This window comes from Centropristis striata, chromosome 21 (genome assembly GCF_030273125.1).
Source record: "Centropristis striata isolate RG_2023a ecotype Rhode Island chromosome 21, C.striata_1.0, whole genome shotgun sequence".
In the NCBI taxonomy this organism is placed as follows: Eukaryota; Metazoa; Chordata; class Actinopteri; order Perciformes; family Serranidae; genus Centropristis; species Centropristis striata.
The window spans coordinates 11690638-11762365 of record NC_081537.1 but is presented as its reverse complement, the minus strand read 5'-3'; the positions used below and the strand labels follow the sequence as shown (position 1 = coordinate 11762365).

Sequence of the window (71728 nt, the reverse complement as noted above, 5' to 3'; positions counted from 1 at the left end):
GTACTGACATTGTGATTGGATAAATAAAGGATGTATTTCTGCTTATAGTTTATAATATTACTATAATAATCATTATTATTATTATGATGATGATTATTATTATTATTGTTATTATTATTATTAACAGTGAAAATATTTGGTTTTACTGCATTGATTGTGATTAAGTTTTTAAATTGCAATGCTATATTGGTAGAATGCGGTTTCAAGTTTTATATCAGTAGTAATGGCTAGATCTTTGAAAATTGAAAATAATCATCAAAAATGACATTCAGCGTTACTTTTAGTCCTAATCTGAATAGTTTTCTCAACAGTTCTTTGTTTTGTGTTACAGATTACCTTTATCTGAAAATTCACCTTTAGACCAGATTGTACACTTCATTTAAATTAGTCAGTCAAACCATTATTAAACTTCATTCCAAATATAAAGTAAGCATATTTACCCGGATTTGCAAATTTCATTGGACCCACACAATTTGACTTTACTGCTGATTTGAGCAGCTCCATTGCAGGTGTATCGGTAGCATATGGTTGAAAACACTGAACCAGGAAGCATACGATAACCAGCTGCAAGGTGAGAGGAAGTTTCAGAAATTCTTTATATATTAATCATCATTAACTATTTTTTAAAAGTTGAGAAAAGGAAGTAAAGGAAGAACAGTTATTTAAAACATTCACAAATTCACAATGAGAACTACCAGTTTTGATGGGTCTGCAACCGCTTATGTCAAGGAAAATTCCGTCCAAAGTTTCGCTTTCATTGAAGGAGTAAAAGAGGTTGTCCACGCCTACAAAATTCGAAGTCACATTCTAAAAGGAATAGACAAAAATCAATGTTAATACTGTAATACTGAGTGAAAAGTGTTCATTCATCATTGATCAGATTGTGGTCATCAAAGGTCAAGGTAATTCACAAGGTATGTTTTGGCCATACCTCTAGGATTCATATGCTTATCATGACAAATTCACACAAATGTCTGACAGGTCAAAATTATAAAGTGATGAGTGACCATTTTCCAGTGCTGTAACTTCAGCACAGAAGGGGATTTTGCATGCCCATCTTCAAACTGTGGTGATTGTACTGATCCTCTGTGCTGCATGGTTGTAGATGTGTGTGAAAAATGCACGTTTTTTTTTTTTTTTTTTTGTTTTTTTTTAAATTCTTTTTTGTAGAAACATCCATATTTAAGGCATTTTCTACTGTTAGGACAGACATGAATCTAAGTTGAAACTTGGCAGCGATAATTGTAGTTGTATTTCTGCATATCATTTCCTCCAATTTGAGGACAATTCAGGAGGACAGTAACAGCGTGACCTGAGCATCAAACGACTCTATGACTAAAGGAGCGTTTCCACTATAGTCGAATACCTAATTTGAATGTGATCCGCCCCAAGCGGCCGTTTGACCGGCCGTTTTTTGGCCCTGTCAAGAGCAGGGCCATTTTTCTCCCCTGAAAAAAGCCTGGTTGCTGATTTGAGAGAATGTGGCCTGCAGCTCTCCCAGCGGCCACTTTTTACCCTTCTGGAAACACGCCTTATATGACCAAAAGGCAGCCAGTTCAGTTCCCAAACTAGCAGGATCATTATGAATGGGTAGACAAACTGAAGGAACTGCACTTTCCCATGTAAGTTATTCATTATCCTTAACTAATTGCACTCATCCAACTACTTTTTAACCCATTTAACAATTTGCCATTTGACATGTGTCCTTTTTGTAAAACACAGCTAAAATAATACATTGTTTTGTATGAGAGATATATATCAATATATATCAGTAAAACCAATCATCACATTACTAAGTCTGATGTATTTCTTTAAAATTCAAGCTTGCTAGAAAAGTCTTTGGGGATTCTTGTGAAGAGACGTGGGCTCAGACAGCCTTAGAACCAAATTAACTTGCTTATCTCTGAGACTTAAGTTAACTTTTACTCACAATGGGTTGCTCAGGAACCAGGGACTGTATATGCATGGCTGCTTGCTGGCCACCAAAAGCATATAGCTTAATCCTGTGAGTCTGAAAACCATAAACAGAAGAGAGACAAAATATATTAGGAAAAAGCTTCTGATATATGTTAGGAATACACTTTGATTTTAAGTTCCCTTTGCCACGGGATGTCTTTAAAATGTTCAAAATGCTGGATAGCCAATTAATAAAAACATGGAATGGATGATTACATTGCTGCCGGTATCATTTCCCAAAAGAAAGGTCATTGTGCAGGTTGTATTGGACTGGAAGTTTGGCAGAGCAGCACGAAGTTCTCCAAGATCGACACTATCATTTGTTACTCCACTTAGACTCAGACTATAATAAGTTGAGTTAGGCAAGCCAAATGTAAAACACTCTGTGGACTCCCCAGCGGTGTTGCTGAAACAAAGCTTGGCTTCCTCAGGTGGCGACTGCAAAATAGAGAAACACATTCATGAAGTAACAACAACATTAAGTCTTTTCATGACAGGGCTGTAAAAACTGTATCTTTTCATCTTAAAAATACAATTATTGCACTGTACCAAGTGTGCTTTTAAAAATCACTCCAAAATTTAAATTAGCTAATGTCAAGAATGATGTGGAACAAAATCTCCACAGGAAAGGTGTCTTGTTTTAAACCGGCATATTTTTGTGATGTTGTTGTTGTTGTTGTTGTTGGGGTTTTTTTAAGCTTCACCTCCACATTAACTGAATGTTCTAAGTTCAGATTAATCGTCCTTTTATTTTCCAATGTAGATGTGCTTTTAACCTGCATTCTTTCAAACGGTGAGCATGGGCCGACTCCAAATGAGATCTTCTTTAAAGTCTATATAGAAACTACCCTACATCTCAGGAAAGATATTTTCCTTATGAGCTTTCAAGTCTTTTTTTTTAATTCAAACATATTCATTTTGTAAATTATGGTCCCATTTAGAGTAAAAGAGATGATATAGCAGGGTATGCTTTTGGGTGTGGCTACACAGCTAGCCCTAGCGGGAGCATTAACACAGCGTCCTTCTAGCCCGTTTGATGTTTAATAACATAGTTTTGTGTAAATTATGCTCAGTAAGGGGAAATCTTTGTAGACTTATACCCAAAATTTATATCGGGCAACAGCAGAAGGCAGCAAGTCTGGCTTTGTTCAAAGTTAAACTGCCTAATTGCACCTTGATTGTAATACTATAGTATAATATACATTAGAGATGGGGGAAAAAATCGATACAGCATAGTATCGTGATATTTTGTGTGGCAATATATCAATTCATGGCCGCCAAGTATCGATATTTTGCGTTCCGACAGCCTCCAGAGATGCTGGTATCACATGAAACTAGAAGATCTAAGGAATCTATAGACAATTTAAGCGTCAGGATATTGTGTCGGGAAGTTGAAAAAATGCTGCAGTTGTTGTCCTCCATACATGTTTGATATCAGTCAATTTAAATGAATACTTTGTTGGTCAGTCTGTGGGTTTGACTCTCATTGTGGAGAAATAAAAAGACTGAAGTGAGATGAATACACTGAGAATTATTTCTTATTTGTCAAGACAATTATTGATAAGATTTAATTTTGTGGACAACAAAAATGCAGGTAAACAGTTAAATCGCAATATATTCATCGCAATACTCACCACATTGCAACATGCTTAAAATAGCAATAATATCGTATTGTGACTCAAGTATTGAGATAAAATCGTATCGTGCTACTGCTCTAATATACATTGTAGAAAAGTATTATTCTATAATATATAATACATAATTATATCACATAATGATATCCATACTTTATTTGGAAATGGAACACCTTTCAAAATATGTGTTTTGATACTTCAAGTATATTTGAATTGAGTTTCTCTACTAAGTAAAAGATCCAAGAACTTCCTCTACCACCAGTTGAAAAGCTTAAACGTGGTTTCATTATACTCACATATATATATCTGTACACTCCAGCATATACAGCGATGCTACACGGGTCCAAATCAAGTGTTAGATTAGAACTGTGCTGTCCGGCAAACACTACAGTGCAGACTGGAAGAAAACATATCACACATGAATTTATCAAGAACAACTTCATTCCCAGTTCAGACCTCCGTCATAAAATGCCATGAATTATGGGTGTGAAAAATGAAATCATTCAGTAAAATAGATATTTAAACTGGCATTTCTTTACTGTAGATTAAAACATCAACTGGCTTCAATCTAAGGATATTATATTATTCATAATTGTCAGTAGTTATCTTAATTGAAATGTATTCTTTATTTCTTTATATTGATTTCATGGGTAAACATGGAAACTTTTCAATGGCTTCTTACCTGCCAGCAGGAGGATCAGTTCACCCAGCCTCGTCATGATAGAGGCCTGGTAGTAAACTGTGAGAGAGCTGAGTTAGATCCAGTTCACTTCTATAAAACCTCAATTCCGTACTGCACAAATACATTCAGTGTACAGGAAGTATTCTTGATATGCTTGAAGTATTTGATTGTGAACGTTCTTGCATGCTGTACAGGGTTATTACAATAAGAGTTTACTCACTGTATCTTGAATACAGACACAGTACAGTACTAGCAGTATTTAGTTTTATTTTATTTGGTAATATAATGCATAATTATTCTGTTATTTAACATTCTTTTTTATTACTGCACAGAAGAGGGGATTTCACCTTGCAGAAAAAATGGGAGTTGCTGGTTCTGTTGCATCGATTGTTTTTCTGTGTTATTGTTTGACTTTGATGAATTGGAAGAAACCTTGACAAACACCAAAGTCGCACAATAACACAAGATTTAATCAACCAACACCAGCAGCTCCTGTGTTCTGCCAGGTATAATTCCTGTTGTTGTAAATGGAGTCTGGTGGCTTTGCTCTAGTTAGCCCGGTGTAAACTTTTACAGAGTAAAAGTTGTAAGGTAAAGTAGTAAAAACATTTCTAAATGTAGCGCACACTTAAACTGATATTGGGTCTTTTTAGGTGGGCCTTTTTAAGGTGGCTAAAAGTTTTTCTGTAGCCCCTAGAGGGAAACTGAAAAGCTTGTAGTGAAATATAACAAGTATAAATAATCAAAGGAATAGAACTGACACAAAATAAACAATTAACCACTTTTGTAATAGGCCTCTTCAGGTAGGATTTTATTTAAAGTGCAGCAGATTCAGCTGATTTGATACTAAGGGGCAGTTTATTCCCCAGTGTGAGAGCTAAAAGTCTAAAAGCGTTTTCTTTGCCAAACAACATTGGTTGCGGAATAAGGAAATATCTGGAGGGTTTTGAAAGTAATTAAAGGAAATTCTAAAATGAATATTCCGAAAAATTCATCTTAATTAGCAATGCTTGTTTTTTTTTTTGTTTTTTTTCTTTAAATCACTGCATACTCAAAATTGGTTTTGAATTTTCTTGTCCATATACTAGGTTAGCATTGTGCATCCCAATGAACCAGAATGATTCCGCAGTCATCTTCTAAGTGCATAAGCATCGTCTACATAAAGGCAGCTTACCTTGCTGTGTGGAGGTTGGGTGAAGAAGCAGGAAGATGAACAGATGTTGAACCACTATCGGATGTTTCTGCTCTTAGACAGGTGTCTCCGTCCCTTTTTATGCAGGTCCTTCTTGTTACCGCCCAAAGTTTTACATTCTTCAACTGGTTTTCTCAGCAAACTGGTCAAATGAGTAATTACATTTTTCTTCGCAATTATTCACAAAGTAATGCAGTAAGTGATGGCAGTCTTTGAACCCCAGGGGAAAATATCTTTCTGTGTGATCGTTCCATGTTACCAGGTGAAAGGTCTTTTCACTAAAAAGCATTTGAAGGTTTCATTGGTGAATGTGTTTCAGCAATATATTATTTCTGGACCACTCATATCAACCTTTATCCTAAAAGTAGATACATCTTCTGGTAAGAAAAAAAATTCTGAGAGTAAGTTATAAATTCTATATATTATATATTGGAAGTGAGTGTTGATTATTTGCATTGAGGTCCACTTCCTGCTCCTGTGAGCGCTTATAGGGCTGGGCAATATATCGATATAAAAAATATATCAATATATTTTTAAATGTGATATGGAATTAGACCATATCGCATAAATCGATATAGTTCAATTTTTTTTTCTTTCTTTATATACAGTCATGGAAAAAAAATATTAGACTACCCTTGTTTCTTCAATTTCTTGTTCATTTAATGCCTGGTACAACTAAAGGTATATTTGTTTGGACAAATAAAATGATAACAACAAATATAGCTCATAAGAGCAGATAGTATCTAGCCATTTTCCAAGGTTTATTGATAATGATTTTGGTTATTATAAAAAAAAAACATGGAAAATGGCTAGAGATCAGCTCTTACATTAAACTCTTATCAGCTATTTTTGTTGTTATCATTAGGGCCTCGGGGCAATCGCACCGAGCACTGGTCCCATACAGCAATAGTAGTGCAAATCCCCCAGGAAAACTACTGTTATACTGTGGATTTTTTCTTCTTCCTCTTCCGGACGCAATTTCGTCCCGCTACTAGTCCTACAACTTGAAGAGTTGCAGGACAAATTATATATCAAAACGTGCGGTTTGATCGGGATCGGTCTGCTATTACTTTTCTCTACAGAATACGAAACTGCCCAAAATTTTGCATTGAAATGAATGGGACGGCCGACAAAAAATGAACAATAATTGGAGATTTTTAAACGTCTACTTCTCCGGCATAATTTCACCTAGCGACTCCATTTAAACTTTAAACAGTCGACACAATTCTTGTGTATCGGTGTATTAATCCACGTTTCGATAGGTCATATAGTTTTTTATCAATCCCTGTTCAATGACCATGATCATTTTAGGAGAAATTCTGAGATTATAATGGGTGTGTATTGCACGGAATGTTCGTGTCACAGTGTGTGACATCATCGCCAGAGTGTAGAGGGAGAGAATAGATTGTCAAAAAATACATTTGAAAACTGCGCTCCAGGCCGCAAATTCCACTCTACAGAAATAATTTCTACATAGAAACGTAGGAAAATTTGTCTTCTCACTCACAGTCCTGTGGTAAAGCTGTCAGAGTTATAGTTTGGGCGTAGGATGCAAAGATGCGCCACCAACACGCCCCAACAGCCTCATTGGCTCCCATATTAAAAACGCAGGAAGATTTCGGAATAAGGGAGATGTAACAGTTTTTTTAGATCGCTCTAACAAAGCTTTCTCTCAGAATTTTTTTTTCTTACCAGAAAATGTATCTACTTTTAGGATAAAGCTTGATATGAGTGGTCCAGAAATAATATATTGCTGAAACACATTCACCAATGAAACCTTCAGATGCTTTTTAGTGGAAAGACCTTTCACCTGGTAACATGGAACGATCACACAGAAAGATATTTTCCCCTGGGGTTCAAAGACTGCCATCACTTACTGCATTACTTTGTGAATAATTGCGAAGAAATCCACTCAGAAAGGTTTTTTCTGAGTGGCCATGTCATATGTCAAGCATGACATGGTGCTTTCAAAAGCCACCAAGATGACCTGATAAAGTGACAGATGTTCTTTAAGGTGAACAATCAGTGCAATTGTCTTACGTAAGATAACGTACATAAAAGCAAATCTTGTGACTACCCTAAGGCATGGACTCATTGTGAGACATTGGTCCCAAGGGCACTGACCTGCAACAACACTCCTTCTACAGAGGAGCAAGACACACACAGTTAATGCAAAAAATTTGTTTATTTGTTTCCTGATGTCCATTATATTTGATGCTTCCTTCATTTCTGTTCTTGTATTTTCAATAGTGACATATTGGGGAGCTTCTTCCTTTATTTTTTCACGACAAATCACGGGGGGGTCTCTAGTATTGTTTTTTTCTCTGGTTGTTTTGCTGAGATAACTTGCATGAATGCAAAGCACACGTTCTGGGAACATTCTTTGAATTGTGACAACACTAAAGCATGGGAGTGTTATGAGGCATTGGGCTCAGGGGCACTGCAACAGGTCCCACCACTTTTTCTACAGAGGAGGACACACATGTTGTTCTGAGAACATTCTTTGAATTGTGACTACACTAAAGCATGGGAGTGTTATGAGGCATTGGGCTCAGGGGCACTGCAACAGGTCCCACTACTTTTTCTACAGAGGACACACATGGGCAAATTCACAAAGAATTGATTTTGGCCCCATCTCAAGAGTTAGATTCACAAATGATTATTGATTTTGTGGTGGAAAAGACCCCTGAAGGTTTACAGCTGAGTGTAATTTTTTAAAAAGACTAGCAGTAAATATATATACACTTGCAAAGGAAACAAACTTTTTAGGTTATAAACACCTGATTTCCCCCCACCTTCCTCTCAGGGCTTCTCTATTGATAGGGTCTCTTTATTTATAATTCAATATATCACATGCAACTCATTTTGTGTGCCCTGCGGTCCACCTCTAAACAAAGGAGCAATTATGATTGAGTTTTATGACAGTAAATAACATTGTGGGTTGGGTAAATATCTTAAGTAGGATTTTTTACATTTTTATTTCATAACAGACTTTTCCCAAAGCCAAATCTTGATTCATCAAATACAGCTTTAACTAATTGAATTAATAACGGTTGCATTCCATTTTAAATGTTTTAATGCCTGCTGTCTCACCTGCTTACCAGGATAAATGAATGGAACAGAGCATGATTAATGTTATTAGTAACCATGATAAGTCTCTGCATTGACAGCAGGGTTATTTATGGCATTTTATCACTTAGACCACTTAGATCACTTACATGGCTTAATCCTATCTTGAGGACTTTTAGTATTACAATATACAGTCTCTAGTATTGTTTTTTTCTCTGCTAGTTTTGCTGAGATAATTTGCATGAATGCAAAGCACACGTTGTTCTGAGAACATTCTTTGAATTGTGACTACACTAAAGCATGGGAGTGTTATGAGGCATTGGGCTCAGGGGCACTGCAACAGGTCCCACTACTTTTTCTACAGAGGACACACATGGGCAAATTCACAAAGAATTGATTTTGGCCCCATCTCAAGAGTTAGATTCACAAATGATTATTGATTTTGTGGTGGAAAAGACCCCTGAAGGTTTACAGCTGAGTGTAATTTTTTATTTTGAATGCCCTTGGAATTGCTTTTTGTCTCTTTAAAACTGTTTTGTATTTTGTGTAATAAGTCTCTTTGTGTGTCTTTGGGTCTATTTTGGTCTCTTAGAAGTCTTTTGTGTCTCTCACGTGTTTTATGTTACTTTGTGGTCATTTGAGTCTCTTCCTGGTTGTTGATTTATTTCTCTGTCACTTTGTTGAGTGACATTTGGGGGCTGACACAAAGCAGCATTCCTTATATCCAAAGCAGACAATTGCTTTGCAAACATTATTTTATTTGTGACATTTTTTCTTGGCAGTGCAGCCATGAGATACAATATATATGTTTATATATGTATATATGTAACAACAAAGACTCAAATGCAGACGGCTGGAGCAGCAGGGAGAGTTCAGTGATTTACTGTGAAATAGATTACAAGCAGGTTCAGGTACAACTACTCCAAATTCTTCATCTAACAGACCTTTTTTAAAAAAATGTTATTTACTATCAGTGTGTGTGAACCTCCACCCACATCCACTTCCAGCTCATTGGAATTACAACTAATTCAAGGAGAGGCTTTGTAGCCTTGGGTGGCATCGTTTTTGCCACACAATTTAAAACTGGACATATTAATGATCAATAGATGTAATAATTAATGCTCTATAGACGAGTTAAAAACAACATTTGGGTTGCCAAACTGTAGATTGTTGTATAAACGTAATGTCTTATTAACATGTATTATTGCAGATGACACTTTTGTGTTTTTCTGTGGCAAACTAAGCATTTATTTATAGCTTTAGATACAATATTCATAAATGGTAATCTGAAATTGTTATAAGTATTTAACAATCAGAAGTTTAAAGTGGATTTGTAAATCAAAATAAAGTATGAAAGGGTGAAGTATGGAAGCTCAGAAAGGGATAATTTTTGTTTGTTTGTTTGTAGTAATACTAATTTCAGCCACAAGAGGCTGTTGTGCATCACTACCCCGGGCTCTAAACAGGACTTAAAGCAGCCACGTTTCTTCCAGGCGAGTTTTAATTTCTCCATGGACTCTAAATACAAGGTACTGACTGTAAAGTACAATACAATATACAGTATGTACCTTGTTTTTAGAAAAATGATCCACCCTAACCCAAATAAAAAGAAAAGAAATTATCCTAAAAAGACTAGCAGTAAATATATATACACTTGCAAAGGAAACAAACTTTTTAGGTTATAAACACCTGATTTCCCCCCACCTTCCTCTCAGGGCTTCTCTATTGATAGGGTCTCTTTATTTATAATTCAATATATCACATGCAACTCATTTTGTGTGCCCTGCGGTCCACCTCTAAACAAAGGAGCAATTATGATTGAGTTTTATGACAGTAAATAACATTGTGGGTTGGGTAAATATCTTAAGTAGGATTTTTTACATTTTTATTTCATAACAGACTTTTCCCAAAGCCAAATCTTGATTCATCAAATACAGCTTTAACTAATTGAATTAATAACGGTTGCATTCCATTTTAAATGTTTTAATGCCTGCTGTCTCACCTGCTTACCAGGATAAATGAATGGAACAGAGCATGATTAATGTTATTAGTAACCATGATAAGTCTCTGCATTGACAGCAGGGTTATTTATGGCATTTTATCACTTAGACCACTTAGATCACTTACATGGCTTAATCCTATCTTGAGGACTTTTAGTATTACAATATACAGTCTCTAGTATTGTTTTTTTCTCTGCTAGTTTTGCTGAGATAATTTGCATGAATGCAAAGCACACGTTGTTCTGAGAACATTCTTTGAATTGTGACTACACTAAAGCATGGGAGTGTTATGAGGCATTGGGCTCAGGGGCACTGCAACAGGTCCCACCACTTTTTCTACAGAGGACACACATGGGCAAATTCACAAAGAATTGATTTTGGCCCCATCTCAAGAGTTAGATTCACAAATGATTATTGATTTTGTGGTGGAAAAGACCCCTGAAGGTTTACAGCTGAGTGTAATTTTTTATTTTGAATGCCCTTGGAATTGCTTTTTGTCTCTTTAAAACTGTTTTGTATTTTGTGTAATAAGTCTCTTTGTGTGTCTTTGGGTCTATTTTGGTCTCTTAGAAGTCTTTTGTGTCTCTCACGTGTTTTATGTTACTTTGTGGTCATTTGAGTCTCTTCCTGGTTGTTGATTTATTTCTCTGTCACTTTGTTGAGTGACATTTGGGGGCTGACACTTTGGGGCCCTGACCATGTGATTAACATTGTTGTCAAAGCAGCATTCCTTATATCCAAAGCAGACAATTGCTTTGCAAACATTATTTTATTTGTGACTTTTTTTCTTGGCAGTGCAGCCATGAGATACAATATATATGTTTATATATGTATATATGTAACAACAAAGACTCAAATGCAGACGGCTGGAGCAGCAGGGAGAGTTCAGTGATTTACTGTGAAATAGATTACAAGCAGGTTCAGGTACAACTACTCCAAATTCTTCATCTAACAGACCTTTTTAAAAAAAAAATTATTTACTATCAGTGTGTGTGAACCTCCACCCACATCCACTTCCAGCTCATTGGAATTACAACTAATTCAAGGAGAGGCTTTGTAGCCTTGGGTGGCATCGTTTTGGCCACACAATTTATTAGCTAATCGACAAGACAGTGCCAGATCCTGCCTCTCATGAATATTGCAGCGGAATGAAAACCAGAACGTGATCGTTCATTAGAGTGTTTCAGCTCTCTTGCTCTTTCTACGTCTTCAGAACACACATAGAGTTCAAATGGGAACTCCCAAGCGCATCCAGCTGGCAACACTTTGAGATAATGATGCTGGATTCCACACAAATGAAGGGTGTAAATACCACCAGAGAGGTACCTGGCTGAACTCCGCTTGTCAGTGCGCAGACATGCATACATGTATGTAAAAACACACATTACGTTTTTTTTGTTTTTTTTCCCTTGCTTCCCTGTGGGTTCAGCACACATGCACTGCACACCAAGTGGGGAAAGCCAATTTCCCATCATCATCCTGGATGGTCAATGCAGCTAACCTAAAAATAATCCCACAGCAAGTCAACATGTACACACGGAGGCCGGCACACATCCTCCGAGCCTTCAGGACTACAGATTAGGTTACTGCAGATTCCAAGCTGCGGCCTCAAGGTATCCTCATTTAAAAACTCCCTGTGGTTGAGTCATCAGTGCGAGCTGGGAAGAGACCACCTTCAGTGGTGTGATGTCAAAATGATGGATGGGACAATAATACTGGCAGAAGAGCTATTGATAGCTCTCTCTCCTTAATGTTGACATATTGCTACCACACACCCTGTGTGTGTGTGTGTGTGTGTGTGTGTGTGTGTGTGTGTGTGTGTGTGTGTGTGTGTGATACAGAAGAGACTCTAACCCTGCAAACACACACACATATTGCACAAGGACATGCTGGTATTATACCCATTAATATCTCTTCCTCTCCCACTCAGGCCCCAGGTCTTTGAAGTGGAGTGGCAGCTGAGCCCTGAGCGAGTGAGTGTGTGAGGGGATGTATACAATAACGCCAACACGCCGTCCTGACTCGAGATGAGTCGGCAGAGGGAAAGTAAACAGGCAGCGTTCCTCGAGCGGCTGTCGTTATAAACAGGGGGTGTGCTGAGAGGGGCTCAAGCTGTTTATTTTTACATGGGACCGCAATGTTGTTTGAAGTGCCCTCACTTCTCTCTCTCTCTCGCTTTCTTTCTTTTGACCCACCCCCCAAATCCCTGACATAACCTTCCCCCACTAACCTACAACCACCCACCCATCATCTCTGGGGTTCTTGCCAGCAGCGACTAATTATCAGTCGGTTGGGTTCCACCACCGTGCCCCTGTGTTTGGCCTACTTCTCTCTCACTGACTGTAAGGGCATATGAAGTATGTAGCTACATATACAGCACTAGAGGTGGGGGGAAATTGATACAGCATAGTATTGTGATATTTTGTGTTGCAATATCATATCAATTCATGACCGCCAGGTATCGATATTTAGCGCTCCGGGAGCCCGTCAGTATTTTTTTGTTCCTGAGGCCGTAGCGGGTTCCCTTTAAGGAATATACTGGAGATGATTGGTATCACATGAAGATCTAGACGAACTAAGGAATCGGTAACGCTTTATATTAAGGTCCTCGTAATAACCATTAATTAACAAGTAATAAGGCCCTTGTAAGTCCTTACAAGATGCTTATTAACATTATTGTGTGTTTATAAGCTTATATAAGTGTTAATAATGGCATTACAAACACCCATAACCAACCCATTATGTCAGCTTTAACTAATTGAATTAATAACGGTTGCATTCCATTTTAAATGTTTTAATGCCTGCTGTCTCACCTGCTTACCAGGATAAATGAATGGAACAGAGCATGATTAATGTTATTAGTAACCATGATAAGTCTCTGCATTGACAGCAGGGTTATTTATGGCATTTTATCACTTAGACCACTTAGATCACTTACATGGCTTAATCCTATCTTGAGGACTTTTAGTATTACAATATACAGTCTCTAGTATTGTTTTTTTCTCTGGTAGTTTTGCTGAGATAATTTGCATGAATGCAAAGCACACGTTGTTCTGAGAACATTCTTTGAATTGTGACTACACTAAAGCATGGGAGTGTTATGAGGCATTGGGCTCAGGGGCACTGCAACAGGTCCCACCACTTTTTCTACAGAGGAGGACACACATGGGCAAATTCACAAAGAAAGAAGTATGTAGCTACATATACAGCACTAGAGGTGGGGGGAAATTGATACAGCATAGTATTGTGATATTTTGTGTTGCAATATCATATCAATTCATGACCGCCAGGTATCGATATTTAGCGCTCCGGGAGCCCGTCAGTATTTTTTTGTTCCTGAGGCCGTAGCGGGTTCCCTTTAAGGAATATACTGGAGATGATTGGTATCACATGAAGATCTAGACGAACTAAGGAATCGGTAACGCTTTATATTAAGGTCCTCGTAATAACCATTAATTAACAAGTAATAAGGCCCTTGTAAGTCCTTACAAGATGCTTATTAACATTATTGTGTGTTTATAAGCTTATATAAGTGTTAATAATGGCATTACAAACACCCATAACCAACCCATTATGTCTTTGCCATGCCTTTATTAATCTTATTTTGTTTGCTTATTAATATTAAAATATACCTTATTGCTCATCTATTATAAGTTAACTATAAGTTAACTATGCTTTTTGCAACTACCGGATCTAAAGCGAGAACAATGCCTTATTACTTGTTAATTAATGGTTATTAAGGACCTTATTATAAAGCGTTACCAAGGAATCTATAGGCACCATGTGTCGAGAAGTTGACGAAATAACACTGCTAAGTTAGGCTTTTTTTATGTAATAAAAAACTTAAAGTTGAGGAAAGTTTGAGAAAATGCTGCAGTTGTTGTCGTCCATACATGTTTAATAACAGTTCAGTTCAGTTTGACTGAATACTTTGTTGGTCAGTCTGTGGGTTTGACTCTTATTGTGGAGAAATAAAAAGACTGAAGTGAGATGATTACACTGAGAATTTTCTCTCATTTGACAAAACAATTCTTGATTGAAGTTAAATTTGTGGACACAAAATGCAGTTAAACAGTTAAATCGCAATATATTGTGTCACAATACTCACCATATCGACAAATGCTTAAAATCGCAATAATATTGTATCGTGACTCAAGTATCGGGACAAAATCGTATTGTGGGGCCTCTAGTGATTCACACATTTATACAGTACCAGTCAAAGTTTGGACACACCTTCTCATTCAGTGTATTTTTTTTTTAATTATTATTATTATTTTCAACATTATAGATTAATACTGAAGACATCAAAACTATGAAAGAACATATAAGAAATTATGTAGAATTAGGTGTACAGTTTCGTACACTTCTCTCAGTCAGCTTCATGAACTGCTCACCTGGAATGGTTAAATCTAAAATATAATATATTAATAATATATATTATTAATCTATATAATAATATATTTTTGTTTAATGCATAATTCCATATGTGTTCCATCTTAGCTATGGTGACTTTAATATGAATCTACTGTAGAAAATACACACTACCAGTCAAAAGTTTGGACACAACTTCTCATTCAATGTTTTTTCTCTATTTTTATGATGTTTTCTACATTGTAGATTCATATTTAAAAAAAACAGAAATATGATGGAACACATGGAATTATGTAGTAAACAAAAAAGTGTCAAACAAACCAAAATATGTTTTATATTTTAGATTCTTCAAAGTAGCCACCTTTTACTTTGATGGTCTCAGACACATTAAGAAGGCAGGAAATTCCACAAATAAACTCTTGATGAGTCACACCTGTTAAGTGAAAACCATCAAGGTGATCACCTCATGAATCTGACTGAGAGAATAACAGAAGTGTGCAAAGCTGTAATAAAAGCAAAAGGCTGTTACTTAGAAGAATCTACAATATAAAACATATTCTGGTTTGTCAGTTTTGACGTCTTCCGTATCAATGTACAATATTGAAAGTAATGAGAAATAAATAAAACCATTGATTGAGAAGGTATGTCCAAACATTTGACTGGTACTTTACATACAAAATACATGGTTGGCCATAATGTTTAATCATACAACTTTACTGTCCAATGTGATTTGCAGTGTAGCGCCATCTCCTGGAATATTAACTACAATATTTATTTGGTTTAATATCACAAGAGTTGAGTGAGTATTCATGTTGTCTCCCTTTTTCTGCACTTATAGCTAAAAAATGTTTATTCATTTATTTGTTTAAGTTTATACTGTTACAGTTTATTTAGTTTCAGGTTGCTAGTAATATTTTTAACAGATTACTTTTCAGTTTACTATAATAATCATGGTGTGATCTTCACTTTTGTTCTAAGTATTTTTGAATTCTGAGATTCTAGTACTTCATATGAATATTTCAGTATTCTGCTACTTTTAGTCCACCACACCTCAGAGGCAAATATTACACTTTTCCACTACATTTATTCAACAGCTTAATTTAGTAGTCATCATTTTATCCAGTTATATAATATATATAATATTCTCAAATGTGCCATAACGAGTACTTTACTTTTGGTACTTGGTATATTTTGATTCTAAAATAATGAATTTGACTTTACACTGTGTTTTCCTCAAAAACATCTGTATTACATCCATGATTGACAACTGGACATATTAATGATCAATAGATGTAATAATTAATGCTCTATAGCATTTGGGTTGCCAAACTATAGATTGTTGTATAAACGTAATGTCTTATTAACATGTATTATTGCAGATGACACTTTTGTGTTTTTCTGTGGCAAACTAGGCATTTATTTATAGCTTTAGATACAATATTTATAAATGGTAATCTGAAATTGTTATAAGGATTTAACAATCAGAAGTTTAAAGTGGATATGTAAATCAAAATAAAGTATGATAGGGTGAAGTATGGAAGCTCAGAAAGGGATATTTTTTGTTTGTTTGTTTGTTGTAATACTAATTTCAGCCACAAGAGGCTGTTGTGCATCACTACCCCGGGCTCTAAACAGGACTTAAAGCAGCCACGTTTCTTCCAGGCGAGTTTTAGTTTCTCCATGGACTCTAAATACAAGGTACTGACTGTAAAGTACAACACAATATACAGTATGTACCTTGTTTTTAGAAAAATGATCCGCCCTAACCCTAAAAAAAAGAAAATAAATTATCCTAAAAAGACTAGCAGTAAATAAATATACACTTGCAAAGGAAACAAACTCTTTAGGTTATAAACACCTGATTTCCCCCCACCTTCCTCTCAGGGCTTCTCTATTGATAGGGTCTCTTTATTTATAATTCAATATAGCACATGCAACTCATTTTGTGTGCCCTGCGGTCCACCTCTCAACAAAGGAACAATTATAATTGAGTTTTATGACAGTAAATAACATTGTGGGTTGGGTAAATATCTTAAGTAGGATTTTTTACATTTTTATTTCATAACAGACTTATCCCAAAGCCAAATCTTGATTCATCAAATACAGCTTTAACTAATTGAATTAATAACGGTTGCATTCCATTTTAAATGTTTTAGTGCCTGCTGTCTCACCTGCTTACCAGGATAAATGAATGGAACAGAGCATGATTAATGTTATTAATAACCATGATAAGTCTCTGCATTGACAGCGTTTTTTTTTTTATGGCATTCTATCACTAAGACCACTTAGATCACTTAGATGGCTTAATCTTATCTTGAAGACTTTTAGTATTACAATATACAACAATACATTTGGGCGAGTAAAATGTGATGTGTACTAAATTGAGGAGGTGGTTCTCCGGTCAGAAGCTTTACAGGTGCTCAGCCACAAGAGGGCGCCCTCCCTCCACTTCAAACCAGGTAGTGGGGGATTCCCCCTCTGGATAAGGTAAGCATCTCTTCTTGCTCCCAACAGCAGGGGCGCCAAACAGCAGGGGTGCCAAAATGAAGCGAGGAAAAAAAAAAGCCGGAGGCTGACATTTTCTCCAGGGTGTCCGCCGCAGGGAACCCAGCGCTGAGAGCCCCGGGCTTTGAACAGACACACCAATGAGACAAAAATCAGCAGACTGATCCAAGTGCAACAACTCCAAAAGGACCGAGGAGAGCTCCCTGCTTGAATCCCATCTGACAGCAAGTGAGTGTGTTGCCTGTTGTTAGTCTTGCTTTCTTTCACTCTGTCTTTAACATAGTCGAATCACTCCCAGTTGTAATTGGAGAGATGATCTAACTAGATTAGTGCCTGGCTGGCGGGGCTCATTTATTCCACAGCTCTGTATGGAGAAATGTGAACATATTGTCACAGCAGTGTGCTTGTGATAAAAACACGAGCTGAGTGGATGTCAAAAAACAAAAAGTATTTATTCTGGTGTATTTGGTTCGATTTCTCAATTTACTGGCCTACTTTCTCAAATGTCGAGCATTATAATAGAAAACATATTAAAGCAAGCAGCATAGAAAAAAATGTATATCTATGGTGTACAGCATCACTCCCACATTAAGAGGAATGTCAGAGAATTGGAGAGTAAAAATAAAAACCAGGGGACACTGAAAAAGTAATTAGAGGAGAATAATGAGGATTCATTATAAAAACTAATTTAGACTCCTGTGAAGCCGGTGGAAGAGTTATTTTAGGGTCTGATTAACGTGAGAAAATCGTCAAGAATGGAAATTTCAAATGAAGAATTGGGCTTAGACAAATAAGAGAATGAAGTAATTGGACAGGAGGCCAGAAGAGCAAAAGGAGTAATAATAAATAAAGGCTGATGGCAGATAAATCCGCGAACATGGGAAGTTTCCTGGGAGAAAATGTGTGAAGATTTCACGAGCAAAAAATGCTGTAATTCTTTAACATGTAGGTTATAGCCTCGCGCTCTTTTATGTGTCCTTTATCCCTACTCAAAATTTAATTAATTTTGGCCTATTGGCACCATTTCTTTCCCTTTTGTGTTTAAGTCCAATAATTGACACTGTCTTTTTTTTTTAGTTCATTTTCTGTCCTATTACTTCCCTGACACCGTTAATTAGTACTGGCTGCAGGTGGGTTCTGGTTTCTGAATCGCGCACGCACGCACGCGCACACAAATAGGATTAAAGTTAATGCTTATTATCTTAAATCATCCGCGTGTTTGAATACACATTTAAACGCTCTTTGTTTTGAGATGAATTACTGGAATAAAGGGTGCCAACGCGCCGCTTTGGTCCCGGCCTGGGCAGAGCCGGGCCGGGCCGGGCTGGGCCGGGCTGTTCCCCCCATAGGATGGTACAGTAAATACAGCAGGAATGTTGATCAGCTTACAGCTGGAGCCGGGAGGTGCTCGGGATTTGATCGGCCGTGATGCCGGTAGGAAGGCTGCACCTGCAGTCATACAAAGAGCAGCACGCGGACTGTCGCCTGAAAATTAACGGGGATTATGAAGCGAACTGTGGCTGTCCTCGCGCCTCCACTGGGCGTCATTCTATACGCATACAGTGAGTGGAGCTCAGATATGATGGCCCCGAACAGGCTAAAAAATAACACATTAATGGCTCAAACAACAATCACCACTCATGTCGTTTCACTGCTTTGTGTAGATGTGTTATTAGCCCATTAATATAATCCATTACTAGTTACTGCCATTTAAAAAAGCTGTTTTAAATCACTGTAAACCAGTGACCTCCAGTGCGCTTTTACGCACACTCGCTTCCATTGATAGGCTGTATAAAATTGCAACCATTATGACAAAGCACATTTAGCTGTTGCTCTTTAACACTGAGAGAGATATATAAAGCCCTATGAATGCACTTAATGAGTTAATGTGCTGCTGTCATGGCCGAGGGCGCATGGACACATTTTCTGTGCCAAAACGAACTTCTCTCTCTATCTCTCCGCACAAACACGCATCCTCATGATGCAACCAATAGCCAATGCTGTAATACATTTAATGTGATACTACTTTTATTATTAATAAAATCATCATAAACGTCAACATGTTTGCCGCCCTGACGCACAGGCGTGCCCTAATAAATCCAACATGTGTTGGACTATTATTAGGATTAATAAGTTATAACATTCTGCATCTGCCTCTTGTTTCTGCGAGCCCCCGGAGCCCTGCCAGGCCTACTCTTTTTCCAACAGGTTCAACGTTGTGTTCTCATTACGACCTCCATATGGCTGCCTGTGAACACAGCGAGCCACGGGGCATTTAGAGCAAGCAGCGCAGTGAGAATAAGTCCGTAAAGCGGCGGAGGTATTTGTTGTAAAAGTGAGAGCAGTTGTGTTGTTTGAGGGAGAAGGAATCTGGAACAAGTGGTGTTTTGGTTAAGTGTACGTTTGCGCGTTACTTTGGCGACACAAGGAAATTACGCGCATCATCGAATAGCAGGTAAAATAAAACAGAAACACAGGGGGCTTCTGGGATATTTAGATATCTCTCTCTCTCTCTCTCTCTCTCTCTCTCTCTCTCTCTCTCTCTCTCTCTCTCTCTCTCTCTTTCTCTCTCTCTATCTATCTCTCCCTCTCCCTCCTTCCCGCATACATGGTTGGGAAATCTGGGTTTGATTTTAATGGGGAGTAGCCTACCCCGGGCTCGCTTTACAACCTATGGATGTACTGGACGCTTTTCAGTTGGTTTGAGCTTCGGGCGCGGATGCAGTGGTCCACCTCTTCTACATGTCCTCTCACTTTTGACCATGTTGCACGCGCTTCCTATGTCCTTTTAATATTTTTAACGAGGCGCATGTGAGCAACGCGAGACACTTTTGCGTTTGGAGAGGACGATTTCTGACGGAAGAGAACCTAAATTGGTGTGGATCTCAGAGGGGGACGTCCTTTAAATTTAAAGACAGCGACATTCACGACTTGACACCGGGGTAAGTTTATTATATGCGGGTCAATGTGTCTGTTTATTTCACATCCAGATTTCAATTTTGCGCACCACTTATTCTTGTAGGAAAGAAGTTAATGGCTCACTGCGTCTGCTGTGACGGGTTGTGTATTACCTGTCATTTGTTTGAAATAAGGCAACGACTTTCATTACTTTATTATGGGCTGAGGTCGTGTGACTTTATGTAGGTGTTTGGGTCGCTGGATCAGCGGGGCGCGCTGGATCAGAGCGGCGGACACCACAGACAGGTGTCAGCCTCCTCCTCGGTTTACAACTAACCCGTGGGTCGCAGGAAAAAAAGCGAGAAAAAAAAACAGCCAGAGCTGAGGATTTAATGTGAGGTACAAGAGGTGGACTATACGGAGCCAGTGAGCTTTAATAGCGACTTGGAATCGGAGCCAAGTGCGGATGCCAAAGCAAGCAGCGCGCTTTTCGGTTCCCGTCTTCCTCGACACATGCCCTAGCCAAGTCTCCCAATGCGTTTGTCACTTCTAATATTTTCCCTTTTCGCCTCGTATATTGAAAGCATTTGTGTGAAAGAAAAAAACGATTTTGTGAGCAAATTTAAAGAGAAAAGTCATTGTAAAGTCTTCTCTGTGGTGCATTGAGGATTTAAATGTGACAGTAAAGTCCACTGTGGTCAAAGTGTGAATAGCCTCCACAATAATGATGCGCCCTCTAAGCTCATCTACTCTCCGCTCACAAGCAGCAACAAGCCTGGAAGTGAAAGCGAGAATCCCATACAGATTGCTTATCTTAACTGCTTCAATAGACTTAAAGTATGCCCCTATTGCGCACTGAAACAGTGTCAGCCACTTGACCTACTTCTCACTCTCACCGCAAATGACTGGAAGCAGTCCACGAGGAAGGCCTCGCTGTTCACTGAGGTCAGAGAGAACAGTTCAAACCAAAGAAAATGTTCAACAGTGTGAGTGATGTGAGGTGCTGTCCATCTTGCTTCCCTTGTTTTCGCAAATTAATCATCATTATTTAATTGCATCACACCCCTGCTTCCATCAACAACAGAGGAGGGAGGCAGAGCCAGGAGCAGCTGAGGGCACATGATGTGGAGGCTAATCCAAAGCAACATAGTGCAGATTTGATGTGGTATTTGTGAACCCCAGAGAAAAGCGGATGGATTGAGAAGGAGATGGAGATGGAGATGGAGAAAGCTGTAGTAACATAAGCAGATCGTTTTCTTCTGCTTTTGAAAAGTGGGATTCTTTGGAACTCTTGGCTCCGTCCACCTGAGCAAATAAAGTCAACACATCCAATATATTTTTCTCCTCTGGCTTCAGCAGTTTCACGGGGCAAAGTACGACTAGATTTCTTTGTGTCTGTTCCGGCTTGTTCTATTTTTGCGGGGTGTAAACATCCATCATTCTCCTTGAGTTCTGTCTTTTTATCAGATCACCTTCTGTCTGTTCTGTCTTTTCATCAGAACGATCACCTTTCATATTACAGCTGTTTCTCAGGAGCAACCATATCACACTCTGACACCAGATTCCACTGCAAAAAATAACTGCATCCTTGCTAAATATTGTGATTTGACTCCATGTGGAATTTCACATGTAGAAATTGTTTGTTCTTTCCTTCCTGGATAATTTCTTTTGCTGGCATTTATGTACATTTAGACCTGGAGATGGATGTGCTGATAGAGTACCCACATTACCCATATTCACACATTCATTGTCTCCACTCAAGAGCTGAGACTGTGTGTTTTCTTGTTGAGTGACAAATTAGGTGTGTGTGTGTGTGTGTGTGTGTGTGTGTGTGTGTGTGTGTGTGTGTGTGAGCTTCCTGTTAAAATACCTGTCTTTCGTCAGTGTGACACCCAAGATTTCTCACACTGTGTGAAGAGACATCCAGGGGCAAAGATTCACATGCTTCATCCTGCCACTCCCTGCACCCCGCTAGGTCTGCATGTGTCAGCCACACATTTCCTCCAGATGCAGAAGGATATGTGTGTGTGTGAGGTCTGCAAGTGGGTCTGTGCCCACTTAGAACCTATCAGTAGACTTGTCTGACTTGCATACATTCAGTTTTTCTGTATTGATACCATAGAGGTGATTAGCAGACAGCTGATTTTATCAAAGGAACTACATGTATTTATTTTCTGTATGTGGTCAAGTGTTTGACTGGATGCATGTTTGGCTCTCCCTGTGCTATGACAAACATAACATGATAATAATGACAGTTATTCAGCACAGCAACACATCGTTTAAATAGCAGACTGATGCTAAAATGTTGGATTCGCCCTTTGTGAGAATGCTTGCCTGTTAACCGAGACTGTCCTCCCAAGAAGAATGGCAGCGTTTCAGCAAGTGCCCCAAAGTGCCAAATTTTCACAAACAAGTGACAAAGACTCTAGCAGCCGTAGAAATAACAGGAGAGGACTGAGGTTACAATATTATAGAGTGACAAAGTCCGCGTAGAGAGGTCGGGTAGATGGACAGGAATGAGATTGGTTAAGCCAATCAGAGGTAGAGTTGGACGCCTTCAGCATCCAAGAGAAAACCGCACACGGCGGTTGGGATCTAGCATCGACCCTGATTTTGACAGACTGCAGCTGTGACTACGACTACAGCCATTGGATGATAAAGCTTCGGCTGTTTTTGTCGATGATAATTGTGGCTGCAGCCATGGCTGTGAATTGTACTTGATTATGACTGTCGCACATACGTTTATAGTAGGTGTAAATGGCTGATCGTTGTTTGAAGCTACTGTATTTCTGTATCTGATAGAAGCACTGTGGGTTCAAATCTTGTGTGGGTTAACAATGCTCTCTTGGTTCTGTTGTTAATGGGCACAGGGCAGTAAAGATTAGTCCCAGCACAGCTACCATAACCATATCTATAGCACTGTAGATTCACAACCACAAATTTATTCTATAGCATCGAAAAAACTCAACCACATATGTAGCAGGAGTCTGTGCAAAACCGATACCCACAGCCACAGCTTCAACCGCTGGCTTACAGTCAGTCAGAGCAGCTGCAGCCAGTAGCTGTATACTGCTGAGGCTCTGCCTTTTGAAATGAGTGAAGAGCAATAGATTCATGATATGAAGTGTCACATCATCTCTCTTTCTATCGTATCTGCAGAGGTCAGAACATGTGAAATTCTTGAGGGTATGGACAAATGACTTATTTGACACTCACAGACATTTAGGCACTTTCCCCTTCTCACTGGAAGACCTTTGACCCTTAGGCAAAGTTCACCTGGTCCATGCTGAAATTGCTGTTGAGGAAGAATGAAAGAGGTGTAGATGGGGAGGAGATGAACGAGGGAAAAGGGGGAAAGGGAGTTTTCTGATGAGTCACAAGCTTTGGCACCATTCACAGTCTTCCTGTGTGAGTGAGGGGCACATACTGGGAATGAGAACCAGTGCGAAGCATGTGTTTGTCCGTCAACAACGTGTGTTTAAGTGTAATGTACGCAACCGTGCGAGTATTCCAAGCACTTAATAAAATGATTTGTGGTTTTTCTTCCCCCTGTGAGTTCAAAGCAGGTCCTTGCTTTCGGCTGTGGGGTAGAGGTTGCTCTTGTGCAATGGAAAAAAAAAGAAACTGTTTTTCCTGTTAGGGGGGCTTTTTGGGAAAACCGCGGCTCTGCCTACCGCAGCCAGCCTTCAAAGGGCTTTGAAGGAGTGCTCACCTCTTCTCTCCTTAAACCCTTCCATCCCTCTAAACGAGCTACTTCCTCTCATATTCAGGGACATCTCACCTGCCTCTCCCCAGCCGCCGCCGCCATCCAACCACACTGCTGCAAAGCTGCGGTCAGATTTATGCTCGGGTCCATGGGAAATGTTCAATCAAGGAGCCCTTAGTCCACCCACACACTCTCCAAACAGCACACTTTAACCTCTCAGCATTTTTTGCATGTCTTTATCATTTCTGTAAATCCGCTGCATGGCCTTAAATACTGAGTGATTCTGTGTCTCTGTCCTCCATCGCAGGGCAGTGGGTGTCATCCCTTTCTTAGTTGCATCTTGACAGCATATGCAGAGGAAATGTGCCTTGTATATAAAAGCAGATCCCAGTTTGACATAAGAGGCTGTTCATTTTTAAACTGTTTTCCCTTCACTCCAAAGTCCATCGCATTGTCAGTTAAAAATCCAAGACAGACAACTTTTTCTTCCCTCACTTTAAATCTCACAGCTGTTGTATTTTTTAATTTAAGAATTTACTCGGGACTTATATCTTGTACGACCTACTCCCCCTTTTTTGATGTCTAGCAAAGGTGCCAACATAGCATCCTGTTATTTAAAGTGGCACCCCAATTTAATTTGTCAAGTCTACGATGGGATTGAAATCTAAGGAATAAAACCTGCAGTCTTGTAATGGCCAGAAGGGGGCATCTGGTTGCAAAAAAAAACCCTGATTGCATAGAAGTCTATGAGAAAATTTACCCTATTCTCACTTGATTTATTACTTGAGTAAACATTTTCCTAATGAGTTTGTGCTCTCATACACTAGTTTCAAGTTAATTTAGTAAATTATGGCCCCATTTAAAATCTATAATAAAGCAGAGTATGCTTTTGGGGTATCGCTACCTTATGACTGACAGGTTGCTACCATGACTTTTCACAGTGTATTTCAGTTCATGAAAATTAATTGTAACACATTGGTCTCTAGAAAAAGATCCTGTTCAGCATTCAATCTGACTACAAGACACACTTAAAAATTGGCTGTTCATTTTGAATTCCGGTGCACCTTGCTAAGCTAGCTTAGCTCCCAAGCAGGACGTTAAAACACTAAAATGGCAATGGACAAAATGTCAAACTGGAGGCTACCATAGCCCATACGTCCACTACTTTCATACATGCTATAGTCAAAGTACTGTGACTTTCTCTTGTATCCCTGCACTTCTTACAAGATACCAGCTGCCTGTATCACTCTCTGGGCAATTTATAATGCCCCTGTGTGAAAAATGAAACAAAGAGCCCCTCTTATTCTCGATATCTGTATTTTTGCTTGTCTTATTTTGTACGAATTAACCCTGCTTAACCCTGAATCTGAGTCACTGTTGCCCAGAACTTTCTGCCTGCTCATGTCCTTTCCCCTCCCTACGCCTCCCATTTTCTCACCAAAAACACTGACCTCACAGAACACTTCATTAACAGAAAAATACACTACTTGTCCTATCAGCATTTTCTCCCGCTTTTGTGCTACTAAAGTGTATACGTGCAAAAACACAGAGAGCGGTAGCTTAGCACAACTTCCTGTCTGTGAATCTGTGAGAATTAGCCTGACCTCATATTCCACCTCGCGCTGTCTGTCTTCTCTCCTCCTGTTCGGTTCTGGATCAGGTTCTGTTGATTTAAAGAACCGCTGTCGGACTCGGGGCCAGCCGTGTGGGCTGGGCCACAGAAGCTGCTGCATTCCTCTGCTGGGCGTTCTGCCTTTCTCCCTGCAGTGTCTCTTTCTGCCAGATGCAGAGATGGAAAGATTATTTCACTTATATGTTCTATGATGCTTTTTGGATCCTCTTGATTTGTGATTAGGTCTCACAAGCTCTTGTTAGGCCTGTGATGTATTATCAGAATATGCGTAACAGATACCAGCTTATTTAAGTATGGCCAGTAGTTTCAGGTGCAGCAGCTTGCTCTTAATTTAATAGGGAGGTGAGAGTGAACAGTTATGGAGGTTGGAATAAGGGAAAAGGAACTTTTTTTTTTCGATGAAACCTTCCAGAGACACTCACACGGAGCCTCTGACCAGACATAAGCAGACTTTTAAAATTTGTCAGTGATCCCCCTGCTAATGACGCTCTCAGCTGTGAGAGCTGACCCCCTCCTGCCCTCGGCCCTCCCTGCTCCTCCTCCCCTCCTCCTCAGTCCCTAATGAATGCCAGTGAGGAACCCCAAGCCCCCGGCACCCCCACACACAAACGCTTACACAAACAGCGGGATCATCGTCACCGCTGTGGGGACGGTCATCATCAACTGGAATTCAGGCCACTAATATTTGACCCCTGTTACCTGAGGCCTGTCAGTCATGTTGATTCATCTGGGCAGGTTTATTTACCTATTAAATGAGTGTGTGCATGTAAGGATACAGATGGAAGATTACAGATTAATCCCTTGACAGACACTAATCCCTCAAACTTTTCTTTCATTATTGAAGTAATTAATTCAAAAAAAATTCAACTAAACAAAGGTATACTATGCTAGATTTTCCCAATAAAAAAGACTAATACAAAAAGAGTTTATCTCAATTAAAACACTTATGATCCTTATCTCTTTTCTTTTAATTTTGATGTCTGTGCTGCATCTGGGCATCAGCTGTTGGCACAAAACTCAGGAAATAGCGGACACAACACTGGAAAAAAATACACATTTTATGAGATTTATGAGATTTTATGATCCAAAATGATGACATTTATTGAGCTTTAGAGAATGGGCCAAGTTTGAAAGTTTGAAACAAACACTAAGCAGCTATACCTACATAGTATGCCTTCAATCGATAAAGAAAATAAGACACAAACGAGCTGATATGTTAATCAGGTGATTAGTGTCGACAGCAGTCTGTGTACAGTGGGATTTTTTTGACTTCTCTCACTGTTCTTTTATATCCATACAAAGCATCTTTCTATGATGATAATGAGTATGGTGGTGGTCCTGTTGTTAGCCTATTAAAAAGTCCTCCATAGTTCTGGGCAGCCACTAATAACCCCACCAGGGATTACTGTACAGCAGGTTGGAAGGACAGCGGGGCACCAGTTTGGGCCTCAGTTTGCTGTCATCCGACAGAGGCGACCCAGTAGACCTCCATTCACTCCCAGTCTTAGTGGGGCCGCCACGCCAACTCTCTGGAGCAGCGTGAAAGGCTCCCACTTGGGATACAAAGTGGCTCAGCTGTCCCTCTGCTATCCTCACCTCCCACAGTCCCCACAGACCCCCCCTCCACCCCCACCCCCAACCTCTTCACCCAAGCCAAATAAAGCCGCTCAGCGACTTCTGTTTTCCTAATCTGTGAACTCTGACAGAGGCGCCCACGCTTGAAAGAGAGACAACTCAACATGGGATGATCTCCCGGTGACAGGGAGAAGCTGAAAAAACGTTGCTGAAACCACCGGACCACCCTGTCATCTTACTGTTCCTCTCTCTCGCTCTCTCTCTCTCTCTCTCTCTCTCTCTCTCTCTCTCTCTCTCTCGCTCTCTCTCTGCCTGTCTTCCAACCGCCTCCCTCTAAATGAAGGGACATTTAATCTGATTTCCCTTCCTTTTGCCCTCCATCATCTACCTTCTCTAATTGGGCTGTCACTGTTTGATTAAAACCATTGAATGCGTTCCAATAGCCAAATGGCCTGAATAGTCTTCTGATGCACTCTAAAAGCCCCATATTTTTTCATCCATTCACATACTAATGGGCAAATTATTTAACACTGCAGTAGCTTAGCCATTGGGGACTATAGGCAACGGAACAAGTACATTTTCCTTGCCATTAATCCACAGAGGAATGTTGCAGTGATGAATTGGCTAAGCTGTTTGTATTTGTCACTGCACTACCGGCAGCTATTCACTTGGAAGTGGCTGAGCTGCTACAGGAACAGTTTGTCTTTTAACATACCATATGATGGTATGTGTGTGTGCTTCTTTAACGGCATAATCTGTGGTCTAAATGTAGACGCAAGGGTAGCAGACGTCAGAATCAAAACTCAGAAGTGCATATCGCTCCTAGATTGACTGACTTGTTGTTGTTTTTTGCACGATATGAATTTTCGGCCACTAGGGGTATCTCAATCTAAACAATAGGCGATTTTCCACTGAGTACTTTTTGAGTACTTTTTGGAAAGCGTTTTGGCTACGCCCACTAGTTAGTTCTTCTCGGCCTCTGTTCCCATACTGGTACTTTTAGAGGCTAACCAACGTAGTTTGAATGTGACGTAAATAGTTCTTCGACACTTACTTATTCAGCGACAATTTTGACCGTGACGTCAGTGACGCGACGCTGACAACAGACCGACACAGCAAGTCCAAACAGTCCAGACATCGACATGGAAGGAGAGGAGATGGTTTCTGTGTTACTGTTCGTTGTGTCTGTATGCCTGGTCTTGGAGTAAAAATGGCGCTGTTGTCTTGTGGTTGTGTCGAGTTCTACTCATGTCATATCCCACCTCAACCCTATCCAATCAGTGTCGACTAGTTAGTAACGGCTCAGAAGAATACCTATCCGGGGCAGCTACTTTCTGAGCCGCTAACTGGTGAAGTTGGACGGATCCTCTCTCCCAAGCCACACCCATAGCAGCTCACGAGAGGGAAAATTACCCAATGGAAACGCGCCTATTGACAAAACATTCTCTGATAACTAAAGATCCAGATGCCATGACTCAAATCCTTAATCCAATTAAAATGCAAATGTAGTTAAAAACAACCAAGAGCTAAAAACTATGTCTTAAAATTGTTGCTTAAAACTGAATAAAAATATACAACATATATCTCATTGTTTTTAGTTTCTAATGCAGAAAAGTTGCATATTATATCTTTAATGCTAAACTTATTAGAGGAACGGTTTGACATGTGGAGAATACACTTATTTGCTTTCGTCCGTCTGTACACTAAACATGAAGCTACAGCCAGCAGCTCTTCTGTGTGGTATTCATTGTCTTCTTCACAAAGACAGATACATGGGCCTGCAGCTGTTGCTACTTTAACCGCATTTAATGAAAGACAATGTCTGCCCCCACTGAGGGGAAATTGTGGCTTGTTAAACACACTGTCAATGCTGAAAGCAAAGAATTTACTTACTGAAACAGATTCTTAGTATTTCAAAGGTCAGCCAGCTACACCACTGTGGTGACATCCTGGCAAAGCTTCAGATCCAGAAAGATTTACTGTGACTGGCTCACATTTTGCCGTTTTCATAGCAATATAGAATACGTTTTTAATAAAGAGCAGCAGTATAGTGTTGCTGGGCTGTCTCCGGGAAGCGTTAACACTTGCTGCCTCACTAGCGTCTATTTCAGAGGGCGTACAGAGTGGTATTAAACAGTCTTGTCGCTGGTCTCTCTCTGTTTAACCTACACGCTCATCTGCCAGACGCGCCTGACAGCACCAGACCCTGGAAGAATCTCCCAGCAGGCCCGGCAGCACGCGGACCGCACCATATTTAGTCATCCAAAGTCCAGACACAGACCAATGCAGTCCTCCACTTTAATCTGTCTTCCCTCTCTTTCTCCCTCCATCTCTCCCTCTCTCATTTTTTATGTCCTTCCCTCAACTCCCTCCTTCCATCTCTGTCACTTTCCCTCTCTCTCCTACTGCTTCCATTCATATCTGTCCTCGCTCGCCCTCCCTCCGGTCGTTTCTGCTTTATCACTGTCGCCCCTTGCTGTTTCTCTCCCCCTCGTGTGTCCTTCTTATCTACTGAAACTCTTCTTTCCTTGTGTCTGTTTGTCCTCTTTTTCTGTCTCTTAAGCCTCTCAAGTATTTTTCCTGCCTTGGTTTTTTAAAACTTTTTTTCTAACTCACTCCCTCAACAACGTGTCCATCAAATACCAAGTCTGAATAATTCCCTCTCTCCATCTTGTTTACTCTTCTCCTCACCTGTCATAATTTCTTCCTCCTGCTCTTCCTACGCCCCCCTTCTTCCCCCTCAGAGCCTCCCCACTGTCTCTTTTCTTGGATGAACATGCTGCTGATGGAAGCTGGGCCTGGATGCTAATGAGTTGCTAATTCTATCAGCCATCTCTCCACGCCCTCCCCAGTGGGTGTCGGGGCCCGCCAGCTTTACCGCGGCCAGCCTTTTGATGGAGTGCCTTGGCTGATGAACTCCCGCCTGCGTGCCCACTTTAACCTCCTCGTCCTCAGACACATGTCATTGATCAATGTCCTTATCCGCCCTGGCAAGGCCCGGTCTTACTCCAGTCATTTATGAGCAGGCCCATTCCCTGCAATCCATTTTTCATATGTTGAATATTATAAAAGCAGGGGATTTTTTATAATGTTTTAATGCTCCGGTCTTCAGATTTCACAGGGTGGCTACTTTAGAGCTCACTGCTCTTTTCAAACCAACCAGACTTCCTTGACAAAAACAGTCATTTTACATTTCAGAACACAGAGTTGCTGCTCCACTTCTGCTTCTCATAAATCTGCAACTTTTTTCTCACAAATTTGCCACTTTAAATCTTGTAAATCTGCAACTTTCTTTATCATAGATTACCCACTTTTTTCTCATAAATCTGCAGCTTTTTTCTCGTAAAATTTGCAACTTTTAATCTTGTAAATTTGCCACTTTTTCCTTGAAATATTAACCCCCTCCCCCAGGTCTGTATTTTTTTTTTCATACTTGGCCCTAATACGGCGTCGTAGCCTTGACCTTGCCTTGATTTAAAAAAATCCCAACTATCCCTTTAAGTTATGCATAGTTAGCTACCACTTTCTAGGATTAACATGAGAAGCAGTTTTACTTTCCCTTTGTCACATTTTCTTCCTCACTGTCTTCCTGCTCTTTATAATACCCTCACGCTATTTTCCTTTAACACCCAATCAGCGCTTGAGAAGAGGCCAAATGGCCGGGTTTAAGCACTTGTGTGAAGAGTGGTCCTATTTACCAGGCCACTGGGCCCTTTTTTTCCTAGGGTTGCTAGCTTTGGACCCCTCCACATAAGAAAAGAACGAAACTTTTGTTTTTCCGACTCCCCTTAAATCCGTCTGTCTGCCTTCCGCGCTTGACTGAAGTGGATACAGAGGCGGCCTTTTGTTCTACCAAGATGAAGAGGGATGCTGTAGTAAAAGAGGGAGAGTGAGGGTAAGAGGAGGTGGGTGGGATTCATTGTAATTTAATAAATACCTCGCAAAAGAGGGTTTCATTGCCTTCTCAACCCCCCCAGCTGTCTGTTTTTGAAATGGGGCTCTTCTGGATTTGACACCCAGGGAAGTAGAAAGGGGATTAGGGAAGGAAAAGCCTCAGGCTATATACATCTCTTTCTCTGTCTTTCTCTCTTTTCGACCAAGAGGCCCCTCATCTGCTGTGAGCGTATGAATGATGTCATCCAGGTACCTATCTTGACCCAGAGATTTAGAAAGGCCTGAATGGAGTCTCATAGCCTCTTCTAATTCAGAGTATAATCCTCAAATAGCTATCACTTTTGGTGAATTTTCTGGTTCAGTGAATGAACATAATGCTGTCTTCTCCAGGGTCAGCACTGTGTCACAATGGTGCTGCAACGGTTCATTTACTGTCAAATTCCTGCAAGAAAAAAAAAAGTATACCTAAAAAATAGTCTCCTTTTTTCAAGACACACTCTTAAAGCAGAGGTTTGACCAGGGTCACTCACGGTCCACTGCTTTGCCCCATCACCAGGGATTATAGGGTGACTTCTGCCATGCTGCTCAAGCATGACCAGAAGGCTTGGCCAGTTTTGACCTGAATGGAAGTCCTGAATGAGAGGCCAGCATTAAAATTCAGGATGCAGTCACTTGCAGCCACTAATGTCTCTCTTTAAATGGTCACATCCTTTCTCCTGGGGCCCCCCGTCTGACTGTCTTATCCTTTGACAGGCTTTTAGTCAATGAAAACATTCACTTGTAATCATATAGTACTCCACAATTGGATTTCCTTTATAAGGGCAAATATCATTTGAAGATGCACACACTTGTTTTTATACAGTAGAATTAGAGTCACTTTCCATTTTATATCCTATTATGGTAAAAGTATGTCTGTGACACTGACCTTTGTGTTTGTTTCTCTCTCTTACAGGAAGGGCTCTGGTCAGCCTGAAGTGAAGGGTCACTGAGCTCAGACACTCTCCTTCCATTGACTCACAACTACACACACATAGAGGGGAAAAGTCACACACACACAGGCACATCTGCACGACAGGACATACACATTTACACACAGACCCCTGGGCACACACACCGACTCATCCGTGCATAAACGCAGACACACACACACACACACACACAGACAGAGGCCCTCTGAGCAGGATGAGGGAACCCTGGAGGTGCCTGCTGGGCCTGTGCCTCCTGGCATGCTCAGCCTCCACCCACAGTGCCGCCAATCCCTTCGCAGGGCAGCAGACCCCTCCAGACCCTTGCTATGACGACGCAGGCACAGCCCGCCGATGCATCCCCGAGTTTATCAACGCCGCCTTCGGCAAGGAGGTGATGGTGTCCAGCGTCTGCGGACGGCCTCCGTCCCGTTCCTGCAGCGTGGTGGAGCGGGGGGACGATCGGCCCTCTGTGCGTACGTGCCAAATCTGCGACGCAGCTGACCCGCGCCGTGCCCACCCTGCTTCCTACCTCACTGACCTCAACTCAGCCCACAACCTCACCTGCTGGCAGTCGGAGAACCTCAACACCTCGCCGCACAATGTGACTCTCACCCTTTCACTAGGTAAGAAGTTTGAAATCACCTATGTGAGCCTGCAGTTCTGTTCTCCGAGACCAGAGTCCCTGGCCATATACAAGAGCATGGACTACGGCAAGACCTGGATGCCCTACCAGTTCTACTCCTCACAGTGCCGGCGTATGTACAACCGGCCCAACAAAGCGACCATTACCAAGCAGAACGAACAGGAGGCCCTATGCACAGATGGCCACACTGACCTCTACCCGCTGTCTGGAGGACTCATCGCTTTCAGCACTCTCGATGGACGGCCCTCCGGCAAAGACTTTGACAACAGCCCCGTCCTTCAGGACTGGGTGACTGTCACCGACATCCGCGTGGTCTTCAGCCGGCCCCAGCTACCCCGAGAGCTGGCACTGGGGGCCGCGAGCAACGGCGGAGGGCGGGACGACGACCCCATGGCGGTGACGTCAGCGCTGCCGACTTATTTCTATGCAGTGGGAGACTTCCAAGTGGGCGGGAGGTGTAAATGCAACGGACACGGCTCACGCTGTCTGAAAGACAAGGAAGGAAAACTTGTGTGCGACTGTAAGCACAACACAGAGGGACCTGAATGTGACCGCTGCAAGCCCTTTCACTACGACCGGCCGTGGCAGAGGGCCAATGCCCGCGAGGCCAACGAGTGTCTGCGTAAGTCTGTCCTTCTATCTGCCATTCTTCTTTTAACATGTTTAGGTTAGCTGTGGAACATACTGTACGTTTCTCTTTGCCTGCAAGCACACCATTACTGAAAAATCACATTTAGCACAACAGATGTGATAGATTTAATTAGTTTTTAGGCAACCAATAAGGAACACATTAGGAAATATCCACTTGTAAACCATTAATTTATGGCAGTTTTTAAGTTCGAATCAAATTTTATGGAGCAGCTTATGATCACCTAATTAAAAACTGACTTTGATGATAATGAACTAAAATGCAATTCATTGGTTATGGTTATCTGTGAGTCCTTATAATGGCGCTTTACTTAATGCATATTCTTTATTACTTCTAATAATGAAATTAACTGACCTTACTGTGACCGTGCAATAAAAAAATGGCTTAATTTTCTCAATCAAAACAATAACAACAGATAAAGCAGTGCTGTCATGACCGTTTCCCCCAGTTAAAATTCCTTCAGTTTTTATTGTTCAGGAGGTTTTTAACCAGGATCCACAGAGGTCTCCTCCTCTCTGAAACACACAGACATGATTAAAATGAGTAAAAATGTTGAATCAAAGCAGTTTCACCTTAGAAATCAGTGTTTCTCTGATGCTGTTGGTACATCAGTGGAGAGACTGCATCCAAGTTGCCGCTACTGTTCAGCTTGTCTCTGATTACTTAAGATCCAGAAATCTAATAGCCACAATCCTTCAATTGTGTAAAATGTATCGGTAAAAAAAAAAATCATAAAATCTTGGCGTAAAACTGAATATAAAGTAAAAGACAGCTTCCGGCAGGCCAGTGACTTTATAGATATTCTTGCTGTTTTTACATTAATTCAGTGGCCATTATAAAAGGAGCATGCAAATGTAATATGTTGAAACCCACTCTTTCTTTAGCTGTCGTTTCTTAGTTCAGTGAGTATAAAAAAATTGAGAAGTATTTGAAAATGCAGGCTGTTTATTACTGTGTTGGACAGAGTCATGACCTTTTCACCACCCACTCTCAGGATATGACAGCAATGATTTAACTATGACCTATGTTGGTCACAGGGGTAATTAAGAGTGTTGCCAGAACACATCGGATGGGTTTGTGTTTGCACAGGTGAGGACTTCTGGTAGCACACAGCGGTTGAGCTTGCAACTTTGGCAGCATCTCTCAAAACACATGGCCCATCCTTTTCCCTCGCATTTCCCATCAGCCTCACCGTTCCTTTACAGGGAAACAGGCCTGCTCTTAACAAAATCATGTTTTATAGACACGTCTATGAAAAAACCCTCTTTTTCACAAGCAAGTCTAAACAGTTGATGACAACAGCTCGAGTCACTGGCACACCGCTGCAGCTAAGTCATCCAAGAATGTTATTTGGCAGTGTTTGCCTTTACTTCAATACATGCTCTGTAAAAGCCATCCAGACATGCTCTGAAAGTTCGCCAAGTGAAATTATAGCAATTTCTGTGGCAATTTTTGTTAATGTAAATGGATTACTTTTGTATTGGATTAAGCTTTTATGTGATATTTAGCGCATATATTAATTTCATGGCTGTACAAAAGGTTTTAGACACATGCCACGTTATTCAGTAGGGAAATGTTCGTTTCTTTGGTGGTCAGCATTTTTTCTATTAGTATAAATAGACATAGGTGGAACTTAATTCAGGTCAATTTTGCTTGTCATAAAAATTTGTTAGCGTAAGAAAATAAAACATATTAGAAACCACTGTCCCCGTTGTAACCTTTCTTCGTAATGAAATAAAATTACAGCCGGAGAGGAAAAAAAACAGGAGCAGAACACTGAAAAACAGTGTATATTTTTCTAACATGTTATAATTGCCCAGTGAGCTGGCCTGAGATCACATTTAGCATTGAACAGTGCCAGATCTGTTTAAAGGGGACACAGAGTGACGGGCCAGCGTTCCCTCACTCTCCCATGCCAACACACCCTCCCTCACTCTCAGATACAGGCTTTCACACACACCTTTTCTACAACACTGTTCTGTAACTCCCTCAGTGTTTTCTCTGTCATGCTTTTGCACACGCCCTTTTTCAAATGTCCTGTTTCGGAAATGTTACACCCGCTTCCCGTAGAGCTCTTCTCAGCGGGATTGATATGTCACTTCAATCCACAATTGCTGGACTAAACAGCCCGGCTGTGTGGCCAACTCTGATGACCTAATCCAAGTGTTGATATAGTCCAGTTAAAGCCTATTGCAAGTTGCACGCTATACCTGATCACATATCCGGACACGCCAGAAAGTCAGTCCCAGACGTGCCCAATTTCTTGTGCCGAAAGTCTCTTTACAGCTTATTCCGGTAGAACTGGGTCCAACATATCCTCAAAGTAGCAGGAGAGCCTTTAAAAAGCCTCTCCAGCGTATATTAAAACCAATTCTTAAAATGCATCCGCCCCTTGTTGATTTTGCTTTTGGACAGCGGGCTGCGGTGCGAGCCGCCGTGGCAGCAAGGTGTAAGTATTTAGCTCGGGCGAGTGTGTAAGAGTGGCAAGTTACCGAGCCAAGGAGTCCCTTAGGTGTCACCAGAGCCTTCATGAGGCCCTGCGGGTGTTTGGGTTTGAGGTAGGGTCTGAGGGGGCCGGGCTGAGGTCATGATCTTTTGCAGGGGTGGTGACAAGGTTAAGCTGACGGGGAGATGGCTTGTGGGTAATGAGGAATTCAGAGAGGGCAGACGTAGAGCCAAATCAATAGCTGTTTCCCACCCCACCCCTGAGTCTGAAGAAATCACGTGCCTGTTCACTACTTCAAACATTATTGTCAAGACGGAACGTTTTGCTCTCTTGACTTAAAAAGACATGTAACTTTTTTTGCATTCAAACATCTATAAACAACTACAACTACGTTATATATTGTGTTGCGTTCTGCATGAACATGATCCCAAATGTTTCCGTCACCTGTCAATGGCGTTGTTGTGGTTGTCTGTCAGACGTTGTCAATCCTTTTATAACTACGTTTTTACGATACTTTTTTAAAATCCTGGTTGATTTTAACTACATATTTAAACCTTATCAAGGATTAAAGTCATCAGACTTTTAGATCTTATGTTATCGGAGAAGCAAGCAGAGCAAATGTTAGCAGCAGCTCGGCTCCAGCCCCTCCGCAAATGTGCCAAACATCATTGGAGAAATACAGATTTTTAATGTTTATCTGCTTTATTCAGTTTTTCTACTGGTTTTGATCACTGGGCCCATTTGTTTTGGCGAGGAGGCGACTTCTCTGGATAATTCAGCTCCTGTTAAAACTTCAACAATGAGCGCTGAAACAATTCTAACCTCCTGGAAAGACAGCATAGCTCCATCTTTTGTTATTGTTTTGATTGTGATACCCGTGGCAGCAGAAAATGACATATTGCACGCTTAAATCTTCCCCCCGCACAACAAGAACATTGTCTCTAACAGACTGGTTTGATTGTTCACTGGTCTTACTAAAGTTTGACATGAACCCACCAAGATTACTGTCTGCGCTCTTGGCAAGCGCATGTACTGTCTCTAGACACAAGCCATGCACACACACGCCCCATCTGCCGCCTGCCTCACTATGAATCCTGCCTGGAGACATCGGTTTACAAATCCCCTGCTCTAGTAGTCAGAGAGGGCAGGCTTGTAAAGAAGCGTGTCTGTTTGTATTGAGGGAGACATGATGGAAAAAGCTGTGATTTATCTGCCTGGAGTTTGAGCCACAGGACACAATAAGGAAGCAGATGAATTAGAGCTATTTGGTTACTGGTTGTGATGGAGTATCAGCTTTTCTACTGGATTGGTCGATGATGTAATTTAAATACAATTTGTTGACTTAAAAACGTGAGATGGTGTATCATGCTATAACAGAGTCTGCCAGAGTCACTGTATAAGAGGGCTCTTGTGGAGTCAACGACAATGTGACATCCTGAGTAGATGATAATTTATGGCGGTGTAGGAGCTCTCTACTCTTGGCCGTGTCTGCAGCCATCTTGGCCCTGTTTGGCTGCGGCACCAAGCTGTTCTATTCTCCAGCCCTTCCTTTCCCTCGTTTGGACTCAGCCTGCAGGAAGTCCAGAGTGCTGTTCTGGGACTCTACGGGCCCCGGGGCCAGACACCATCCATCCCTAATGGAGCAGCCAAGCCAGGTCTGCTGCCGGTGTTGGACCAGCCAGCCACACTGGTATGCATTCATAGCATTAAATACAGAGGTCATGTGAAGGCTGTTTTGAATTGCAGTTTGAGCTGATTTGCCAGAAATGCAGGTGAGCTGCGGTTGGCAGCAGAGCTGGGTGTTCCTGCTCTGCTGCATCATCTGGCTGTGGTGATGAATAAAGGCGAGACACGACAGAAAAACATTGATTTTTTTCAGGCAGTAGTCAATTCTGAGATTTTGGTGTTTTGCTTCCTATCCTACTACACTTTGTATTTTTGTGTCTGCAGATGGATATTTTAATATTACATTACTTGTAACACAAAAAAAATATTGTCTTAATGTAAGTAATCAACTGGGCAAGTTTCATGCTGATATCTATTAGTTAAAATTGTTACCCGTTACCTGAAGTGTCTCTCTTTTAATAGTAAGGGCCTGTTTAGATGGAGAAGATCTGGAGAGAAAATGCAAAAGTGGCGTTGCGTTCTCACTTTTTATTCCGCATTTAGACAAGCGTCTTTAGGGGGAAATCTGTGTGCATACTCTTATGCAAATATCTGTGAAATTCGATGTAGTATGCACGCCAGGTGGCTAGGTGGTACTGTGGAGCACTGCCACACAACACCACCAAGAGCTCCCACATGCGTTCACACATAGGTATAATGTGCCTTCTCTCTTCTGTTATATCATCTGTGATAATTCTGCTTATCTGCAGAAACGACTCCTGGACAGTTACCAGAGCTGCTAGGGCAACTTGAATGTCTGACTGATGGAAATAGTCCGACAGGTTTGTTAGCCTAGTTGTTAGGTTTGCCTGGACTGCACATGGGTACGCTGTGTGAGCTGATCAGAGCACACTGTTGCGTTTCCATCTAAAGGGTTGGAAACGCAATAGTGGAGCATTTTTAAGATTTATACTCTCTAGGGTGGTTTCATTTCTTTGTGTTTTAAGCCCCAAAAAACCCTGTCGCGTCTAAATGAAAGGCACATCTGCTAAAATATTTTGTCGTTTTCACCCGAGAGCGTTGTCGTGTAAACACCTCAGTTTTAACAAGCGGTGGAAGAAGTATTCAGATCCCTTACTTAAATAAAAAGTACTAATACCACACTGTGAAATTACTCCACTACAAGTAAAAGACTGGCATTGAAAACTCCACTTAGATACAAAAGTATCAGCATGAAAATGTACCTAAAAAGTAAAAGTACTTGTTATGCAGAATGTCCCCACCACATATACTCCAAATTGTCAAGGTAGGGCACTGTTGATGATTATATGATAAAGTTAATGTAATGGAGTAAAAAGTTTTTTAAAAACTACATACATTAAATTCAAATTCTACTTTAATAAAGCACTTGAGTAAATCTTCTTAGTTACATTCCACTACTGGCTTTACCATATTGAGTCGGACGGGGAATGAGTGATATGATATTCTATTTCCACACAAGAAGAGGAGTTTCCTTTGAAATTAAATCAATCAACCAAATAAGTATTCACTGTCTCATTATGCATCGGTCCATGTCATCACCTGAAGGAAATTCCCTCAAATTAGTTATTACCTCTAAAAAAAAGTTATTACCTGTTACATAATAGATGTTATTAGATCATGTCTGCCACACTAATGAATGAGCGGCTGCATTAAAATGGTAATTTCACAGCAGAGGAAGGAGCCCCGCTCAAACCCTTTTGTGGGGGCTTGTGGTTTTTGGTGGGCTCAGCCTCTACTTTTTGGAAACTATTAGCTGGAATTAGGGGGAATTTGACAGATGGGTTTCTTAGGGAGTGCAGTGCGGATCCGACAGAGGTGTGTGTATGACTGTGTGTGTCGGAGGAAGAGGCCAGCCAGGAACACATGCTCAGGAACAGCCTTCAGATCTGTGGAAACTCTGAAGACCACAGAAGCACAAATTCTCTTTTTTATTTCTCTCTCTCTTTTCGTTTCCCCTCCTGGACAAGCGGCAGATGTTTTTTTGATGCTGATTAGAATTTCAAAATAGGCCTTCATCCTTTCACACCATTTTTTTCTCCCCCTTCCACGTCTCCTAGCGAGGGCAGGCAGAGGTCAGGCCCCATGTTTCAGTCATAGAGCAGATTTGTCGAGACACTTTTTAGGCCCAGTGATCGAGAAATGACCTCATTCTTAAGCACAGTGCACATGAAACCGTGGCACAGTTTGTGAATTTGCTAAAGGACCACACATTTCATAGTTTCTCAATCGTGGCATGGAGAGGAGCAGGGTTTTGTTCTTGCAACACAGCGTTGTTTCGTCTTTAGTGGAACAAAGTTAACCTCACTGGATTGCTTTGTATTTCCACACTGAACCATGAGAATCCAGCAGTCTGACACTGTCCCCCTAAACCGCTGAAATGTTGCTGTCCGTCTCTAGAGGGCTACATGATGTGAAGCTCATGAGATGCCGAATATAGACGGGTAAGGATGAAAAAAGCCAGAGCTGCTTGATATTACGACGTGTATGTGCCATGTTCCTACTTTCGCTAATTGGCTTCTTAAAGACCCTCCCACCTCCGCCGCCTGTCGCTGGAGGCTAACAAGGAACCGACACTTCAATTACTTACAGCGCAATTACAAATGAGCGGGATGTTTGTGTGTGTGTGTGTGTGTGTGTGTGTGTGTGTGTGTGTGTGTGTGTGTGTGTGTGTGTGTGTGTGTGTGTGTGTGTGTGTGTGTGTGTGTGTGTGTGTGTGTGTGTGTGTGTGTGTGTGTGTGTGTGTGTGTAAAAAGAAACCTCCTGTGCTTTCAAATAATTACACAGCCAAGGAATGTTGTTCTAAAATCAACAGCCCTATGAAATGATGCCTCTGGGGTGGTTAGCGTGAGACGCAGGGCTACGGCACAGCGAGGCCAACAAACGTGAGGTGTGTAAGTTTTGTATTAGTGACGTGTGTGTGAAGGGAGAGCAGACATGGGCGGACAATGAGACAGTGGGCCCACCATCTTTCCTTCAGAAGAGCAAGACAGTGTTGGTAGCCGGTTCGCCTCTTTTTGTCGTCATTTTATGTCTCTTTGTATCTGTTTGGTTCACTATGTATTTGTTTTTGACCCTCGTCATTTTTTCTATTGTAGTTGTTTACTGTCTATTTGTAATAATTTTGTGTGTCTTTGTAGTTATTTTAATCTACTTTGTAGTTTTAGTTGTTTTGATTCTCTTTGTACTTGTTTTTTGTGATTTTGTGTATGTTTGTAGTTGTTTTGTGGTCACCTTTTGTGTCTTTTTAGTCATTTTTTTTTACTTTGTAGTTATATTTAGCTTCTTTGTAGTCATAATATGTCTCTTTGTGGCCATTTTTGTCTCATTGTTGTTCTTTGGATTGACTTTGTATTTGTGGTCATTATTTCCATTATAGTTGTTTTGTATTTCTTTGTGGCCATTGTTTTACTTTGTGTGTTTTTTCTGTTTTTTTGTGGTTGTCTTGTGTCTTTTTCTCGTAATTTTGTGTTCTTTGTATTTATTTTTAGTCTATTCTGTAGTTTTAGTTAGTTTGTGATTCTCTTTGTACTTGTTTTGTGTCTCTTTGTGGTCACCTTTTGTGTCTTTGTAGTTATTTTGACCTTTCATCGTCATTCTGAGTGACTTTCTGTCTCTCCGTAGCTATTACATTGCTTTGTAATCAGATTGTGTCTCCTTGTAGTCATTAAATGTTTCTTTGGGGACATTTTGTGTCTCCTCTTAGTTGGTGTCTCTTTCAGTGACAATTCCTAGCTTTGGGCCCCTATAGACTTGTTCAGTCATCCATCCATGAGCAAGAGTAACCTCCTTTATCTGGCTGAGACGACAGGGTTTGGTCCGTTTGATTGGTTTGTACTGTAGCTTTGCTCTTTGCTTTTATTACCTCCGTCAGTATTGCAACTTTGGTCCTCGGCCAACCCAAGAGGGATTGATGCTGTTCTCATTCTATGAAGCCACCCATAAAGGCTCTCTGGCAAGCAGGGAACATGGTGAAACAAATGTTAAGGACAGCACAGTGTCAAATAACAGCGTACATGTCAGCTGGGTTAAAACGCTGGATTCCCTCGGAAATGCTCTGCGGCAGCCTGAGGCCGTGTGTGTGTGTGTGTGTGTGTGTGTGTGTGTGTGTGTGTGTGTGTGCGCACATGCATCCCCTTGCATTTGTGTATAAGTGAGAGCCACATGTAATCTAGTAGTGTGATGTAGCGTTTCATCCTTGTGCCAAAGCAAACTGGTGGAGCAGCAGTGTGCCCACCCTGCTCTCTCAGGCCCCCATCGACTCTCCCCCACAGATGGTAGCAATCACCTCCTGAGGTGCCCGTCACCGCTGGCGTTCTCTTACTCTCTTTACTTGTGTAACTGACTCTTGTCAAAGATTAACTCTCTGCCGGGACGTTTTCCTGTCTGCTACCTCTTCTTTTATTTCATGTGTTTCTCTTTTTGCTGAAATCAGCCCTTTTTCTCTATTCTCTTATTGAATTCCCTGTGTTTTGGTAACAGTTTGCCTCTTTTTTTATGCTGTTGCAGGCCTGAGAAAATATGTGGTTTTTGGCAGCCAGCCGGTGTTGCTAGTGGCAGCAAGATTCAGAGGCTGTTAGGAGAAAATATATGTCTGCTTTTTAACAATGAGTGCACGAGAATCACACATGAAATCATGTGTATGCACATTCATACAGTCATGCATATGTATGTATATATGTACAGTACTGTGCAAAAGTCTTAAGCAGGTGTGAAAAAATGCCTAGAAGAATTTATGCTGATTGGAGGGTAAAGGGTGGTCATACCAAATATTGATTTGATTTAGATTTCTCTTCTGTTCACTCACTTTGCATTTTGTTAATTGATTAAAAAAATAAACTAACATTTTTATTTGTGAAAACATTCTTAATTTACAGCTTTTTTACACACCAGCCTAAGACTTTTGCACAGTACTGTATATCTACATATTTGAAGAATAACCCATATTGGGGAATGAAAGTTAAAACATCAAATTAAAATAAATACATTAAAGAACTAGCGCCTCCACCTAATAATAATAATAATAATAATAATAATAATAAAGTGGGATTATTTCCAATTAACTATGGACAATGATGGAAATAAATGTGATAAAATATTTAAATTGATTGACAGCAGCAGAAAAAGCTGGCAGAATAGCTGCAACGCTCCTTGTTATAGTAAAATGCTGTTAAAGGGATTACAACCCTTTAAAATCTTATTCTCTCATCTGCTGTTATGATGATGGAGATGAAATGTGCTGTCAAATATGCCACATCAAAACCTCCCAAAGGTGTTGGCTCTTTTCAGTTTCCGTTGAATGAAAATTTGTCAGCAAAAACAAAAAGACGTATTTTTTTTAGGCGTTATTTGACTGGCCTAATCTCAGCTCATTTTGAATTGAAAACGACATGGTGGTCCAGCTTGTTATCTTCATATTTTCTTCCTCAAATTAATATTTGACATTTTACTGCTCAATTCTGAGTCACCCACTGTCAGTCTGGGACTCTTTAGCTGTGCAAAAACATTTGATTTTTCCCTCAGCATTTCTACTGTCATCTCTGGCCACAGTGGTGAATTTACACAGTCGGTCCATCTGCCACTTTCTATTTCTAAACCAGCTCGGGCATCGCATGCATCTCCCAGACTGGACCCTGTGGTTGTGTATGCCAAGAGTCATGGCAGCAGTACATCTGTTTTTACCTCTGTTTCTACTGATCCGCCATGATAATTTGATTGCACAGTCATCTACTTCAGCCCCTGCGCTCAGAACTGCAGCATGTTGCCTGTAGAAATCTTTGTTAAAAAGAGCAACCGAGACAGACAGAGAGCGAAGGCAAAGCCGGGACACAGATAACAATGTTTAGATGTGGGGAAGTGGAGTGGACCAGAGAGAGGGAACAGAGCTAAGGACTCAACTCTCCACTGATACCAGCCCCCCTTCAACATGGCAACCCTCCAGCCTAATCTCGTTAAAATCTTTCCCTGGCTGATGCCATCCAGAGAGAGAAGAAGGAAGTAAAGGATGGACAAGAGAAAGGGTTGGGGAAGGAAATGAGTAGAAGGAGCCAGTGAGAGTATTTGAGATGGGGTCTCGTGAAAGTAAGAGGAGAGAGGGAGGGAAGGGGAAAGGAATTAAGGGGACTCTTAGTTCAAAAGGGCTCCCAAGAGCCGGCTCTTAAGCCCACGGCGTGAGGCTAACCGCAGAAACCAGCGGAGGGAGGGGAGGGCTGAGACGTTGTGTCAAAGCTAAAGTGAAAGATACGTCTGTGTGGAGGAAAGGGAAGGAGAAAGTGGTTCCGAAGTGACTTTACAAACAGGTAGAAGCTCCTGTAAACATCATCACACGGCCCACATAATACACACAGCAGCAGCAGTGCAGGAGATGTTGTTTCCTGTAGCTCGGAGTTCTTAAATCTTTGTCTCAGCTTGTTGTCCACAGGTCATTAGAGTCCACAGAGCCTGCGCTGTTTACATCTGTTTAAGTCTCACTTCTGTTTGACTCTTTTTTTTGCATCTTTTGCTACTTGATCCGTGTCATTTTGTGAGCGCTTACCTCTCTGTGTGTGTGTGTGTGTGTGTGTGCGTGTGTGTGTGTGTGTGTGTGTGTGTTTGCCCACACTGTACACTGCCTTGGCTCTAATGAGGAGCTAATTAACCGGGTGTTCCCCCCCGGTGCCCTGAGCAGGTGGCTGGAGCAGCCAGGCGGAACTCAGTCCAAACACACAGCATACACACCGACACACACTCACATGATGGCAGGAGCCCATATAGCGGAGCCTGTTTGGCCAGGCGGAGAGAGGAGAGGGCACCCAAAGCAGGGGGTGGGGGGGCGGGGGGCTGCAGCAGGTCTGGACTGTGGCCTGGGCCAAGAGGGGAGAGGTGGTGGTGGTGGTGGTGGGAGAGTGGCCCTCCAACTTTCAAGGACCATTTTTAGCCATGGGATTTGGGTTTTGCACAGGCATCCAAAATCAATTGGATGTGCTTACCGGCTTGGCTTTGGTGGAGCTGAAGGAAAAATGAGGTTAGATTTATCCCTGACATATGGAGGAGAACACAGAGGCGGTGCACTCCACAAACACTTGCATTTTATTTGTTGCGCCTGGCCTTTACGGGCCAATTTGTCATGGCACACATGACAGGACAGTCTGTAGGCTTGTTCGGAGCACATTTACTTGTTGAGGCACCTGTTATGAGAGCAGAAATAGAACTGTGGTGTATTCTTCTGTCTGTCTACCTTAACTGAAATATTGATTGTAACTTTCCGGATGCTTGAAGGCACACTGTGTAGGAATTGTTGTTTATGTTTGCAAATAAATCATTTAAAGTTGGCTGGCTCACAGAAAGTGCAAGCAAACTCCAAACAAGCTTGGCATTTTTCTCCTCGCTATGTTTGCAGGTTTTTTGGTGCTCTGTTGCTATTTTCATAGCATCGCACACAAAAAGTGATATCCAGTAGCATCCCGAATACAACAAAATAAAAAGAAAAGAGAAAGAGAGAATACAGGCAGAGGGCACCACCAAACACCTAGTGATCATCATCATAAATGATGATTCAGTGAGATCATTTCTGTATGAATTTATGTATTGTTTCTTCCTGCACAGCATACTTTGCAAGAAGTAAGCACAAACTGAGATGTGTGCAAACTACGTAGAGGAACAAATCGGATTAAAACAAGCAGCTATTCCACCTAAATTTGCATTTGGCGCTCTCCATTTTGATGACAAAGCAGTGCAACTATTCCCCAGTCTAATATTTTCCGAGGGGTTTCTTGTTCCTCTGCCTCCATCCCCTCCTTTATTTTTGATGCAGCATCCCTCTGTTTGCCAAGCCCGTAGCTTGTGTTTGTTGTTTGATTTCCACGACAACACGAGGGAACCAGATTTACGCATCCTCGAATTGGACGCTGACCCATAAAGGAGCTGCACTCGCTGGAGGATCACAGTTTCTCTGCTAACTTTTCCACCACCCACAGAACAACACAGAAATGTCTGTTTTTTTTCCTCCAACAGATAAGAATTAGTGAGGTTTTTTTTGTGTGAGGCTTTGATGTGTTAATGAATTGAAAAATGGCCTTCAACAGTGTTCAGTTATCCCCGCTGAGCCTAATTTGGGTAAAGGGTGTGCTGCGGTGGGGGTAGCAGGTTGAGGGGGGAAGGTGGTGTGTCAGTGTATGTGTGTGCACAAGCACTTCAAAACAAACCCATAAACATTCCAGGATCTTTGGGCAGCTGCAGCTCTGAGCTGAAGTTAGCTGCACATGTAGAAAACACACGGCTACACATACAAACACTACATGTTCTCAGTATCACATTTTCATTCATGTTTTTCCCTCCCTTCTACTATCTGCCACTAATTCCCCCATTCTCTGTCCGTCACAAAGAGCCTGGCTGTTGTTAAAGCCGTCACTGCTGCACATGCTAAATCATTTAAAAGGGTTTAATTCTGCAGCTTTCTTAACATTCTCCACACTCGAGCATATCCTCTCCTACTTGAGGCTTTGTTGGCCGATCTTGTTGCATGGCGGCGAAGCGAGAAGATGCCATAAGAGGGGCGGCCGGTCGGTACTTCAGCCGGGGAGAAAATGTGATCCATCGCTTTCATGTTCTCCTACAAGGTGTTAATGGACCCAAGTGCTCACAGCTGTGTGTGCGTTTGAGACGCTTGATCATAATCACAGTCCACCTTCACCCCCCCGACAGCAGCCCCAGCCACTCACCGGAGCTGGTGTGTTCTTTGTCACATTCGGACAGGCTGTTTAGCCGTTCACATGCACAGAGGTTGTCATCAATTTGGTGCATTTCTTCTTCACTTAAGATAAAACCCTTCCTCCGTATCCTACATGTTTATCTTTTTCTCAAAGGTCAAAGGTCACCTTGGGCTGATCCTTCCACAAGACACCAAAGCATGTCTGCTTGATATGTATCCATAAATGATACAGTATTTAATTAACAGCAGAATTCCATACAAATTGGGCCGCGTAATAACCAGATGGAATTGGGAAATAGTCTGGGAATGTGCTCCCCCCTTTTTTCCAAGGTCTGTAACCAGGGAAAACTGGGCCTCTTTCCCAACCTGGTGCCAGGCTTCCCCCTTTTAGTGTGGATGGAGGTGCATATCATTCAATGCAAGCATATGACTTGACATACATATGTATTCAAGTCATTCTCCTGTAAGAGAGCCATTAACAGCTCATCTGATGTTACACAGATCATTGAGCTCAGTGTAACGGCAGAACTGACCTTGGCTGCAGCAGCAATGCTTGTGTCAGCTAGTGATGATGAGGAAAGGCACTTTAGAATGACAAGTAAACTTTTTTTTCTGATTCATGAGAGAAACAGTGTATTATGGACATTGTAGGTAAAAACAGGTAATAATAAAACAAATACAGAGCCAGTAAAGGTCAGTCATAAAGTTGTAAATGTGTGTATTATTCATGCAGTGAATGATTGCAATTGGATTAAGCAATAAGGAAATACTCATTGCTTTAAGCACAGAGATGTTTTCTTGTAAAATTGTGATTTTATTCCAAGAGAATTTATGACCTTTTTCTTCGAAATTTATGACATCATAATCTCAGAGAATATCCAATATTTTTGTCGTAAATTTACAAATTTAATCTCAGAGAATTTATTTGTTTTTCTTTAAAATTTGCAATTTAAATCTCAGAGAATATCTTTTTTTTTTTTCTTAAATTTACTAATTTAATCTCAGAATATGCATTTTTTTTCCTCAATAATTTACCACTTAGATCTTAGGGAATATACATTTTTTTCTCATGAATTTACTCTCAGAGAGTATATTTGTTTTTCTTTGAAATTTGCCACTTTAATGTCAGAGAATTTTTTTTTCTTTGAAATACGCAACATAAATCTCAGAGAATATCTGAGTTTTTTCTCAGAATATTACCTCCCTTCTTAGCTCCGTGGTATTTTTTAAAGCTACTATGGCTCTAATGTGCTGTAATACTTTACTATTTTTGCCTCCTCACCAGTAACTGTATTGCACACAAAGCCACATCGCTCCCTTGCTCTGTCTTTACTTATTCCCCATTGTTGTGTCTTATTCTATTCTAAACATCCATTGTTAGTGCATTTTTCTCAACACACTCCCAACACAATAATGAATATCACCTTCTGTTGTGATGCCCTAATAATCCTATTTTGCCATAACTGTTGATGTTTTGGTCACAGAGCTCTGCTGTTGTTTACCACTTATTAATGTAACTTTGAACTGAAGTTAAGCTCTGCAGCAGTCGTCTTTGAAGCCAGGGCCAAGTCTTCAGGTCCCGGGTCTGACTCTGATTTAACCAGCAGAGGGTCTGGATCAAACTCTGTTACACAAACAATAAGGGCAGGTTTCTCATTAGGCTCCTCAAATGCAAACCCCACATACAGAGAGTGAACTGGGTTTATGAATGTGGTCTAATATGGAGGAATCAATGGCAAGACTGTTGAGGCGTAGAAACATAAAGTCATCTGGGAGGGACTGAGAAGAGATATAACCTCACTTCACATGTCCCATATATTGCAGCTCGCCTCATTTAGAAGACAGCTAGCTCGAGCCCATTCCTTTATCTGAATCGCTCTCGCTTTTAATAGATCTTAGGAGTCTTTACTCATCAGTGATTCATGAAATTAATGTCTCTCTTTCCAGTGATTAATAACTAATGGGCTGAGAGAAGCCGAATTCATTAATTATGAAATGGAGAAAATGAGCTCTGCAAATATCACTTTTGATTGATGAGTTCTGGAATAGCAGCCAAGCACACAGCCACAGTGTAGATTATAGACCACTCAGTATTATCCTGCCTTATGGGAAAATCTTGGCTAACTCACTGTGATATACATAAGCATATGTTTTACTGCAATGCACTCTCCATGTGGACATTTCATTCAAGCTGACTTACATTCAGGCTCTAAAAAGACAAATAATGTGGAGAGACTTTTACGTCTTGTGATGATCACACCACTGACAACTTCCCTCTTCTCTCTGCAGCGTGCAACTGCAACCTCCACGCCCGTCGCTGTCGATTCAACATGGAGCTGTATAAGCTTTCGGGGAGGAAGAGCGGAGGGGTCTGCATGAACTGCCGCCACAACACTGCAGGCCGCCACTGCCACTACTGCAAAGAAGGCTTCTACAGAGACATGGCCAGACCCATCACACACCGACGAGCCTGCAAAGGTAAAAGTCCAACAAAAAGTGTTGTTCAGTGCTATTCAAGTGATGTTTTAATAGTTTCTTTGCATATGATATCATGCATCAGTGTGCTTTCCAGATGGAGGTCAATGTTTGTCTGTATACGGCTGTTCCAACTGATCAAATCAGGAAAACAATGCCTTCTAAGTCCCAAAAATATTACAAAAAGCGCAGAGGTAAAAAAAAAAAAACAAATAAACATCAAAAACAGTGTTGCCAAAAGGACAACTTTCTCACTAGATTTAGCAACTTTTCAGACCCTTTTGGTGACTTTAATTTAAAAAAAGTGACTAGTTACAATACTTTATTCAGACCATCAGGGAAAAGGCAATACATACATTATTCTAATTAATTCTCTTGCATGCTGCTTAGATTTATCAGTCGACAATTCTTCTGCCAACAGCACAGGGTCTCTTTCCCTCACATTGCACTGTTAACAGGCAGGCAGTTAGCCGCCGCAACCGCTAAGCTGCTACTAAGCTGATGTGCTATGGTGTAATCAATATGTTAATGAGCATATGACATCTTCTGAGTTTTGGAGCTAGTGCTAGCAGTTTTCATTGGAAAAAAGAGAAACAGCGGCAGTGGTGGCTTAAAAACATCCGTTAGTCTGCAGGACTGGAGTCAACTACCGTTAATGCTAAAGTTTTAAGCCCAGAAAATCTCTGTGTTGTTTTTCATGAAAACAAACTGTTTTATTCATGAAATGAGTTACAAAATGAACCAAAAATATAATAAAGACATTGAAAAGGGTAGAAATAATAATTTTAACCTGTACAAATCTCCAACTTTACCTCTAGATACTCAAACAGCCTGTGGAAGGATCATTTTATTATTTCTCAAATCAGCACAAAACAGTTTTCAGCTGTGCTAACATAATGCTCAGGTGTGTTAATGATCAATCAGCCTTTCAACTCTATAAATGTGGATTAACACAATGTGCCACTGGAACACAGGAGTAATGGTTGCTGACACTATATATAGATATTTCATAAGAAATCAGCCATTTCCAGCTTTAACAATAATTTACCACATTAACAATGTCTAGACTGTATGTCTGATCAATTTAATGTTATTTTTTTTTTTTTTAAATAAGGACATTTCTAAGTGACCCCAAACTTTTGAGCAATAGTGTATATTTGAGTTGAAATAGCAACATAAAAATACACTAATTCTCAGGCACATTTGCTCAAAACTTGACAAAAACAAGAAAGGAGTCAGTCAGTTCCACTTTGATTTTTGATGTCCTGGACCCACCTCCTTGACACTCTTGTAGCTTTCATGTGGCTATCGAGTCAAGTTGTGTGAAAACTCTCCCTCTGTTTCCATTTTGCACAGTATAGGGATTTATCACTTCCTGCCCTGCATCTGAATTATCCACATCATAACAGTCACATGATTGCAAGCAAGCTTTACCAAAGTGAAATCACTATATAGACACTCAGACAGCGATCGTTATAGAGGCTATTTCATTTATGTAGTAACAATGTTTGTTCCACCCACCTTGGTGTCCAAAGCTGTTTTTTTTTATTGTCACTTCATCGTCAGTAACTTTCTGTTGATCAAGTTTGAGCAGCTGTAGCTGGCTCTCATTTTTGCTCTATTCATAGATGTTGGGGATCACAGTTCTGCTGTTGTCAGAAACATAAAACACCAGTATTATTCTGAGAAAGAATGACCAACCACTCGGTGTTTACAATAACTAATGGAAAGGTCTTCATGAACAGGGATCACTTTTGTGTTATATCAATCAGTAATAGAGTAGCAAAAATGATATTTATTTATATGAACATGTCACGGATTATTACTTTAAGCTCAGTTTGACTTTTCATTTGGCTGAGCCGAATGTTTACAAAGTGTTCAAACAAAAGCTGATTGAGAGGTTCTAACCCTGCTAATACTTGTCTGAAAAAGTTTAAAAAGTTATGACTGGAAACATACAAGTCATGGTAACTTCTAATATAAAAAATATTAGCAGGTCTGACTTGCCGTAGCATACCAGAGAGAAACAAATTGATACTATGCCCGAAGCTTTTCTGGCCGTCCCACCAAATGTTTCCCCATATACCACACACCACATAATATTATCACTTGACCGAGGCATTTTTCATGGAAAATGCATTTTACCCCTTTATTATTTCACATTTGCAGTGAATATTTTTCAGCCTGATATTATGCTGGAAGCCTTTCTCTCCTCTTGTTGGACTCATTGCAATAATAACACCAGTTTCCTGCAGTTGTTGCTCGGGGAAATATATTTGACTAGCAGGGAGAGTTTTTTATCCTGTTGATACCGATGAAGGTAAAGAAACGCTTCCAGAAAATAAAAAACGGCATCAAGCGAGAGCTGCCAAAGCTCATAGCCGTGAAGATCTTTTGGTTGAAATTTCATGGCGAAAATCTCCCGCTGGCTTCCACTCAGTTTTCCTTCTGCAGCTGTAACCGAACACCACGAGGTTAGAAATGGCACGATATCAGGCCGCACTTGCCCATGTTAGTTGCGCTGAGATGTGGAGCCATTCATCATGTAATGGCAAAAACTTCACAGCGACTTGGTCACATGCCTTCTAACTGAAGTCATTTGACCTGTTGCTGCACCGAAGCACTAACACAAAGAGATCTGCCTCGGTCCTGACAGCAGATCAGTCCTGATTGTGCAGATCTCTGTGTGCAAATTGTTCCCTCATCTTCCATTTCCTGCAATACCTGCGAGTGTGAAGCTCCCAGTCCCCATGACACTGCAATTTGTCCTTATCAAAGCCTCCTGATCAGGTGGTAAACAGTTTATCTCCCTCCCTCACAAAGGCCCCAGATGTGACGGAAATGAAAGTTAACGTCCAAAAGGCCTCTGCTGAGCGTCTGGCTTCATGATTGATCAGAGCAATTTTGCAGCCTTCTAGGAGCCGTCATTTTCCTTTGCCTCAGCCCTTTTTCACTTTATTTCATCTCCATCTTCTCCATCTCCCGCGTCTGGTTATCACAGCCATCTCCTCTTACTCCTCAACTTCTGATTTCTCTTTCCACGACGAGCCTGTCAACCCTTTCTCTTTCTCTTTCTCTTTCTCTTTCTCTTTCTCTTTCTCTTTCTCTTTCTCTTTCTCCATTGCGTCACTAATTTTCTTGCTTAGTTTTGATTTTTGCTCTCCTCAATGTTTAATCTCCATGTGTCAGGATCAGAGGTTTGATCCTGGTATGTTTGAAATGGAGTTACAACAATAAAATACAGGTGTTTTCTAAAGGCAAACCAGCAGTGGGGAGGGCTCAGCCATGCCTGTTTCTAATGAGACCTGCTCTGTGGATGGGTGTCTGTCTATATGCAATGTGTGGAGTATATGAGGAGGAGTAACCCTTTCTCCCCCGCCTACACCATCACCTCTTACCTCCCACATACACAAAACTGCAGGGCTCCAGTTCACCAGCCTCTCCGCGAGCCCTTTGCAGTGTCACAAGCATTAAAACAGTCAAAATGAAAGAAACATGGCAATCACCACATGGCCGGGCTGCATAATGTGGGTTCGTCAAAATCCAAGTTTTTTATGTGAATCCAAGGCGTACAGCTGGTACCCGTTGACCACAAAGAACATTGATAAAAGGCATTAAAAATGAGGCCATGGTCCATGTCAAGCAACGCCGGCCAACATAAACCACATTGGCCGTGTGTCTCAAGTATCTCCTTGAAGCAGGGCAAGAGGATCTTTGCTGTCAGAAAAAGTGTTACGCAACCTAATTCTTAGGGTAATTTTAGGTTAGTAATATTGTACCTGGCCCGAAGCAGCATAAAAATGTGACCCCTTATGGTGAATGACACTGAATCTCTAAGATTAAGTTTAGCCAATACCTAGATTTTAATCTCTGAGATCGTGGGCTGTTTTATTCACGGATGGATTACTCTACGGGCCCCAAAAAACGACTACAAAGACACAAAAAAGGACTACAAAGAGACTGAAACAACTAAAAAGAGAAACAAAACAACAACAAAGAGATGCAGAGTTTCTACAAAACGATACAAAATCACCACAAATAAACTTTAAACAACTACAATGATGAAGAATAAGACTACAAAGAGACCGAAAAGACTAAAAATAGAAACAAAACAACTACAGAGACACATAATGACTACAAAATGACTTAAAAGAGATGAAAAAAAAATACAAAAAAGGGGCAAAACAACCGTAGACTAAAAATAACTACAAAAAGAAAAAGAAAAAAAGAAAACACAAAATCACAACAAAAAGACAAAAGAAATACCTCAAAGACACATAAAATGACCAAAAAGAGACACAAAAAATAAACCGTAACAGCTCTGAAGCCTGTATGTAAGATGGTGGTGCCTTTTGCTTGTCAGTGCTTGCCTCATAATCTGCCAATGGATCTATTGACATCTTATGATTATGAGTTCTCTTTAAAAATGTGTTCTTCAGGATTTTGAAGAGACAAACATATTTCAACACTTTATTTATTGTCACTACTCAATAGCCAACCAACAGTGCATAACTGACTGATAAAAAACACATTTTCAGCATGAATAACACCATCCCCTCTGAATGTGGCAATAGCCAATAACTGCAGACAAAGAGCAGTCCTCGCAAAGTACTTCGTCCCATATGCACGCACGCACACACACACACACACACACACACACACACACACACACAAAGCAACACGAATCAGTTCAAACAGAGCCTGTCAAAGGACTACAAATCCCGACGCAGTGCCTGTCACGTCTGCAGTCGCAAAGGCTTGAAAAGTCATCAACCTCTGAGGACGTTTTTATTGCTTCTTAACTGGCCCGAGCCCCTGCACATAAAACTTCAGAAAAGCAGTTCAAGGAGGAGAGCTGGGGGAGGAGATTGACACCAAAACCTCCACCACCCCCGTCCCCATCCTGCCTCCTCCAGCCCGTTCAGATCTGGCAGTTGCTGCTTGTTTACTGAACATCGTGGACACCGGCAGTAAACTCTGATGTCTTAACAGCCTGCGATTGTTTAGACGGGAAGTGAGAATGTCTTACGTTACTCACGTCTTGTTCTTACTGACTGAATCGAGTTGATAGCTCGTGTTGTTCAGCGATCAGCGGGGGGGGGAACAATGGCCACATGTCTCGGCAGGCATGACACACCAGACTTGTATCAGACAGATCAAATAACGGGGGGTTTAACCCACATGTGCTTTGGACAAATCATTTTGAAGGAAATAAGGGGGGCAGAAAGTACAGGAATGATAGAGATTCTCAAATGGTCACTGTAGTACCTGGTTACAGAGCAGGAGCTCTGGCTGGTAAATGAGCATATAGATATGAGGATAAAGGTTACGTGGTTGGTACAAAAACCCTTGTTGACTGGACCTCCAACATCTTGCCATATGCAGATGTGTATTCCCTTCACGGCTGTAAGAAACTCTCACCAAGTGTCATCAAAGCTTGAGTCTACTGGTCGTGCCTGCCCGACTCAAATGGTGGGGATTTTGCACGGACGCTGAAGCATCAGATTTACGTCTCAGCTTCAAACAAATCGCAGCCACTTTGACACCTGTGGACCGGTTGGCCTTGCCGGAAAAAAGGCAAACGTGTTTCTGAAGATCTGAGCCGCAGTTAATCCCTTCCCCACCCGGTCGCCAGACACACACGATCACTCTTGTGGGTCAGTTTCAGCCATTTAAAACCCTCCCTTTGCCCAGGCAAACAGGTGGTAGGGTCCTCAGGCTCTCCTCTGTTGTAGCGGCTAAAAAATGTCCGGCGCAAATAAACACATTCACAGTTTCGTCAAGTGGTGGGAAGAAACCGTGGCATGTTAGCAGCTGCCTTCTTCTGGCAAGCTCTGTAACAAACTGTTGGGTTACAGGGTTTTTCCCCAAAGTGTAATTTTGGCCTTTCTTGTCTTTTCTTGATAAGCTTGGACAATTACAGCTATCATGTTACAGTCGAGTCACTCTTTTAAGACATTTTGCACCAGCCTGCGCCTGTTCTCCAAATAATCACGTTGAAAATAAGGGGGAAAGGCAGAATGTTCACCTTGCATTTCATAGTTTGTTGTATTTTTGGCAGCATGTCAGCAGATGAGATAGAAGAGGATACATTTCTGTACTCTAACTTGTTTTGTTCTGGACACCGAGTGTCACATTTGAAGTAAAACCAATCAGTCACACCCGTGAGGCTGCTCAGGAAGATGTAAAAGGTCTTACATTTGTTTTGATATGTCACTGATGTGTTTGTCTGGCTGGAGTGCTGTGAAATGTTAAGTATGCGTTTATTACTCAAAGAACAAATGTGTGTTTATTTAGTGGAGTCAGAGTAGCCGCAGTTTGGTTGGATTCACTCTTGTTTATGCTGCTCAGCACACCAGAGGTTCTGTTTGGACTCCACTCTGTCTCTCACTCTCCCACTTCACTTTTCACTCTCCGAGATCTTGCTTCTCCCTCTCTCTGTCATCCTCTCTAACATCTTGTAAAGCTCTCTCAGAAGGCTTCAGACCAACACGCCTGTTCTTGTATATAACAGCTCTTTAAACCCAAAAAAATAGGCCTCGTGTTGCTAAAGGGGGCTTTAATAATTTGCCTAGAACCAGCAAAAGTCATAAAAGTCTCGCCAAAGCGAGGTGACCAGAGCATTGCTTGTTGCTGTTGGCGTTTGCTGGGCATCGACTGAAGTTTCGGGAAGTGATGAAACAGCAGAGCGTGTCACCAGGCAGGCACCGGACTGCACACAGTAGTTAGGAGAGAGGAAATAAGCAGAGAGTAGGGTACAGTTTGACTTTCTGGGTCTCTTGACAGTGCAACAGATACACATGCACAGTGTCTCTCCTTGAGGTGTTCAGGGAATCCCAAGCACAAAAGCAGACAGGAAAAGATTGACTCCATGAATGGATTACTGAACGGGCCTGAGGGGCACAGGGCCAGGGGCCCCCCGGCCAGAAAAATGTCACTCAAAAGCCATGTTTCCAATGGCTTCCAAGTGAGACCCGCCTCATTCCGGGTATTTGACTGTAGTGGAAACACGGCTAAAGAGACATGTAACCAGGAAGGGACTCAAAAGAACAGCAAAAATACTTTCTGTATTACGTTTGCATAAAAATTAGAAAAAATAAAATTTAAGAAGCGGTAGAGGGAGGCAAAAAATTACTACAAAGAGAAACAAAACAACCACAAAGAGACACAAAACTAGAGAAATGCACAGTGACCACAAACAATTACAAAGAATTGCAAAATGACTACAACAAGAGCCAACCATGTTCAACAAAATAAACTAAAACAAACAATAATAATGGGATTAACAACTATAAAGTCTGGATGTTTGTGGGGGAGGTAAGGGGGCCTTTTGCATGTCTGAGCCCAGAGGCCCATTGTCCCATAATCCGGCCCTGGCTGCCTCACACTCTGATGTCCAGTGCCAAGCATTCAGACCTATTGCATATCTGTAGTCTGCTGGCAAACAACACAAGAGTATAACATTCAAGCAGAGACTATACCATATTAAAGGAATAAGCCGATGTGTTTTGTGTGTCACTTGGTATCATCATCATGTTTAACAAATTAGCATTTGATATTTTTCTCTCTCCTTTTTTTCTTATATCACCGTCCCCCTTCACACCTGTCCCCAACCCTCACCCCCAGCCTGTGACTGCCACCCCGTGGGCGCAGCAGGCAAGACGTGCAACCAGACCACAGGCCAATGCCCCTGCAAGGACGGCGTCACTGGCATCACCTGCAACCGCTGCGCCAAGGGCTACCAGCAGAGCCGCTCACACCGTGGCCCCCTGCATCAGTGAGTGACTCACAACTACCACTCACTGCATATGATACTGATAACTTGCGCTGTCTTCAGTCACTGCATAAACCTGCAAAACACTGACAAACACCAATGTGAAGAACATAATAAAACAAAAGGCAAAGTAACAACAGAGTGGTAAAAGCAGCACATATTCAAACCAGTGAGATTACAGAGCATAATTGAAAGCACACGTCCCTGTAGCCTAAAGTCATTCTGGCCTTGTGACAGGCACACCCAACCCGATCTTTGCACTGCATATATACAGTACATGTGTTCTGTGGGTTTGCATGGCCACTGAAAATGCAATGATAATTTCATAGAGAACAGCCCAAAACATGTGTGCAAACAAGGGCCCAGATGTTGAGTCAGGCCAAACTAAAACGCAATCTCCGTTAAAGTCAGCGGAGAGCTGGTGTGAGAACTCAAGACTTGTTCCACTTTCTGTCAGCGATCTACAGTGTATGTGAACTCCAGTTGCTGTAATTTGCATGTCGACTACATCAGGTTTTTAATTTCCTGTGACAAACGTGTATGTGTGGGTTATGAAATTTGCCAGCGTCCCGGAACATGCAGGCATGTGTAATAGAGGGCAAATTTCCACCACACTGTGTGCCAGGCGGTACGGGCACACACTCATAAGACAACCTCCACTGAAGCAAACCGCGCCGCCCAGTGCCGTACCGAGCCCCGCCACACTGTGCCACATGGTGCCACATGGTGCCGTGTTGTTTCTCTCACACGCAGCTCTGGAGCAGATGGCGAATGGGCGAGAAGGAGAAAACAACTGTGGTCATGGATGGCATTTCGGTGCTGCTGAACCATCCCAGTGAGAACAAGAAGAATTGTGTATGTGCGTTTGTTTGGATCCATTACGAATAGCGTTAATGACAACTGTGTGTGTCAATATGGCCTCATGGGGCGCACCGTACCTCCCGTTGAGGCTCCCGGACTCAAAGACAGAAGACAAGCCCATTAAGTAGCCAATTAGTATGATGGCAGCAACCCTCATCTGAATGATCCTTTCATCATCTGTCTGTCTTCACAAGATGTGGCCATGAGGGCACACAGACTCAAAGTGGCTTCCAGCAGCTGCGCCTGCCTTCACAAAGCTCCGTGCCCTTGTTTGTTTTTGTTGGCGGGGTGTCCATAATTTCAGAGAAACAACTGCTGCTTTTGCCTCAAAACAGCTTTCCAACAACCCCGTCCCCCAAACCCTCCCACCACCCACTAGCTTGGTTCAAACCCTCAACCTCCAAATCCAATCAAAAACAGATCCTCTGGGTGGATGCTAAGCCGGCGTTCCAGTAACTCTGTTTACGGTAAAGGGCCGGGCGCCCATTGTTAGCATTAGCATTTGTATTGGAAAGTTGCATACGAATAGAAGAGAAGTCCTGGAGGAATTCCATGAGGCACGAGTAGCCAGAGGGCACAGCGAGGGAGGGCTGCATCTGTCTCAAGATGATCCTACCAAAGTTGCCCCCTTGCCATCTGTCCATCTGTCTATACATGCTCGCATGGAGATTACACAGCAGTGTTAACCCAGCATCTGTCAGGGGAGGACGAGACTAATCTAGTGCAGCCACCTTTCCATTTCAATCAGCCTGCTTAAAAGAACAACTTCTGTCTCAAATGTATCCAGTGTGCCGACTTTGAATGGATTGACTCCTCCAAACTGGATTACTGGGGGAGTTGTGCTGCATCTACTGACTTCGGGGACTGCCCATTGTTCAGCCAGCCCAATAGACCAACAAATTTCCCAATGGACAGACATCCCATTAGTCCAATGGGCTATTATCCTAAAAACAAAAACCTATGCTCCGAAGGCCCAACAGACCAAAAATACACAGTGGAGTTGTTGGAGTCCATTGACTGCCAGTCTTACCACATAAAATAATTGTGTGTGGGGTTTTTTTGTTTGACAGCTCTGGTGTTAAGGAATGTTCGGTTACGGCCAACAACCACTTGGTTTAGGTTCGGGAAAGATAAGGGTTTGGGTTAAAATGGTAACACCAAATCCTAGGCTGTACATAAAGATGGACGACATGACCGTTACACACAAGTGACGCCAAAACATCTTGATCGCCCCCTGGTTCCATGACATGAGCCAAATTTTTTTTTTAAGTACAAGTTTCCTTAATTTCAAGGAATCCTTACCATGTTGATGTTTGTTGACATTCTCATTTTTCTGATAAGTTTTGTTTAAATTTGTTATTTGATTCTTTAAAATGGGGGTGTACATGCATGATTGACAGCTGGGCGGTAGTTACTCTTTGTCACTACTGTGCAGACTCTGGCTCCAAATGATGTCACCAGTGCAAGATGACAGTGTCTTCATCTGGATATTTTGGCTTCACTGTTGTGGAAGTGGAGACACGCCATCCATTCTTTTTTACAGTCGATGATCCAAATACACTATATATTAAGTATAACTATATATTAAGTGCAATAAACTGCATTTTTGGTGCAACAGGCCTTTTGAGTAGAGTCTTTTTGTTTTTTGCATAATGGCCCATTGGACAAACAGCATATCAGTCCAATGGGAATGTTGTCTGACTATTGGGCTGTCGGAACCAATGGCATTGCATCCTGAGTTTGGCTCCAAACTTAAATTTGGTCCCCTGACTGCCATTATTGCTTTCCACTGTTTCATGATCTACAGTGGGCTTCAATGTATTCCTTGAAAATGACAGTGAAACCACCACATTAGACCGTGGAATACATGGTTTATTTGAGCCTGTCTTCCCTCTCACCACCAATAAGTCCCCCTGTCAGTCTTTATCTAGCATGTCTGTCTGCAGTGCCCCATGTGTTTCCATGTGTATAGTTGACACGCTGTACAACAACCCTGGTATTTTCGGTTCACGGCCTTGCTGAGGTAACACACATTCTATTTCTCAATACTGAGCATACAATCTGTATTTTGTCGTGGGTTCATTAATATATTCACAAAACGTTCTCATACCCACTCTTTGAAATTACTTTTAATGACTTGAGACATACTTCATTTCTTTGACCACACATGCTCTCTTTGCAGGCACACGGCCAAATCACTTAGACCGTACTTGAAAGGGACGGATTTACATTTAAGCAGCGAAATAACTTTGTATTTCTTTTGTGTGTTTTAGAAATCCCAGTGGTCAACCCCACAGCTGTGGTGAGCAGCACAGAGGAACCAGCAGGTTAGTATTCGCTGCCTGCACCTCGCCCATAAGCACCACTGCTTTATGAGAGGAACAAAAACATATTTTTTAATATTTCTGGAGTTGAGTTTTAAGGTGTGGAATAAATATTAATGAAGGGTGGGTCCCTCTCTTTTGAAGTTCGGCAGAGAGAACGAGAGCATTGGGACCTGCAGAATTTTTCCATTGTCTTAAAAACCTGTGTCCTTGGCACGGTTTCACCCAACCGCGAACCTCAAGTTAGTGGAGCCTCGCTGTGCTCAAAAATATAGCTGCAGCTCAAAGCCAAGGCCAGCAGATAGGCAGCAGAGGTGATTAGTTAAAGTTTAGCTGGGAGATATAGTGGAAGGGAGAGTTTTGAGGCGTGAAAGAGTGTTGGCAAGTGGTAGCGGGGAAATTTGTTCAGTCTCTCCCTCTAACTGTCCAATTTACGCTCCGGTCAATTACCCTGCCCTTATTTTTCATTCTGCGGTTATTTAATTTGAATGGTGGTGTTGATTTGGAAAATATTGATTCATTAGTGGGTTTATAACATTTATCATCACTCAGACTGCAGATAACACGCCCCACTTTGCCACAGATACTTTACTGCACTGTTCAAATACTGCATATCATTTTACTGTTTTTTATTATTTCTCTTCTACAAATTATATATTTTGTCAGAAAGCTCTCTGCTAATTACACTTTTGACTTCTTGCATTTCAAATACAGTTTGCGGGTACGGGGTTAAACAGTATATAATAGCTGTTACTGACTTAATTTCACAGGAAAATATTAATGCTGAAGGCCTGAATACAGAAAAGCGTATTAAATTAAATCATAGTAATTTATATTTAAGAAAATGTATACGTTTTTATATCTTTACGGAAAATTATGTCAGCTGGCTTTGCTAAATGAACCATTTTAATGTACACAGTGCCATGGATATACACTGCTAAGCCTCTATCCTGATTGACAGGTCACTGTTGCCATGACCTGTCAATCACAAGGTAGCCACTCCCTGTTTAATCATCTCTTTTAGTCTAAATGGGAACATAATTTATAAAATGAACATCATGCTGTTTTGATGAGGAGGTAAAACTAGCAACTGAGACCATGAACTTTAGAAAAATGTTTACTGAGGAAATAAGTCAAGTGGAAATTAGGGTCATATTCTCATAGACTTCTATACAGTCAGACTTTTCGCCCCCTGCTCGCTATTAGAAACCCAGAGGTAACTTCCACTTCTATCATGCTTTAAACAGACACGGGCTTGCTGCTAAGCTAAGCTAGGCTCCAGCTGCATATACTGCACAAAAAAATTGGTCTTAATATTCTTTCAAAGATAAATATATATTAATTATAACCATTTTCAGCAACATTTGCAGCTTCTTTTGTCATTTGCGACGTCTCTCATTCTGTTTCCTCTCATTACTTGGGCCTTTGAGCCTTTTTGAAAAACAAAAAAATGCACAGTCCAGCCTTTTCTTGTGTTAACTACTTCCCTGGGAAAATGTTACGGGGTCTCTCAGAACACAAGAGTTGTTGATCGCCAATTCACCTCAGGCTCTACCGAACACACCAGAGCATTTCCCCCCCATCTTTCTCCTTCCTAAACTACCATGGAACGAGCGTCACCATCAGAAACCTGAGGCCCCCAAAAAGTTTTTGTGTAAGGGGCGGTGGGTGCAATTTGTCCTTGTCACGGCACAGTGAGAGGGGCTCGAGGGAACGAGGGCATCGAGAGCCCCCGGAGCCAATTGTGAGTGTTTTCAGTGGGCCGGTCTTCTGGGTCATTGGACGATTCACCAAGAGCTTTTCCAGGTGAACAGCCAGCAGCAAGTGACTCTTCATTCATGGAAAAACACACAGACTCCCTGCGTTTCACCACTGATACCTCCAGGCCAGCCACTGTATACCACACACACACATACAGAATGGAAGTGATCTAATGAAATCCACACATATCTCATACAAATGCATGCCTGTCACAGTTGCATGCACACTTCCATGATAATGATCTGCGCAAGAAACCCCAAGCTCTATTGTAAAGAAAAAGACCTTACACGTAACATTTTTTATTCCAAGTATGTGAGGATACAAATCCATCCACACCCACACCTCTGCACCCGTCCACATCCACACCTCCACTCATCGTTTTTTAAAAGTCGCCCTGTCTGGAGGTTATTGGAAGCGGCCATCTGCTCTCTCTTTCTCCCTTTCCTTCCTTGCCTCTCTTTTCTCCGGCTAATAAAATCTCCAGCGCTCTGATATACAGCCAAGCCTCCTGGACGTTTTTATGGGCTCCTCGGTCCCCCGTTTCTTTCTCCTTACATCGCTCCATCCTACCCCCCCCCCCCCCCCCCCCCCAACAGAACGACGCAACACCCCTACTCTCGTGCAACCCCAGAAAAAGCGTAATTCCTCACTCTCACAACCGCCTTTTTTCCCCTCCTGTATTTCTAATTGGTGCATTTCACATCCAGCTATTTTATTTGGTTTGCTTTGGGAAGCAACATCGCTGAATGGTTTTCCTTTTTGAAGGCAACGAGAGGCCTGACCGCAGATACCAGTCCAGTTACCAGCATGTGGTTTTTCAGTTTCATGCCCTGACATTCCAAGCAGCGTGGTCAGCTTTTCATGTCCCCTCACTGAAACTGACTCGAACCACGCTGAAATATACGACCCTCTCGGCACTCTGCACATTTTCAGTCCATCATTTTCATATTTTTCTCTTGGCTTTGTGTCCTCCTCATAGTTTTGCAATTGAAATAAGTAGATCCAAAATCCCAAGGTTCATAAAAATCCAATGGCATCCAGTCAAGTACAGTAGAGCCTCACTAATAATCAACAGCATCTCGTTCTTTCTTGTCCCTGGTCCAGCAGCAGTAGTTACCATGAGCACAATGTAAAAACACAATGTTATGCTAGAAATTTGAGCAAGAATTTGTGCTATGGATTCCTACAATGAGCACTTTCATCTGGTTTTGAAAGTTCATTGAATTTGGTCTGACTTCTGTGTTCTCCGTTCCATCTGCTCTCAGCTCATGGAAAACGCACTTCTTGATCACAGAGAAGCTTTAAATGTTCAGATGACAAAATAAATATTTGAGAATCAAAAGAAACAAACCATGGGAAATAATTGCATGCATGTGTTCTGTCTGACTTAACTTATCTCCAACATTTGTGGGTCATAGAAAGCATTATATACAGTCACTTTTGGCATCAATTTACAAATAAATTAACCCTCCTGTTATGTTGCAGGTCAAATTGACAAATTTCAAAGTTTAAAAATCTAAAAAAAAATAGTTACAAGTATTTTTTAGGAATGAAACTTATTCTGCACTGCTTATTAAGTGTAATCAACATATAAAATGAAAATGGTTAATTTCACAAATTTGCATGTTTATATGACAGATACATGATTTATCAACATCACTCAATTTTCAAAAACTCAATGTCATGTAAAACTATTATATGTAGTATTTTATATGTAGGTCTTTCCAGTGAACATTTTAAAAAAAGTTTTAACATGCATTTTTCATGAAAAACGATGGAATTATCCTCATTGAACCATGATCTCTGAGAGGTAAAGAACACCATTGCACTTAATATTGATTGAGATGGTTAGTAATGGAGTTAATCATGAAATATAAACAATGTTTATTGGGATTTTTTGTTCCTTAGAAACGAACATAACAGGAGGGTTAAACGATTAATGTTTTTATTTTAAAAAATCAGATTAAAGGTAAACTTTGGGCCATAGAATGAGGAGTTGTGAGGCTGCAGCCAGAGATGTATTGGCTTTAAGTGTTTAAATTAACACATTTTATGTTGATTTTGTAATATTGCAGTAAAAAAGTTGAATGGAAATGTCAAAATTCTATAAAACTTTCTCAATTGTGCAAAAATGTTAAGCACACTTAAGGTAGTTTTTGCATTTGTTGAAAAAAATTTGATAGAAATGGCTTTGCTGAATAAGTGCTGAGGTTAGCACATATTTACTTTGCATGACTAATCAACTTCCCTGATCATATTTTAATCTGTCTTCGTCTCTGCACAGTGTACACACTAATTGACACGAATGAACCATTAAAACTGGTCTCCTTTTTTCTTTCTATCATACAGGGTTGCAACACCAAGGCAACTTCTTTCACAACCTCTACTTCTCTCGGGTTACAGTGATGAACATTTCAATAAATTAGCTTTAAATTTGCTTGACAATTCAATGGAAACACAGTTCTAGACTGAAACATTCAGTTTCCAGTGCAGTTTCTATCTGTGTGTAACTGTGTAAAAAACCATAAAAACACGCTCATAGAGACATGACAACACAACCAAACACAGGTTGGTTTCAGAGTCAGTCAGGAAGAGATCTGAGATTGGTCACTCAGCCAAGAGGTCCATTTAAACCCTCACACCCGTAATTATAACACCTCATCACTGGCAGCTCCACCTATGAACGGTCAGCGGAGGTCATCTGTCCAATGTGTGGTCTCAGTCGTCACGCTGGCAGCAGAGGTCTATTCACATCCATCCAACCATGACCTGCTTCCACCACGCTCTGTCTTTTCTCAAGACCCCAAAAACATTTCAAACTGAACACTTTTACTACTCTGGTATGTTTCAACTTGCGTCCCAGCACCGAGTGTTGCAGCAGTTTGACGTGCGATTTGTCAGAAGTTGTATTTCAGAGCACAAAAACCAAACCAGGCTTGACATTATCCAACCTGCTCCAGTTTCAATTGTTGTGAGGTGTGAATATGAGCATAAACAAAACAATACCAAGTACATTTATATATGATCCAAAAAAGTAGCTTGAACCTTCTGAACCCTTTTTTTCTTCTGCCAGAATTTACTCACTGTGGTCTTGGTTTTCAATGCAATGTATACAAGTCTTGCATCTCTATGGAAACAACACAATCATGGCTAAAAGTAGGGAGAATTCAAAATTGTATTTTGTGCATAATTATAATGCCATAAATCATTTAAAAAAATAAAATAAAACTCATGTTCAATGTTAGGGCTCTGTGTAAGCAGCCTGCTGTTCAGTCAGTTTAACATATTTTTTTGTCATGTGACTGTTTGTCTCAGCTAAATCATTTATGGCTTTCCAGTTGCACAGAATATATATATATATATATATATATATATATATATATATATATATATATATATATATATATATATATATATATATATATATATGTATGTATATATATATATATATATATATATATGTATGTATGTATATATATATGTATATATATATATATATGTATGTATGTATATATATATGTATATATATATATATATATATGTATGTATGTATATATATATGTATATATATATATATGTATGTATGTGTATATATATATGTATATATATATATATATGTATGTATGTGTATATATATATATATATATATATACATGTATATATATATATATATATATATATATACATGTATATATATATATATATATATATATATTGAGTATCTAGTCCGTGTAATTGATTTGTTTTCTGAAAAATCTTAAATGAGACATGAAAATACAGTTTCTTTCTATGATAAATTGCGTAATTTGGGGATTTTTAAAAAGAAAACATGCTGTTCGGAGGGTTTCATGTGTTAGTATATAACATCTTTGTCCTGCGTGCGTGTTAAGAAACCAGCACATGGTGATTTATTTTGATGTTGTTAAGTGTGTTTATTGGTGTTTTCACAGCACATAACAGTTTAGAGTGTTTTGTCACACTAACTTTACATTACAGATGTGCTGGTGTTGCTACAAAAGCACCGCATAATGCACTGTGAAACAATGTGTTTTAAAATGCAACCTCATGTCAACGATTAAAATTTCAAGTGTGTAAGTATCCCATTATGTGTGTAATTTGGATGTCAGTGTCACAGCCTGAGTGACTGTTGGTTGTTCTTTTGCAGATTGTGAGTCCTATTGTAAACCAGTGAAGGGCAACCTGAAGATTAACATGAAGAAGTATTGCAAAAAGGATTATGGTAAGAGAGTTGGATTCATTACCAACCATAAATAATAAACCTGCTGTGTGTGGACTGTGACCTGAGTGTGTTTTTTTCTCCTCAGCGGTGCAAGTGAACGTGCTGGACATGGAGACGGTTGGCGATTGGGCGAAGTTCTCCGTCAATTTGGTGTCCGTGTACAAGAGTCGTGGCGAGCCCTTGAAGCGAGGCGACAACATCCTGTGGGTGCACATGAAGGACCTGGCCTGCAAATGTCCCAAGATCCAGATGAGCAAACGGTTCTTGGTGATGGGCGGCATCGACGGTGGGACGGGCACGGGGACGGGTCCGGGGGTCGGGCCCGGGGGCGGCGCCACCAGTCCAGGGGCGGAGCGCGTGGGCCTAGTGGCTGATAAGAACAGCCTGGTGATCCAGTGGAGGGACGTTTGGACGAGACGCCTGAGGAAGTTCCAGCGCAAAGAGAAGAAGGGGAAGTGCAGCAAAGCGTGATGGGAATTCCTCCATACCTCTCCCTCCATCGCCCACCTTCATGAACCCTTACTCAGCCGTCCCCGTCTTCCCTCCCCCATCACAGAACACTGCACATTAGAAAGACTGCATGTACCCTACCTGTTTTAAGGACCACGTTTTGTGTATATTGTATAATTATTTTCCTTTTTATTTTTCAAGTTTATGTCTTTTTTGTTGTCCAATTGGTTTGCCTTAAAAAGGGACCATTAAAAAGGGTATGAAGTGTAGACAAAAGCAGATGCCATTCCCTCCCTCGACGACGACAGCGGAAATGTCCACTCGTCCCCTGACTACGACCCCCCAACCCGACCCTCAGCCTCCTGCCACTTTGTTTGACACATACACACTTCACACACTTCTCTGAGGATTTTATCCAACAGTGTTTGTCACTGACTGATTTCAGCAACTAGACAAGCTGCTCGTCCTCAGCTTGGCCTCCTCATCATTGTTTCATTGACGAAACGACTCGGCTCAGCTCCAGCTGACAACCTTTCAACATTTGCTGTTAAAATGTTCATAAAAGAAACGGGCCTGCTTGCTCCAGGTCTCTGCAGTAACTTCCACAAACTGTGACTATGAAACTCTTGTCCCGTGAGGAACCAAGGGCTCCCTTTGCAGGGACGTTTTCCACAGCAAACCTCAGTCTCACCACCACTGCTGCTGCCACCAGACAGCCCTCACAGAACAAACTGCTCGTGTAGGCTCTTATATCTGCAAGTATTTGACGCCACTGCTCATAGTAGAGTTTATATTCTTCGTGTGGCTACTTTTATGTCATCCATCCATAACCCAGCTGTATCCTTATTTGAGATGTATCCTTTTGTTTAAACAGAACAAACCCTGTTAGCATGTGTGAGTCACATTCCAGGCCTCCGGGGCTGTGCCTCTTCACCACTAGTCCCGCTCATGAGTGCTTTATAAAGTCATGCATCACCATCATGACTCATTGCTTGTCACTTTTTCTGGAAGAAAGATTAAGCATTGTGGACAAATGGCTGGAATTTCAGAACAATACCAATATTTCCAAGGAGACTTTTTTTTTTTTTTTGCTTTATGGATCATGTCTTCCGCTGGATAGTGGCCTTCCAGATGTTGCTGTGTGGCCACTGTCATTTATTTTGTATTTAAATGTCTGAACATTTTCCTGATGTGTCCAGTGACTGGCAGACTTTGTTTGCCGAAATAAGAGAAACAAGAGTTCCTTTTGATGCAGTAAAAAGAAAACAAAGTCGGATAAACAACATAGTCGTGTTTTTCTCTAGTGTATTTTGACAAAATGAATGAGGCTGGAAAGTTTTTAGTGCTCGCTGATTGTAATATGACATGAGAGGATCATATTTCATTCCTCATGTGCTTTGTTATGTTTGCATGTTTGTGGTTTTTGCTGGTCCATTAAAACCGTACAGTGAGCAGAGCAAAAATGAGCATCGAGATCCAAAGGAAAACTTCCCAAGTCATCTTCTCCCACTTGCCTACCCCGACACAGTCCCTGTCATCCTTTGCCAAATAAGCATAGTCAGTTTTTAAATTTAATTAAGACACTATAAAAGTCAGGACCAACGAAAACCACAGAGAGACCCGTCTGGTTGCTCTCAAGCTTTTTATCTGCCTTTTGCTGTTATTTCATTTTGTAAAGCACATTACGATTTATTTAAGTAGAGTACAAGATAAACACACAGTTTTGAGGGGCACATCAAGCTGGTGTAGCATCGAGTGTGCCGACAGGCATGTCATGCTAGCGAGTGGTTACGCTCCTCTGGCTGCGGCGGTATGTTTGGTTTGTCATTCTTCCAAAAGTGTCTCTCCTCTGCTCTCTTCTCTGTGTCAGCCACCACCCTCCCCAAACTCTCTTTTTTTTAACCCATTTTGCATGTTGTGTATTCAGTGTCTTAGATAAGTGACAGCACAGATCGAGGCTGCCAAACTCCTCAGTGGTGTACTGTACTGCACTGTAGCTCTTGTTTTCACGTCTTCCGAGAATGTATGTCAAACTGTGAAGAACACACTCATGCAGGTGTATGGTCTGATTGTAAGTGTTTATGAAATAATGTCACCAAGCTTAAGAATGTGGACGCCATGACAGTTGATGCTATGATGAACTCCAAACAGGATGTTGTTCAAGTGATTGTGGATCTTCATGCTTATCTGTCTGTCTCATAATGCAACATATTCTCATACACCGGTTCACATAATATTCTATGAAAACATATGCACAGATATTCGTGTAACTTACAAAATATGACCATCCTATTTAACATTGTGAAGGGTTGCACTTTTAAATACATGGTTAGCGCTTTTGACACCAAAACTACTTGGTAAGGTTTAGAAAAAACATCATGATTTGGTGGTACGTAAAGTAGGATGGAGTGTAAGATGTGACTTAGCTACATACAGAGAATAACTTACAAATGTAACTTAAAGAAAAAAAAACATGGACTTTTGGTTCTAAAGGAGACAGGAACACCGGTTTGTTTGACCCATTATCCACTATCCACTCATCCCTATGCAGATTTTTCGCTCTTTATAAAAAAAGTCCTCCAAATCACATGACCACATACAGTCATGGAAAAAAATGTTAGACCATTGATTTCTTTAATTTCTTGTTCATTTTAATGCCTGGTACAACTATAGGTACATTTGTTTGGACAAATATAACGATAACAACAAAAATAGCTCATAAGAGTTTAATTTAAGAGCTGATATCTAGACATTTTCCATGGTTTTCTTGATAATGTATTTGGTTATTATCAAGAAAACCAGACAGTAAAATGCAGGAGGCATTAAAATGAACAAATTGAAGAAAACAAGGGTGGTCTCATTTTTTTCCATGACTGTAGGTTGTTTATTCCTTCCTTTTAAATACGAGCCAGGGAGTGTTTTCAAAAATAAGCGCCCCCACAACACAGTCAGTCTTCATACCTACGTAACAATTCCTGTTTTTAATACATTGTTAATGTTGTTAAACTGTCACAATTTAGGTTCAGGCAATAAAACTACTTGCTCAAGGTTAGGGGGAAAAGTACATGGTTAGGAAAAGCAAAAAATAGCTAAAAAAGTAAAATAAATGGATGGAACTACTGGAAGTAGTAACAACATGTGGGCTTAGCACGGGAGTTAAGTTTATTTCAAATAACGACTTTGCCTTTGGGTTACGTCTTCTGTTTGTTTGACCCATCCACCCTAGGTGGACCTGGTCTTTATAGTTCATATCTCCCTCTGTGACAGCCTTGGCGTCCTTCATAACTACTGCAGCCACTAGAGGGCGCCACTTACTACAAATGCATGGGTCATTGTAAGCTGTAGCTTGTAGCTGCTAACAACCTATGGGGTCGTTTTTTTGTGGCAGCGTATTCTTTGTTTACTCTTGTTATAATAATTACGACCAGACGTCAGTATTGGGTCATAATAAATTGCACCTCCTGGCTCATGATTATACAAGGTATATATACAAATTAGACTGCACTATTTTTCATAGTTATTAGTATGAACAGTGAATGAGAACAGCTTGCATAATTTTGACATTTTTTGATTATCTAATCCAAAAACAACCCATAACCAAAATGAGTTATCACCAACCATGATTTCTGGTGTGTGACAAAAGAGGAAGGACAAAAAAAGTTTTGACAGCACTATACCCAGGACGCAATTCCCACCGTTGGGATTTCACAAAAATGCAGAACCAAACAGTCCTTTATTTGTCTGTTGGCCGTCCGCAGCGGCCCGTCAGACAGGTGGTGTTACAGTAGCACCAGTCTCCTCACCCTGGTATGTGAGCACGGGGTGACACATTATGATTGATGGTCAAATTACGTGCCTGTGAGGCCTCTCTGGCGCTCAACTCCTTAAGCGCCCAGCACAGGAACTGCGTTGTCCTTGAATCCCCAAATCCTTCTTTCCTTTCTATTGGCTTTTCCTTTTCTTAAGTGCCCACCCTGAGTGTTGGTATAAAGATAAGAAGTAAAAGTGAGCCAGATGTTGTTTGGGGGTGGAAGCATAGTCTTGTGAAAGCTATTTAGTGAGCCTCATAGGGAGAGCCGTCCTGTTGTTTAACGTTAACAAGCCCAGCAGCTTGGCAGTGGAACTGAGGCCATAACGGCTTTGCTTTGTTTACCCCCCTTTGCACCATTTATAGCATTCACAGGTGTGTGTGTGTGTGTGCGTGTGTGTGTGTGTGTGTGTGTGTGTCTAATTAACCTTACCCGAGTAAACAAGTGATATGAGCACGAACTGAAGGTGCAGAGAGGCGAGAGAGCTCTCATTTGCCACTGCCTAATATTTGCATCGAAGAGTCTATGATGAAGAATTATCATTTACATTCTCCCGATACACATTTCTTTCTGGTTCACTTCCATTTCGCCTTGTTTAATAAGTCTTGACACATTTTTAATGTTGTAAATATGTACTGAACTGCCTCTCATTCATGTTGTCTTTTGTAAAAGCGTCACTTGGCCTGGGATGACTCACGTGTATGGATGTACAAACCAGATGATGTTATATGGATGTGGAAACCAGAAACATATGCTTTTGTGATCACAACCAGAAGATGTGGTTCAAATATTACACAGAATGTATTCCCTTTTTTTTTTTTTTTTGTTACGTTGTTTCGAGACAACAACCGCCCCAATTGTAAATGACTTTGAGGAGAAATGTGACGGACGGGAACTGACACAACAACCCACCACTTTCTGTTGCATAATGTCCTGGGAATAATGGTTCACTCACACAGAAATCATCCACCTTCCTTTCTTGGGGAACAAAGGGATTATTCCCTCAGTTCAGTCCTGCTCTTCACTTCTGTTATATCAACGTCTTCCTTGTACATTTTTCCTCTGAGGCAATGAACCACTGACTTTTTAATCTAAATGATAAAAAAATAAATTATTAGTTAATGAGCTGTGTGTTGTGTTGATCATCTGTCTCTTTAATTGCAGTCATTAGCCTGAGCTACAAAAATAATGTCAATGTGATATGTGTGTGTTTCCCAATGGAAAGTATGCTCCAATACGGGCACTACTCCGGTGTGTTTCCACTCACAGGGGCTAGACCGGGGTCTGAAAGGGGAGAGTACCGGAGTGGAGCGGCTCCCCTCCTCTATGAACAGAGCAAGAGCTGAAGCTCTGTAAATAAACAGCGAGGCACACACACACACTTGAATGTGCAGCTCACCTCTGAGGAAACCCAACTCCAGAGGCAGGTCCAAAGCAGGAAACTCCTTACTCTCTTTCTCTTTTCCCTCTCCCCCTCTCTCTCACCTACAGTCTCCTCTATCCTCGTCTCCCCACCCTCTAACCAAACAGGCCAGCTCCATCCATCCTGCTGGAGCTAAATTACAGGAAAGCGGCCATTTATCATCACTCCCCTGGCATGGCCATCAAGGCTTTGAGAATAGAGGTTAGTGAGATTGTCTGGACACACACATACACAATGACATATGCCTCGCAGCAGGGACATCCATCCTGGTCTCCCATCAGCTTAACTGTCTTTATTCCTTCCTTTGTCTCTCAGTCTTTCTGTCTTATTGATTACCAGACTGAGAAATTGGACAAAATCAGGTGGCCAATAAAGCATTTGACTCACCATCCTTATCTTATCTCCTTATCTTTGCTTGTCACATTACGTTTTCCTCAGAGGTACCAACAAAAATGCA

The 71728-nt window shown here is 41.1% G+C and overlaps 1 protein-coding gene across 1 annotated transcript; it reads left to right on the top strand.

The window, feature by feature from the left end:
- Nucleotides 1-32297: 32297 nt before the first annotated feature.
- On the top strand, nucleotides 32298-70973 carry ntn2 (netrin 2). Its single transcript, XM_059324285.1, is given in 7 exon segments — nucleotides 32298-33348; nucleotides 48444-48632; nucleotides 56256-56386; nucleotides 56388-56406; nucleotides 59538-59591; nucleotides 65515-65589; nucleotides 65675-70973. Coding segments are annotated over 7 exon segments (1905 nt in total). The 3' UTR covers nucleotides 66061-70973.
- Nucleotides 70974-71728: the final 755 nt, after the last annotated feature.